This window comes from Rhineura floridana, chromosome 3 (genome assembly GCF_030035675.1).
Source record: "Rhineura floridana isolate rRhiFlo1 chromosome 3, rRhiFlo1.hap2, whole genome shotgun sequence".
Classification (NCBI taxonomy): Eukaryota; Metazoa; Chordata; class Lepidosauria; order Squamata; family Rhineuridae; genus Rhineura; species Rhineura floridana.
In genome coordinates, this window is record NC_084482.1 from 93,466,285 (window position 1) to 93,538,373 (window position 72,089).

Consider the following 72,089-nt stretch of genomic DNA (forward strand, 5'->3'; position numbering starts at 1 on the left):
GGAGGCTGTTCCAAGTGGTCCGGAGCCTGGTCGGTCCAGTTGCCCCGGAACTGATGGAACATGATAAGGCCTCCTGTGATGAGTTTGCAGAGCACTTTACGGAGAAAATTGATCGTATTAATAGTGCTATTCCGTGCGCTGTGGACACAGTGAGCGAGCCAGAGGCGGCCAGTGGTGCTCCAGTGATGTGGGATCGGTTCCAGCTTCTTCCTGCTGATGAAGTGGACAAGGTGCTTTCAACCTTAAGGCCAGCCACTTGCTTACTCGACCCTTGCCCGTCATGGCTCATTATGAGCTGCAAGGACAGACTGGGCGAGGGGATCAAGATGGTGGTAAATACGTCCCTGAAAGAGGGAGTAATGCCATCAGCTCTCAAGGAGGCAGTAATAAAACCAATTCTAAAGAAGCCCTCATTGGATCCCCAAGATCTGAACAACTTTCACCCAGTCTCAAATCTGCCATTCCTGGGCAAGGCGGTTGAGCAAGTGGTGGCGAAGCAGTTGCAGGTGCATTTGGAGGAAGTGGATTATCTGGATCCATTTCAATCAGGCTTCAGGCCTGGACATGGGACTGAAACAGCCTTGGTCGCCTTGGTGGATAATATGAGGAGGCCGTGGGATAGGGGCGAATGCACCTTCCTCGTCCTCCTGGATCTCTCAGCGGCTTTTGATACCATTGACCATGATATCCTTCTGGACCGCCTGAAGAGGTTAGGCATAGGGGGCACTGTATTGCAGTGGTTCCATTCCTTCCTCTCTGGTAGGTACCAGAGAGTGGCATTGGGGGATGAGGTTTCGGATCCTTGGCCTCTCACTTGTGGGGTGCCACAGGGTTCCATCCTCTCCCCGATGCTGTTCAACATCTATATAAAGCCGCTGGGGGCTATCATCAGAAGATTTGGGCTGCAGTGTCACCAGTATGTGGATGACATGCAGCTCTATCTCTCATTCAAATCTTCACCGAGATTGGCTGTAGAAACCCTATCCAAGTGCCTGGAGTCGGTGAGTGGCTGGATGGGAAGGAATAAGCTGAAGCTGAACCCTGACAAAACTGAGGTATTGTTTGTGGGAGACAAGGGAAGGTTGGGGGATGTTGACCTGGTGCTCAATGGGGTACAACTGCCCCTGAAAGACCAGGTCAGCAGCCTGGGGGTCATTCTTGACTCCCAGCTGTCCATGGAGGCTCGGGTCTCGGCTGTGAGCCGGGCAGCACTGTATCAACTCCATCTGATACGGAGGCTGCACCCCTACCTTCCCAATCATCTGCTCCCATCGGTGGTATACGCCCTGGTCTCCTCTCGCCTAGACTACTGTAATGCGCTCTACATGGGGTTACTCTTGAAAATGGTCCGGAAGCTGCAACTGGTACAGAATGTGGAGGCTCGCCTGATTAAAGGCAGCTGCCGGCGAGATCACATCACTCCAGTGCTAAAGGCATTGCACTGGTTACCGGTTGTTTTCAGGGCCCAATTCAAGGTGTTGGTTCTGACCTTTAAAACCCTATACAGTTTTGGCCCAGTCTATCTGAAGGAGTGCCTCCAGCATCAGCAGCGATGCCGCCCAACAAGATCAGCCTCAAAAGGCCTTCTCTCTATCCCACCAGTTAAAACAGCTAGACTGGTGAGGACTAGGGAGAGGGCTTTTTCAATTGTGGCCCCCACTTTGTGGAATTCCCTCCCAAATGATCTCCGCCATGCCCCCTCTATGATGAGCTTCCGCCGGGCCTTGAAAACCTGGCTCTTCAGGCAGGCTTTTGGGGTGGGCTAGGTTTTATTATTGTTGTTGAGATTTTTAATGTTTTAATGTATTTGTATGTTTTTATTTTGTACGTCACCCAGAGTGGCTGGACAACCAGCCAGATGGGCAACTAATAAATTTAATAAATAAATAAATAAAACATATAGAAAATTACAAGCTGGGTAATGAATGTAAGTGAATGTGCATATACCCCTTTGTGCCTTAACACTTAAAAATGAATTCCATTATAATCTTGGGCGAAAGTCCTGTTGAGGGTGCTTAAGACAGCAGCACTGGTTTTGTGGCTTACTATAATTCAGCAGATTCAAGTGGTATTTAAACTGAAATCTGCTAGCACAGAACATGTTTAGTTTAACAGGGTCATCAGTTTTCAACCAGTTACAAAATAGAAGTGGTGCTTATACTCATTTTGTCCTGACTTTCCCTTTGTCCTTTTCATATAGGTATCCCCAGGCTACTTAATGCCTTATTTAGGATTATAAAAATCAGCTTGGTACTTTCTTACATATCTGATGCGAATAAAAGGTACTCCTTAAACACATCTCTTAAAAATTACAAAGATTGCAAAAAGTTACAAAAGATTGCAATTTTCTCTAAGTGTGTAAAAAGAAAATATCTAGGATTCATCAGTCCTTTTAAACAGAATTGCACTAGCCCTTTCATAAGTACCTGGATTCATGGGGAGTTGGATTTATTGGACTGGTGGATACCTGCATTAAAATGATCCCTGTAAACGTAGGGCTTGGATCCAGAGTTGCCCTTCCACAAATAGAGCAGCTCCTTCTGTTCACAGAAGAGTAATCTTGAGGCTCCTGGTGGTGGAAGGAGGGAAAGGTGATTTTTGCCAATTCCCTTCTCCCCCAGGCAGCCTACCCCACCACCTCCCACACTATTCAGGAGGGTTTCCAAACCCTCCAGAGCAGACTTTCTGAAGGAATCGGATAAAATTACTTCCCCGCTCTTCTTCCAGCATGAGTATTCCATAATCGGGGACCTGCTCACAGGAACTCTTTAGCAAAGCCTACATATAACGTTGTATAGCAATACATTGTGCCCTTGAAGATGGTTCTGAAACTATAGTTAGTACAAAATATAGCACCTAGGCTACAGACTGGGACCAGGCATATGGATCCCTTCTCACCAGTCTTAAAAACAGCTGGACTGACTCCCAGTCTTTACGTTATACCCAATGGGTTTCTTCTTCTATAGAACATAAGGAGTCTCCCTTATCAGACCATTGGTCCACTTAGGTCAGTATAGGCCACACTGACTGGCAGTGGCCTTCCAGGCTTTCAGCTTGGCAATGCTAGGGATTGAACCTGGGACATTCTGTACGCAAAGCAGACATGCTGCCAGAGCTACAGCCCTTCGCCATTTCCTTCCACACACACCTGCCAGGGTATTCAGAAGATCCTTTTCAGAGGCCCTTCTCCTTTCTGACTGAGCATGCTCTGTTGGCACTGATACTGCTTTCCTTTTGGTGCCAGGTGAAGACCTTTTTATTTGTCCAGGCATTTGTTTTTCTCCTCTTCTGCTTCCATGGTTTCATTGTGCTGTCATTTATGAATGTTATTTTAACGATTTTCTCAAAATTGCTTTGTGAGGTTTGCCTAAAAAAGTGGCACACAAATGCTCTCATGAATACAGTGTGTATTTAGCATATATGATGGACAGATAGAGACTAATAACCTTTGGTTGGTCAATAAATGGTATGATTATGGGTCTTCCAGTTATGGAGCAGTTTTTATTAGACTGAACCAATGTATAGCAAAGTTTAAAAAAAAAAAAAAAGCAGCGCGACACAAGATAATATTTACAGAATTCATGTTGGAAAGTACAGAATAAATGGCCCGGGAAGAATGGGTTCTAAAATGTGTGATTTGGCAGTATCCTCAAGTTTGGTGATCACATCGTTGTACCAAAATTCCAGGCAGGCTTCAGCCCATAGAAGGCTCCTCCTCGAATTACGCAACCAGTTTGAACGAACGCGAACTTGGGTCGCCCCTTGTCTCACCCGGGCTCCTTTGCCTGAAACCGCTTCAGGACTGAAACAGGGGATTAAATTTGCAAACGGGCCATTGAGATGTCGTCAGTTCGTTGGCAACAGACTTATTATTTTACTTACCGGAGTTTCCCCAGAATAGGTAAATCCGGGTTAAAAAAGAAAAATAATATGACGTCATGTAGTCAGCTGCATGCGTGACGATCACCGATCCCTCCCCCAATAAACATCGGGAGCCTGGAAGCGTCCTATAATGGGTGAAGCATTCCCACACATGAATGGGGGTAATGGGGCTCTCCCCCTTCAGCGCTGCCCTACCCTAAGTACTTTGGATCGGTTTGTTTTTTTAAGAAGATGGAGGGGGACTCGGTCATGATTCAGCTAAAATTAGTAGGTCAGGGGGTGCGGCTTATGGGTTTCATTAAATCCCTCCTCCCCAGAATTGGAGTACTGCAATCGTGGGGAAAGGTTCACCTGTTGAATGTCATTTGTGCCGCGGTTCCAGGCGCCAGAATCGGTCTATGACAGCGACCTAAGGCCACCCGCAGCCTCTTTTCTTCTCGCCTTCTGGGCCCTCCTGTTCCTTTCCCTTCCCTCCGGGGGGGCGGTCCGGACGCTTCTTGCCCCTCCCACCCTCGGCTTTGCCTGCGTTGCCATCGCTCGCCGGCGCCTGAATTTCTTCCGGCGGGCTTTTGCGCGCGTGTGATTCGACTGGAGGCTCTGCCAGGGAGCCGCCGTTGACGTGCGGGAGGCGGCCGCGGAGCGGGGCGCTGTGAGTAACTCTGCGGCCAAAAGCACCTCTCCCCTCCCTCCCTGTCTCTTCCCATGCCCTCTCGGTGTGTAGATAGACGCTACTTATCAGGGTTTTAACCAGTCAGCAGCCAGGCTTTTAAAAGGGGGGTCACCCTCCAGCTCCCCCCCTTTCCGTCACCCTAAATGATGAGGGGGTCGGCTCTATGTCCAGCAGCTTTGTCTCTGCGAATGACTGAGCGCAACGGCTTCCTTTTCTTTCTACCCGATGCAGTCTCTGGCATTGGATGCATCCTCTACCCGGAGACTGTATCTGCATGCAGCAATATTCTCTCCCCCCCAAAATAAAATTCGGGGGGAGGGCGGTCGGGAGGATGCACAAGGCCAGCTGGAAGCTAAAACGGTATCCTAAGAGCTGTTGCATTAGGATGCCCATTTGTCCCAGCCACTTCACCACTTGTGTGACCTCTTGTATACCGTGTGCATATATCTGTGCTCGGCGGGTAGACCTTTTAGTTGTGTATCCATTCCCAATGGATTGATCTAAAACTATTGGGGGTGTTTAATCGGGGAGCTTAAAATGTCATATAAGGATTGGGGCAGAGAGAGAGATGTTCGCTTGGGTGCTAATCACACCTCTCCATCCCTCTGATTTTGTGTGAACTGTATACAAATAAGATACTTGGATGAGGACATTAAAGAAGTATACAGAGATATGTTTGTTTTTTTAAAAAAATCCGGCAATGAACACATTGTTGGGAAGAGGACTCAGGCATTCTCCCCAGCCTAGCTTGCTACAGTTGCATTTGAGAATGAAATACAGAGTCATTCAGCAGGTTCTGTCTACTCCGCAGCTGGTAGTAGTAAGAGAATGTGTCATGGCAGAGGACAGATTTTGGTATCAAAAGGGCTTAAAGCTGCTGCGCTGGCAGTAGCTGTTGTAAACCTCTAACATCTGGAAGTGACTTCCGCATGGAATGATGAAATCTCTCTCTCTGTGTTACACACCAAAGATGGCTGCTCTGATGAGGCTGCCTCAGCAGTGGGCATTATGCACAAGATATAGTTTGTGTTGCTAGGTTACATCAGGACTTATCCCCACCACCACCACCAAATGTATCTTGTAATGTTTCAGACTCCCTGATTTGTGCCTTCCATTGGTGCATGCCCTTCTCTTCTTGGCACACTGTGGGAAAGTATATATTGCAGACAAAGCTGATGATGGCAGATAAATGCCACAGAAAGTTGATTTTAAGTGCACATAATATTGGTGACTATTTTCCTTCCTTGTTTGATTGGTGTATTGCACCAATCCTAGTTCCCAGCTGGCAGCTGAGCTTCTGGTTCTCTCATATTGGGGCTGCAAGCAAGGAGCACACAGGGCACAGTATTGCCAAGTGAAGCAAATGAAGTCTGAGACCCATAACTTCAAAGTTCTGAATGGTACCTTTTTGAAAAATGGCATGGGTTGATTTTCATTAAAAGAAGGGGAAGGGGAACTCTAAAACCACTTAAAGAAGGCAGGAGCCATGGTGGTTTTTGCTACCTCTCCAGTTGCATGACCCTCATTATCCTTGGGCTGTTCCATGTAATATTTCCAGTGTTATTGAATCCTTCTTCTGTGACATAAAGTGGCTAGAAGAGTGCACAGCAGAAAAATGTATCAGTGCATTTGTTCATTTCTTCACTTTAATTTTCTCCTTGCTAATTCACACCAGTAATCAGTGTAGCTGTAGTGACTGCACCAGTACCTTCGTGGTGGTTATTAGTAATAAAAACATAAGAAAAGCCTGCTGGATCAGGCCAATGGCCCATCTATGCCAGCAGCCGGTTCCCACAGTGGCCAACGAAATGCCCAAGGGAAGCCATGAACAGAATGTGAGGGCAAGAGCACTCTCTCCTCCTGTGGTTTCAAGCAACTGGTACTCAGAAGCATGCTGCCTCGGAGCATGGTCTGTATTGATTGATTTGATTGATTGATTGATTGTATTTATATACCGCCCCATAGCCAAGTTCTCTGGGCAGTTTACAATAACTGAAAACATTAAAAATAAATATACAAATTTAAAAACACATATTTTAAAAACAATTTAAAACACAATTTAAAACAATTTAAAACACATGCTAAAATGCCTGGGAAAAGAGGAAAGTCTTGACCTGGCGCCAAAAAGATAACAATGTTGGTGCCAGGCGCACCTCGTCAAAGAGCTCATTCCATAATTTGGGGGCCACCACTGAGAAGGCCTCTCCCTTGTTGCCAGTCTCCCAGCTTCCCTCTGAGTAGGCACCCGTAGGAGGGCGTTGGATGTTGAGCGTAGTGTATGGGTGGGTTCGTATCAGGAGAGGCGTTCCATCAGGTATTGTGGTCCCAAGCCATGTAAGGCTTTATAGCAGCCTTTCCCAATCAGTGTGCCTCCAGATGTTGTTGGACCACAACTCTCATCAGCCTCAGCCAGCATTGCCACACCAGTTGGGAAAGGCTGCTTTATAGGTTAAAACCAGCACCTTGAATCAAGCTCAGAAACCTCGATACCTGTATACCTCTGGATACCTCACTTGATTCACCTGCTATAACACTGTAGTTGGCATACTTGGAATAGCTTTTCTTTTGTAGCCAATTGAGCTTGTTCAGGGTTGGGAACTTGAGGCCCAGGTCCAAGTGCAGCCGTCCAGGCTGTTATGTAAATTTGTATAGATATTAGCAGAGATTGTCAACGGTCTGAGAAGCGTGTGTGCCAGTGTGTGCGTTTACCTAAATAGCAGGCTTTTACCCTGCATTTAGATCACTGAGACTGAAGACTTAGTAAAATAAGAAAAGCTACTTTATTTATAGAAATACATAGTAGATAGGAAGGCTTACATAGTTCTAACTAAGTTGGAGGCGCAATGCCCAGGTTTTGGCGTTGCCCTCATGGCTCAGGAGAGAGAGAGCAGAGACAAAGGTGTCTCTCTCGGACAGTTGAAGAAGAAGAGAAGAGGGGAAAGGGTGGAAGGAGAATGGGCAGATAAGCTTCCCTAAGCATATCACTCTGCGACGGAAGGAAGTGAGTCAGAGCATCACAGGTGAAGGTAGTCAAACCTAGCCATCTGGAGGACCCTAACTTTATCTCCCTTCTGGAACATAAACAAAAGAACAAAACAGGAGTTGCTCTTGCCCCACTTCCAACACAGGCCTCTCTCTCTGGTCCTCAGGACTCTCTCCAGCCCATGTGCCTTCCAAGGCCACACCCCTCGCTGGCTATTTTTCACTCCTTCTTTGAGTGATTTTGCCTATCTGGAGAGCACCCTTAAATTCCTCTTATTTGACTGGATGGAGAGAGGTGTGTATAGAAAACTCTGAATTTTGCCTGGCTTGAAAGGATTGCTATTATTACCACCTGCCCTTCACCAGCAGGTCCCAAATAGCCATACTGTACCAAGGAAGAAGTCGCATCAATTGTTCTGCCCACTTTTTGTCTCTGGCCACACATCCCACTGGTATGGGGCCCTCAGGCTGAAAAAGGTTCCCCATTTTGGACTTTGAAGAGTTAAAAAGCCGTTCTTCCAGTAGAGGACGTTGTTGGCTTCACAATGCACCTGGTTAATCTAAAATGTGTTCAACAGGCTCCATATGGGAAGCCTGCTAGCTCTAGTGACAGGTTCTATGATACAACATTTTAATTGTTAATGTAATGGAGAGCATTCTTTTTATGCTGTCTACAGAAGATGGCTACTTCATAAGTGCAATGTTGAAGATGGATTGATTGGCGGGTGGATTAAACATATTCGTATGTAAGCCCATCATGATGGATATGAAATTAGTGCACAACTTCGATGCACCTTTCATTTGCAAGAAAAACAGCTGTGTGGACAGGACTACCTGGATCCCCAGACCAGTTAAGCAGGTGTGCCTCTGTCTTAAAACTGAAGCTCACAGCCCAGGTCATTTCAGTCTGTGGTTTCTGTCCACTCAAACCGCCGAAAAGGAAGTCAGTGCTGAAGTATGCATTTTGGGAACAAGGGTAAAAGTGAATTACTGTCTGTCACTGTAGCTAGAACTAAATATATAAAAAAGTGATAGTTTTAAATATTAAGTAACAGAGCTTGACTATGTTATACACATATCTATCCCTTTTAGTTTTCAGTTGGAGTTGTGAACTATGGGAAATGTATTTCAAAATCTGAAAAGTACTCCTGGATTTCCACAGGCAGACTTGCTTGAGGTCATTTTCTTTGTTTTAATGCAATTGATAGTTAATACACATGAGGTGGCCTCCAAGCATAGCACTTCAAAGTATATGAACAAGCTTAGTTATTAATTTCTTTATAGCAGCTGAATCCTACACAGGTCAATGTACGTCTGATAACTTAGAAAGTGAAACTGCAGAGCACAGATTGAGTGTGGTCAAGAAATGCAACTCCATTCTCACACAAACACACCCAAGGCTGCTTTCACACATGGGGCTGATTGCATTAGTTTAACCGATTAAAAAGGTAGCGCTTCTGTCCCGATTTCTAAAATCCCTTTCACACTGCAGTACCTGCTGCGTTAAGGAACAGCAACTTTTTCAGCTGATATACCTGCATTTCACGCAACTGTCTTTCACATGGCTTGTTTTTGTCCCTCACCCATGCACACTGTTCCCCACTGTGTAGGAGGTCTAAGATCTCGTCCCGTCGCCATGAAAGCCCTCTCCCTTTAGGATCTGACTTTTTAAATTGTTTTAGTTGTATCAACACAGGGGTGTGTGTGGGAAATGCTGCTGCTATTTGTGCCGATGCTGGAATACCGGTACAATGTTCGTCAGGCAAAAAAACCCCGCGCGACTAAACGGCGGGAACACACTGCATGCTGGGATGCCTGTCACATGAGCGGCTGCAGCTAGAGAAAAACTACTGCAATCTTCCAGGTTCCCAGCCTTGCTAACAGATTATTTCTGGTATCATTTATCACGGAAATTAGAGCTAAACTCCTACTACATTCCACTACAGTTCTGGAGCTAGCTTGTGCATTGTGTGAAATATCAAATATAATACACAAATTACCAGGTAAGGAATCATCAGAATAATAGGATAAAGTGCAGTGTGAAAGCAGCCCAAGTCAGGCACAACATTTGTAATGTGAGGAACAAACATCAATGATTTGAAGGCTTATTTCCTAATGCTTTGAAGACTCTAGAGGATGTGCAGTTCTTGAGCTATTGATATAGGACACAGCCCAGGAACTTTGGGAACAAGGAATCTGTGCAGTTCTTGGGTTCTCCAACCCAAATGAGCTAAACCTTAGGCTGATTCCCTTGATATCCTCTTTGTCAGCATTTTAGAGTTGGAAGGGTCATTGGTGGTCATCTAGTCCAACTCCCTGTTCCATGCATATCTTCTTTCTAGCCAAGAGTGGGCAACCTGTGGCCCTCAACCTAATTATATGTGGGTGGCAGGGAAGAGAGAAAGGGGGTGATAGAGAGAGAAAAGGGAGTGGTAGAAAGAATGAAGAGGATGCCCATACACTTTTGCCTTTGACTCCATGTACCAGCAGCATATGACCCTAGGCGTTTTAACCCTGAGGCAGCATGGCCCTTGAAGAAGAAAGATTCCCATGCCCCTGCTTTAGCTCCTGTGACTGCAGATAGAATTGAGTGTGGGGCTTGGGAAGGGCTCTTATCTGTTACATGGGGTGGAGGAACTCCCAGCTCACTCTTGGCTGTGATTCATATATAGGGCTTGTACAAAAAATGCATGAACTTTTGTGGAGCGTTAAAAGTTACGAGAACTGTCTTGGAAAACGGATGAGTTTTTTCCAAGAAAGCTCTTGAATACTGAGCTGATTTTCAATGGAGCAGAGTTTGCCCATTGTTAATTAGAATCTTGCCTCTGCAATGAATTTGTTGGATGATTTAGGCAAACCACTAAATCCCTGCCTCTGAATCTGTAATATGGAGTAATATTGTCAGTAATCCTTATAATCCTAGAAAGCAGGGGATGGAGAACTCTGGTCTTCCAGATATTGATCAGCTACCACTCCCATCATCTCTGATCATTGGGCGTGCTGGCTGGGACTGATGGAAGTTGGAGTCCAATAACTTTTGGACAGCCGCAGGTTCTACATCCCTGCTATAAAGTATGTGAAGAACTTTGAAAAATCTAATTAACTGCATCAGTCAGTGCTAATGCTTATTTATCACTAGGTATCAGGTTTTGTGGATTATTTGGTCTGCTCAAATAAATGGCAGCTCTTGTGTCCCTAGGAAGCTTGAAGGACATTCATAAGCAAAAACTCATTTCAGGCAAGCAATAACATATGTATCCAAAACAAACTAATCTGATTTTCTTTTATAACTGCACTAAAGTATGAAATTGGCAGTTTAAACTAGAAGAATTTAAATGTTTTCAGCTCTAATCTTGCAGTGTATTGCTGTGGAAAATAATGCATTTCAACTAGCAGCTGTGTCTTGCAGCTGTATGAATATGGAAGTTTGCAAATAACCCAGGAGACATGCTCTTTTACTATAAAGATACAACTACAAAAATTTACCTTTGACTTCAATGAGCATTACCTGCACCATCTGCGCTATGTAAGAAAGCCTTTCCCAGGTGGTTTGCAAACTTGCAGGTGCATTCATCCTGCACTTGCAATATGTAGCCGCAGTGGAGAGAGTGGATCTCATAATAACAGAATCAGGGGCCACCCAGTGAAGCTGAATGTTGGAAGATTAGGACAGACAAAACAAAGTGCTTCTTCACACAGTGCATAGTTAAACCATGGAATTCACTCCCACAAGAGGTAGTGATGGCCACCAACTTGGATTGTTTTAAGAGAGGATTAGACAAATTCTTGGAGACAGCCTTGATGGCTATCTGTGACCTCCATTATCAGAGGCAATCTGCCTCTGAATACCAGTTGCCAGGAACCACAAGTAGGAAGAATGCTGTTATGCTCAAGTCCTACTTGCGAGCCTTCCATGGTCATCTGATTGGCCACTGTGAGAACATAATGCTCGACTCGATATAAAACTCAGTCTTGTAAATAGTTACCCAAAAGTTACCAACCTGAAGAAATACTTGCTAGTCTGCTGGGAGTGGACAAAGGAGAGGCAAAGAGTTGCATTTCTATGTTGGGTGCAAAAGAGGGGTATTTCTCTCCTCTAGCAACCCTTTAGGTTCTATGTTGGGCACAAAGGTAGCATGGAGCACCTAACACTCCTCCGGTGGCATGGAATTTCTGGTTGTCTATATCTACCAGGCTAGTGCTTAAATACAAGGTTGCTATAAGTTAATGCGGGGGGGTGTATGCAAATCCCACTGGAGTCAGTTGGTTACATTGCATACCCTATTCATCCTTGTGATCTGAGGCACAAACCCATATGGGCATAAGCATCCCATTTGGACGTTGAGTTCCACTGTTCAATGCACTCAGTGGATGGGACAGTTCTTTTCCTAGGGGAACGGCTGTAGCTCAGTGGTAGAGAATGTGCTTTGCGTGCAAAAGGTCACCGTTTCAATTCCTGGTGTCACTAGGTAGGGCTAAGAAAGACTCCTGCCTGAAACCCTGGAGAGCCACTGCCAGTCAGTGTTAATACTGAGCTAGATGGACCAATGGACTGAGTTTGTATGAGGCAGCTTTCTGTGTTCCGCAGGCTAAGAGGCACACATGGAACAGACACTCCTCTAAAATGAACAGCATTGTTTTTCAGTTCTATTTTAGTTAGCAGTTCAACATATTTATATCTTTTACAAAGTGATTATGTAGCGACTACAATATTCAACACAAAAATGACAATTCTGCAACCACATTGCATAGTATAAACATTTTACTTTTAAAAGAAAACTAATTCTTGATTGCTACTAGAGTTTCGTTGCAGGTACGTTGTTGACCTTTAATCAGGGTTTAAAGTCTTCTTCCTTGCTGTTAAGAACTAATGCACTCTTTGTACTAAAAATGTTTCACTGAACTTTGTTTGTGACTTGCGTTTCATTTTCAAAAACGGAGTAGATTTTTACCATGTATTTAAACTTGTGTTACTGTTCTTTTGTACTTTGGGTTGATAAGACGTTTAACCTTTCAAAGAAATATTCAGACTTTACACCAGCTAAAAGGGTAAAGGAAAATATGCAAAGGCCTTGCATCAAAACCCTTTTAGAATATTAGCAGAGAAACAGATACCTAATTCATTCTTTTTCATCTGATGTCTGCCTCATTATCCCAAAGGCAGAAGAGGAATTAACTAAAATCTCGGAGGCTTCCTTACCCCTATCTCAATAGTTTGACTCCAGCTACAGTAAAATGCTCACAATACCCTGTTTCCCAAAGACTTGGTGGTCTTGGAACAGACACTGAATACCTGTAACTACCAGTTGCTGAGAACTGCAGGAGAGGCAAGTGCTCTTATGCTCAGGTCCTGCTTCGGCGCTTCCCAGTGGAGCATCTGGTTGGCCACTGTGAGAATAGGATGGTGGACTAGATGGACCATTGGCCTGATCCAGCAGGCTCTTCTTCTGTTCTTATGTGACCATCGTTTTCCCAATATTTTATTTAACAAAATTTATATACTGCTTAATTGTGAGAAACCTCTAAGGTGTTTATTAAAAAAATTAAAATTATCATTAAAAACATATGACACAAAGGTTTTGTTTCCCAGCTTACTTCACAAGTGAAACCACCAATGCTTTTGGATTGAGACTAACAGATTTGTACCCTTCAAGATATACAACTTGGTTTTTATTATTGGATTGGCTGGTAGGCATTGTACCATCTCTAGTGTCCATTGACATTTTTGATGCACCCCTCCAATGATGGAATGAGAGCTCAGCATATTGTTGCAAGGAATAGGGCAAGAATAAAGGCATCAGCTTCCTTTTATATATGCATGTATACTCTCATACACAGAAATTGTATGCTGCTTCAGAGGTTACCTATATACTATAGGTGTGATGTGTGAGAAATAATGAGAAATTTGTGAGATCTGTGTGTCAGATTTGTTTCTGACCCTATGGACAACATGCCCATAGGACCATTTTTTTGTCCCTTCTATAACTGCATCTTTAAGTTGAATAAGGAAAAGTAACATCCTAGACAGTTCTTACAGTGTATATCTCAAAGAGTTTTCCAAGGGGATACCTGTACCATTTCATCCTCAAATGAGCCGCAAGAAACTTCTCGACTATTGTGAACAGAAAGTGAGATATGATGAGGAAATTACAAAGCAGAGCAGGGCATTCAACAAAAACCTTGTGACATCTTGGCCTACTTTTAGCATGAACTCATCCACGCTGCCACATGTTGTGAGCAAGATTTTCTATTGATGGTAGGCAGGTACTTTTCATGAGTCATTGCACTAGTGCTTTTTTTGTATTAAAAAATGAATTGATAGTATTTGTTTAAATTTTTTCTTAACTGCCCTTTATCAAAAGATTCAAAAGTGTGAATAAAATTAATTCACCCACACTTCTTTTCAAACCAAGAAATAAGCATAATAAAATGAAGCAAGACAAAAACCAAAACCTGAAAACAGAGTAGAACACAATTCCAAAAATCATCTACAATCTGAAATGATGTTGATCTTTATTTGTGAGCCACCCAGAGGAAGGACATGGTTAATTGGTTAAGTTGCCAAAAAATGAATCAAAGTGCTGCTCAAAATTTGGCATCCCCCACTCAGGGTTTGTTTTGTTTGAGCAAAACAAACATATGCCACATTTAAAAGGGAAATTTCAGTTCATCACTTATTTGTACCTGCTTTTCCTTCCTAAAGGAAGCCCAAAGCCCTAATAATATCCTACAAAAGTAAACAAAATAATATTAAAAGACAGCCAAACCAAATCTCACTCAATATATGAGGTCATAGTGTAAATGATTCTGAATCTAGTGTACCATTTCTTTGTTCCTTTAAAAAGGAGTGTTCTATTAACCGCATATGTAAGCATTCTGGTTGTGAAAGTGCAGAAACTTGCACAGTTTGAGTTTTTGTTTTTTGTTTCCAGTTAATGAGCTGTTAAAGACAGTAAGCAAGAGCTATGTGTCTAGTTGTATTAACATTAGCTTTCAATACATTGTAGAGCAGTACTAATTTACATGATATGGCAACATTTGTTCAAGCACTTTTCAAATATGTTCAATATATGAGAAGTGCCTCTTAGCCTCGGAGGAAGGCAATGGTAAACCCCCTCTGATTACCGCTTACCATGAAAACCCTATTCATAGGGTCGCCATAAGTCAGAATCAACTTGAAGGCAGTCCATTTCCATTTCATTAAATGAATACTATTAAGACAAATTCTAAGCTACTACTTTGCTAGTAGATCATATTTTTTCTGATGTTTTGCATTTTTACAAGAACATTTCTACATTGTCATTCCAAATTCTTTTATGAATTTGAAAAACATGATTGTAACATAATCAATGAGTGTTGCAGAGAAGTGAGAAATTCTTTTTTTTTAATTCACAAGTTCTTAAGTTGCCAAGTACACTGTATTAATTAGAAATCATTCCATTAAACTTGGTCCTGCCTGCTGGCAGAGAGAGACACCTTGGGACTGTGCATACCAGAATTTTTATTTATTTAATTGTTGCTGTGTCTAAGTTTAGTTGCCAAGCGCTGTCCCATAAAGTGGAGTAATTATGCATATACACCAAGGGTCAAGTGGGCAGAGTACAGGTATGCAGCAACAGGGTCATGTAATCTGTGATTAGGATAGCAGTTCCTCCGCACTCAATCTGCAGTGGATTTTCACTCACCCCCATTGAAGCTAGAATGGGAAAATATGACACGGGCATGTTGACATGTTCCCCCCACCCCAATCAAGGGGAAGTAGTACTGGTCTGTTTAAGGTGTTGACACCCATTTCGTGGCCTTTTAAGATCTTTGTGTAGCTATCTGCCCACCTGCCCCTCAGTTACAGCTTGGGATTAGCTGGTGATTCTTTCCAAGGCCTATGAATTTTTGGAGTGTACCCGACTGCTTTCTTTTCCACTTACTCCATACTATTGAATCAGGACAGAGGGCAGTGGCTAGTTTTCTATATGGCTAATTTGGCTCTCTTAGGTTAGTGGCAGAAAGTGCAGGCAGGAAAGGTGGAATTCTGAAGACTGGTGAGCACCATGAGGCACCTGCTTGGTGAATGGCCAGTTTTCCAACCTATTCCTCATAGCTAGCCAGCACAAGGAAATTACAGAGAGGAGGCTGTTGAAGTCTTACTCCATCAATCACTGACCAGTTGTGGTGGGATGAAGCCAACAAGTGCATGCATTTATCTATGACAGGCATAGATCAAAGATTACATTGATCCAGTGCAAAGAGCCAGTGTGGATTTGCTCAATAAGGTGGCAGAGGGTTTTAATTTCCCACTGTCACCTTGTTATGTCTGCAGGCACATAGCGCCATATATTGAAGCAAATCATTGCTTGTTGCAGAACCTTGTAACTTAATACAGTTACCGTTGAGCCCAGATGTGTGTCTCATGTCTTCTTTCTTTGGGGGGGGGGGTGAAAGTTGATCTCCGTTGTATAGCTTCTTGCCTTCCATTTTTCATGATCCATCAGATAAATGTATCATTGTTTTCCACTGTTTCAATCTATCACAGCATGTTTCAGAATTATTTCATTTTAATATTATTATCAGATAGTCTCATTATTGCTGCAAGAAAAAAAAAGAAAGTCATTGTTTCCAGAGTTCCTGTATTGACTAAAAGTGAGCTGAAAGGAGGCCACTTCTGACAGTGATGAAGAGCATCCCTTTGTGGCAGTTTTAGTGAATAGTGCAAAAAGACATGAAAGTGGTTGTTGCCTATATAGCGTGAGGGCAATTAACTCTCCAAGTGGCTGGAATCACCTATGTTACTAGCACAGGAAACATTCTGTTTTTCCAGTTCAGTTGGCTTGTCCTCTATAATATTGTCAAATAGCCAGATGTATAGCACCATGACATCAGCATGTTCACTATATAATTTTCTGATTGGCTGGCTGGGATTCTAGGAAGAAGTTTTTAAAGCCAAAGCTAGGAAAGTTGGAAAACAGACTCAGGAAAATGTTACAATGAAAAAAGATTATCGGAAAGTTCTTTGCATCCCTTCCCCTCAGAAAGTATATTTTTTGCCTGAAACAAGCAAACCTTTGGCCTAGCTCTAGTAATGACCATATATAGGAGATTTGTTGGACTTCTGTTCAGACATAGTGGTGTTGCAAGAATGCTGGATCTCAGGTCACATATGATTAAGTAATAAGATGAGTGAACTGGATCAACAAAAAAGCTTTAGTACTTCCCTGACCCTGACAATGACTAAAATGATATTGTAAAACTTCAGACAGCAATGGGCGATGTGGAATATATTCTTTCTATTCCATTTTTGTTGCTGTTGTGTCAAAGGGATATATCCTAAAGTATAAGAGCAGAGATGTCAGGGGAAAATCCATATAAAATGTTTCATTGCTATATTTTTCTGTGGAAAAAAACATTTTTAAAAAGTGCAGTTTGATAAAAATAATTAGTAACGTGGATACAGTAGCAATCAAATTGGAGGCAGCTTCAGTGTTTTAATTTAAATTTTCAGGTGGCTGTAGCCCTCTTTTCAATGCCATCCATGTATTCAATCAACTCCAGTAAAGGTGGTGGGATGTGTGGCTCATGACCACACTCACAGCCTCTGAGTGTCCTCCAGCTCTGCCTGCTCCCTGGTTCCACATGTACAGTGGAAGATCAGAACAGTGTATTATGTATGTTGATGGCAGAGCCAGAAGGGACACAGGGATGGGGGGGGGGCAGCAGCCACAATCTCACCCCCTATCCTGCATTGGACTGCTATAAATTTTGTACTTGGATTTATTCCTCAGCAGTTTGTGCCTTGTTGACAGAAAATCCTATGGAAGTCATTGGAGATTGAAGCATGAGTGTTTTTTCAGCACTGGACTGCATCGCTCCTACATTGGGCTACATTTTCTCTACTTCTGAGTTCTATCAGGAGTTCAGAGATCTGTGAAAGAGAACTAGGACTGTATAGGGATACAAGGAGATTTGGGAAGCCAAGAACTGTAAAACTGAAAACTGCTTCTGTCTCTGTGTTGTATTTAGTGTTCTTGGGAAAATGTCAGCAGATATTCCACTCAACATCAATATCAAAGAGCCTCGCTGGGATCAAAGCACATTTGTTGGACGAGCAAGTCATTTCTTCACTGTAACAGATCCTAGGAATATTTTGTTATCCAATGAACAATTAGAAAAAGCAAGAAAAATCGTGCATGATTACAGGTATGATTTTGTTCTTTTTAAATGCCACTTTATCCCAAGGGCTCAAGGTGGTTGACAACACTCAAGGCATAATTAGTCAAACAAAATAGCCACAAGGAGTAGAAAATGGTACCTAGATCCCTTCCCTAAAAAAAAAAAGTAGTGCTTTGTCAAGAAAGGTCTCCAGCTTGAATTTGAGGAAGTCTTGACAGGGAAGAGAATCCCACAATTGTGGAGCCAGCCAGTAAAAGTCCCCTCTTAACGTACCCTCTTGCAAACATGGTATAATCAAAAGGGTGATCTCAGAGAGTGAGATATAAACATAGTGGAAGAAGGAGCCTCTGTATAAGTTTATGGAGTGTCATGAATTGTATTGACGAATTAAACCTGGTGTGACCCTGTTCCAGTTATTACTTGATTTTTACAGTGCAATCAAATCCAGAGCTACAATACACTGTGTGCTCAATGTAGGATTGGGATTTAGAAGTTAAACTATGTTGTCAGCAGTGAGAAAGAAATGAAGTTGGAAGGAGAGAGAGGGACTGGTAGGGATCCATGATTGCTCACCTTCCACATACAAGTATTTTGGTATAGAAAATGAGAGGCCAATTACAAAACAAGCAGTGAACATTTTCTCCATATGACCCTGTACTTATATGCACAACTGCACAACAAAAATTCGGTGTGAACCATCTGCTTACACTGACTCAGCTACAACACTGACTTGAAAAAGAGCAGATGCAGTTGTGGAAATGGCAGTGGAAGTTGTTTCTCAAGGAGCTAGTGCACACTAAATTAGTGCACAATTGTGTGTGCAGGTAAAATATGTTCCAAGATTTATCCCATAAGTTCTGGATCTAAAATACCCCAATGACTCATTTATAATTAAATATTTGTATGTCTTTCCATTTACCCCAAGACAAGGTATTGTGGCCTCTGGATTGACAGAAGATGAACTATGGAGAGCGAAATATATCTACGATTCAGCCTTCCATCCAGATACTGGTGAAAAGATGGTCTTGATTGGCCGCATGTCTGCTCAGGTCCCCATGAACATGACTATTACTGGCTGCATGATGACCTTTTATAGGTAGGTAATGCATTATGTTATGTGAATAGAATAAATCTGCAATTCTGAAAGTCGATTATATTGACATGGGTGGAAATACCTTGGTCTACTGTAAAGAGTTTGGGCACTACAGCCCAAGTGAATGCTGTAGTATACTTTGAATGTTTAAAAAACAGTTAAAATGAACACTTGGTATTCCTTCCCCACCCCTATTTTTCCTGTATTGTTTTGATTACCCTAGTATGATGTGAGCATTTAGTCCAAGTGTGGGGAACCCTTTTCCCTTCAGATGCTGTTGAACTACAACTCCCAAACAGCCCCAGCAAACATAGCCAAGGATGATGGAAGTTGTAGTTCAGCAACATCTGGAGGGACAAAGGCTTCCCACACCTGCTTTAGTACCCTTTAAACAAGTCTCAAATAAATTCCACTTTTCATCATGACATTGAAAAATGAGTTTCCCAAAATCCCATCCCTGTAGGAAAACTGTTCAGAGAACAAGGAGAAGAAAATTCAGCCTGAGAACTCTTTCGCTTCAGAGGACTAGTGTGTGAGCCACTTTTTCACTCACCCAGTACTCATAGCTGCAACAGTTTTCTTAAGACAACCTGTGTATTCCTACATTTCATGTGGAAAAACCCATTGTTTTGTGAACGAACCCTTAGTTGTTTTGATATTTTAAAATGACATTGCTTGACTGATATGCTTTAAGTGCTCTAAAGAACTTTGTTCACTCTACATGTAATCATGATTTTATTGTGTGACTAATTGAAAATGGTATGTGCATCTTTGTATATTTCAAAAGATTTTTCCAATTGGCTGATTGATTGCAGAATTTATTTTGGAGGGAGCAGTGAAGAATGATCAGCCAACAACATTTGATTCTGTTAATCTCATCATTTTTAAGAACATGAATTGTACTTTCTTGTTTTTAAGAACTACTCCAGCGGTGGTCTTCTGGCAGTGGATTAACCAGTCATTCAATGCCATTGTAAACTATACCAACAGGAGTGGAGATGCTCCAATTACTGTCAGGTAAAGCGATCAAGCTACATCAGGCAGACAATTCAAAAACCTTGAATATAATATATGCTGTAGGTTAGATCTCATTCAGTGCCTTGATGTGAGCTGCCTTAGAAAGTGGCTTAAATGTTTTGCATTATAACCTCTCTGACTTAAAAATAAGGTCTAATTACTGTGATGTGATATGGAGGTTATCTGACTGAACTGCTTAGAAAAGGATGGCTAATCTTGTTTGGCCCAAGGGTCGCATGCACCCTTGGCCAATCTCCCAGAGACTGCAGGCCAGCAATGGGCTTGGCCACCTCACATCCTTGTATGCACACATACAGCGGACACACTCAGGCAGATGTGTGCACAGGCACACACTCCCTCCTCTTTAGCTTATCCATGCAGATCATCAGAGGAGGGGGATTATTCCCTCTGCATTCATCAAATGATCAAGGAGCAGATGATTTGCATCCCCATCACAGTGGTGAGCTCTGCCCATCCCAGCACTGTGTCTATACTAGTAGGTGTTTCCCGCTTTTTGTAGCTGCTACTAACATCGGTAGGGTCTTTGCAGACCAGAATTTGCTTGGGCAGCCAGATTAGGCACAAAAACTGGGGGTTAACCACCCCAGCGCTAAATAATCTTCTCTCAAAACAGAGGATTGTGAAGAAAGTGGGAACTGGCTGTGGAGCTAGCAGGAAGGTTTCCTCTTTGAGCAGGGGCTGACACTGCATACTTGCAAGTCATGTATTCAGCTCCCTTCTGAGGAATGCATGCTCCAGGCAACAGAGATCCCTGCTTCTTCTGAATTGCTTTCATCAGGTATAATAATAATGGATCCCCAGATTGCCTAGTTAGGATTATTATTAAATTTGTGATGTGGTTTTTCATAGAATGGCTTGACGTGATGACATGTAAGCACAAGGTAAAATATAACGGGGAAATAGAAGTTATGCTAACTTAATAACATTAAAATGTAACATGCATATAGTGCAATTTGAACACTCAAAGTGCTTCATGTACACTCTCAGTAATATATGTAAGATACTTCTGTCTAGTACTAAAAATGAATTATTTGCACATTGATAATCACGTAAGGTCATATTTGCATAGTTTAAAAGTTTAAATGACTAATTAGGTCAGTAATGTATTCTAGACATCTACTGTGGATTGCAGCTGATGTAGAATCAAAGCGCTTCAAACTGGCACATGTGATTGACCTCTCTAGTCCTTAGTGTTTTTGGGGTCTCTGAACTTTAGGGGTGGTCTTTTAAATGTCATGTGGATTATTCATCTACACAAGCACATCTGGAAAACACAGAGGTAGAAGACAGAATGCTAGATATGCTAGAGTAGAGGGTAGGTGAGGTTCCTGAAAGTAGGGGCAGAACTGCCAATACGATATAGCTGGTCACAGTGTAACTGGTACAGAAGGTTTGGCATGTTAAGGCTATGCATTTGGGGGGTGGGGACATCATGACTACATGCTAGGAACTCTTTGCATCAGGGCTGGGGAATCTGCAGCCCTCTATATGTTAGACTCAAACTTCCTCCATCCCTGACCATTGGCCACACTGGCTGAGGCTGATGGGAGTTTAAGTCCAACAGTATCTGGAGGGCCTTAGGTTCCCCATCTCTGCTCTTGACCCTTCTAGCTGCTATTGGTAGAACCAGTTTCAGGCCATTATCAGAGTCTAAAAGGCACACAATGAAGCAGCCCTGCTAAAGCTAAGGCCCTCTAAGTCTGGTCAGTGCCTGGATGGAGGAGCACCTGGGCACTTTATATATGTTGCCTTGAGTGTTCTGGTGGAAAAGGCAGGATATAAACGTAACAAATAAAGTAAATTGTTTCCCATGATATTCTGAGGTATTCTATCTGCCTCTGGCAAAGATGGCTCAAGGTTACTCAGTCTCCTTGGCAGCCAAGACATTTAAGTTTCATTATGTTGCTCCAGACATTCTAAAAGGCATCTGGACTTGTTTTTATTGGGAGTTGGTAGATAAACATTGTTAGAATTTTGTTAAGGATCCAGCCCAAAAACTGTAACTTGTGATCCAAATGTGAATGCCCTCCATATCTTGTCACCTTCATGAAAAGGGCAAAAGTCTTTTTGTTGTTGTTGTTGCTGCTGCTCAGTCCCACTGCCATAAGGACAGTCTGTCCATGCCCCTGCCGGTAGATGGACTTGCATAACCAAATATGCTGGTTGACCATTTAATAGTGTTAAATGGTAGCCCGAAAGCAAGCAAGCAAGCCAAGCCTCATTCTACAGAGGAAGCTGGGAATATATTTTTCTTCCCAACCAGCTAGTTATTCTATCATGCTTTCTAAACATGATGAACTGTCAAATATATGAAGCAGCTTTATCTTGCCAGGCTATTAGCCCATCTAGGCTACTGTCATATGCTGTGACTGACCATGGCTCCCCGAGTGAGATCATTTAGACTGGAGATGTCATGGATTGAATTTAGGATCTGGTGCATGCAAAGCATGCTCTACTACTGAGTTATTAGATCTCAGCCCTCAGTGTAAGCACAATGCTTCCACTGAGTCCTTTACGAGGGCACAAACATACACCACCCAACTGTCATTGCAGTTTCTGGTGTGATAGGCAAGGGAACTCATAAGAACACAAGAAGAGCCTACCTTGTCCAGCATCATGTGCTCACAGTGGTCAACCAGATGCCTGTGGGAAGCCCACAAGCAGGACCTGAGTGGACCAGTGATCATCCCTCTTATGGTTCCCAGCAACTGGTATTCAGAGGCCTCCGACAGTGGAGATAGAACATAGCCATCATGGCTAGTAGCCACTCAGGATCATAAGTGGGAAAAGGGAAATTTTGTAACCCCATTAGATGTCCTAGCTTTATATCCTGGTGAAGTTTTGACTTTCAGTCAGGGAAATGTTTCAGTACCATGCCGGCTGTGCTTATAGGATTGAAACGTCGCAAGATGTAATACATACGGTTACTGTCCACATGCAAACATTCTTATTTTTGTTTTAGCCAGCTGGGAACAGCCTATGTTTCTGCTACCACAGGTGCTGTTGCAACTGCTCTAGGACTTAATGCACTAACAAAGGTATTTAATTCTTTCCCCCCTTTTTGTTTTGAGATACAGTTTCGATTGTTGTGGAAACTTTTAGTTAATGATTTTTTAAAAACTGGGATACTAACAAAACGTTTTGTGGCACCTTAAATACTAAAACATTTATTGTGATATGACCTTGCATATTCAAGAATCTATTTCATCTACCCATCTGTGGACTTATTGATCTCTTGTGGCTGGATCTTGTTTATGATTCATTTATATATCTTCACTGTATATATCTCCACACAGAAACTAGATGTCAGGGAGGAGAATTCTAGTCTAGCATTTTCCCTAGCCTTTTCTAGAGATTCTACATTTCTATGTATAGCAATATTTTTATGTGGAGTACTATTTGGTCAGGTGAGCTCAGTCTTGGGTTTACCATCTCTGTGAAAATATAGTTCAGTTTCTAGGGGAAAGTGTCTCGCAGCAGCTGATATCCAGAGAAGGTACTAATTCCTGCATGAATTCCACTTCAGATTTATTTTTTAAAAGTTTATACTGCTTAATATAATTAAAATATCTCTAAGCATTTTACATAAACACAACAACATTCAATAAAATTTCCCAAAAAGTAGATTAAAAACAAAACATAATTGTATAGCGCACATAAAACTGAGCCATGTGGCGGGAAAAACAATTTAAGAGTCAGAGTCCTAGAAAGCTTGGGTAAATATATCTATTTTTAAAGGTGTTTAAAGGCCATTACTATCTCCACTCCAAAAACATTTAACATGTACATATCTTTCCTGCTGATGTTATGCATCTGATGGAGTAGGTTCTTGCTGCAATAAATCTTCAACAAGCCACGAGACACCATGTTGTGTTTGCTGGAATAGATTAATATGGCTACACTTCTAAAAGCTTTCACAGAATGACCAACTATTTTTCAGAGAGAGAGAATGTGTTCAAAATTGATCATGTAGCTTCCCTAAATGGTGTCTCATTAAGCCTGATTACTGGGCTGAATTATAATTTGGGATTTCTGTTCTAAAATATTTTTATGTGATTGTAAGTTACAGTTAAGAAACGTCTCTCATATTTTTAAGGTACAATCTATACCTGTGTTATCAAAAGACTTTGGCAGCAGCTACACACATTCTCTGATGTTTTAGTATAGATTCTTCAGATCGCCTTGTTGCAAAATAGTAGTTAAGAGGAGAACTTTTAGTAGCATCCCTCAAGGCTTAAGACAAGAATCTAGAAGGGTGGGGTGAGGGTGAGGAGAAAAAGGGCTTTTCCATTTTCAATGAACTCTCCTTTCCTTTTTCACAGCATGTCTCACCTCTTATAGGACGTTTTGTTCCTTTTGCTGCTGTAGCTGCTGCTAACTGCATTAATATCCCTTTAATGAGGCAAAGGTAAGATGAAAGTATAGCATGTGACTCGCGACACATGTTGGCTTAGTAGAGATGCTGGCAAATTTGTTCCAAGCCCGGCTCTGAAAAGAAATCCAGGGGTTCATAAAAGCCCATTTCAAAACCGAGGCAAGCTTTAAAAAGCCCTCAATTCTTCTCCAGCTTTGACTTAAATTTGAGCTGGAAAAGAATTGAAGAGTTTTTTTCTCTCCATTATGCAAGCTAATAGAATGGCTTTGCTCCATTGGTTTTTAGAGAGAAACTCTGCAGGGACAAAATTTGGAAGTGGGAGCGGTCATTCCCCCATTGAGAACTGTGGGGCCTCCTCTCTCCAACTTTACCCATGAGTTTTTTCCTGTATGCAAGCTAATGAAGCATAGCAGCTCCATTAACTTGCATAAGGGGGAAAACCCTGCAGGCCCAAAACTGGAGGCCTGGTAAGGGAGACCACTTCTCAGAAGGGCAGTAAGCAGTAATGAAGGGGGGGGTTGTTTTACAGCTCTGGTTTGTCCACCCTGTGACCTGCTGGTGATGGATGGGCAATACATATTACAACAACAATATACAAATAATGAACTTGGATTCAGATGCCACCCTTAGTCAACCTATGGCTTTGCTTACAAAAGCACCATAGCAGCAGGACCAGAGGAGGAGCAATACAGCCACAATCTCCTCTTCACGTACTCTCCTGCTCCCATATTGATGCTAAGCCATACTTTGGCTTAGCACCTTGTGTGAACCACCTCTATGGATGTGATATAAAACAGAGTAGAGCTATAATTAAAGTTTACAAATGATTTAACAAATGCTTCTTGAACATAACTTTTAGAAAAAAGGGGCATAAACAATTTGAGCATTTAGTGCTCTTAAAGAATAAAATTTAGCAATTATTCAGCTTTTTTTTTCTTTTAAAACCCAACAGGGAACTAAAGTATGGTATTCCCATTACAGACGAAAATGGAAAGCGATTGGGTGAATCGTCCAAAGCTGCACAACAGGCCATTGTGCAGGTGGTTATATCACGGATCCTTATGGCTGCTCCAGGCATGGGTTAGTTCACCTTCAGTTAAGTAAGGATTACAGTGGTAGTGATTGAAATCACACTCTTCTAAGAACGCTGGCTTCAGAGCAGCACTCTGCTTGTATAGGTTGAACACCTAATAACTCATACCACCTGAGAAGTTGTAGAGGAACACATGTGTGTATGTGTGTGTGGATACACTGTTAATTTCCTTGCAGACACTTTCTGGCTGGTCGTCTAATATTCTTTAAAATCTTTTTTAATTTTGAAGTTTTTAATTATATAAGATTCTCCTGTGAAGCCATACCATCTGCACCATGTGGACATATCCCATCATCCGTTTATAATCCTCATTCATCTCTGTACATTATTTATTTATATAGTTATAGCCTGCCTTTCAAACAAATGACCCTCAAGACAGCTATATTAGAATATAGGGTTGTATCCGACCTAGCGCTAAGTCATGGGCCTATCAGCCCAAGGATTCTTGCTAGCATAACCTGCGCCTCCTAAATCTGTTCTAGGAGATTTCCCAACCTTCTGCAGCAGATTTGGGGAGGGCACAGAGTATGTACAGGGGGAGGAAAGGGTGGGTAAGTCCTGTTGCACTGGTGATCGTACTTGTACTTTCAGGACAAAGTTAGTTGATTACCGCCCACAGATTCCAGTGCTACCACTAAGCTTGTTGAGCTGCTGCATAGGATACATAATTTGCTAAGGTTTAAGCATGTAGCTTTCATTCTTTGTCTTTCTAGCCATTCCCCCCTTCATAATGAATTCTTTGGAAAAGAAGGCATTTTTAAAGGTAAGCCTAAGCCTCTAAAGATATATTCATTTCCTTATTATAGTCAGTGCAATTACCGTATATTCTGGCGTATAAGATGACTTTTTAACCCAGGAAAATCTTTTCAAAAGTCGGGGGTCGTCTTATACGCCGGGTGCTGAAAAAGAGCAGGAAAATTAAGTTAAAAAAAGCTGCAGCGGGAGTGGAAGCAGTCGCAGCCGCCGTCCAGAGAGACCGTCACGGCGAGGAAGGCAATGCAGCGAGGCTCAAGAAGTTACTGCCATGAGGAGGGAAGCCTCGGCAGAGCCTGAGATGAAATTGACTAGAAACGGTGTTACTGCTTTGAGGAGGGAAGCCTGGGCAGAGCCTGAGATGAAATTGACTCGAAGCGTTACTGCCTTGAGGAGGGAAGCCTCGGCAGAGCCTGAGACGAATTGACTCGAAACGGCCAGATACAGGAGGGAGAAGCCACAAAAGGCTCCTGGGGAGAACTTGGGCAAACTCTATATTTTAACTGGAAAAGTTGGGGGTCGTCTTATACGCCCAGTCGTCTTATACGCCGGAATATACGGTAAGAAATCAGTTTTAGTGAAATAGCATCAAATGTTCACAGAGCAATAAAAAGTATAAATCTACAATTCTTGTCCTGTTCCAGGGAATGTTTTTGTTTGTGAACAAAACAAATGGGTGGGATCGAGAGGGAGGGATGGGAAAGTTTTAGTCATTCAGTTGTGCAAATTAGATCCACTTCATTGTTTTCATAAACAGTAAAAAGGGGCTATCTATTGATTAAAGCATTTTTGCTAAAAGTCTAAAAATTTTGCTAAAAAAGGGATTTTTTTTTCAGATGCAAGACTTCTTTTGCAGGGACTTAATTCAAGGTTGATGTACGTGAAACAGCTGCCATGTGGAAGGTGCTTTACATTGATCTGCATAGCAGCTGCTTCTATGCAGAAATGGAGTAGTCCATGACAACTTGCCTTCCAAGAAAGTCAGATGGCTTTCTCCACCCTGCTGTAAACTTTTTTGTTTGGTTTGGAGTGAGAGGTTTGTGGTGGCATGGAGGCAACTGCCCAAAATGCATGCTGAGCTGCTGCATACAAAAGGCCACAGGGAGTAATTGTTAAAGTGGCCTCCATGTTTCTTATGCACCAGCTCTTTTACTGCTCTTACTATCAGAGTAAACAGCAAGAGTGTCACCAGCACCACACATTGTTGCCAACCTATTCAATTTCATGCATAGTTGTGTTCATGTATTCTTCGGCATCAATCCTGGACTTCAATATGATTGTAAGATCTTCATCAAAGAATCCTTCCCCTTAAATGAGAGAACTTACAAAGTTCTTAAAATTTGTGGAATGTATTCTAAGAACTTTTCTTTTTAATCTACCTATAAAAATGCAGAGGATGGTATGTAGTCAGTTTCATATAGTTGAAAGAAAAAATCTATATGAACTATAAAACTTATGCCCAAACCAATTTGGAATTACAAGATGTGTGACAACCTCATGTCAGTTTCATCCCCAGAAAAGAATAAATTTCTGATTGATTTTAAATCAATGGCTTGTAAAATCACTTTGGTCAAAAGCCTAAGTGTGAGAAGCAGTCCTAAGAGTTAACATAGTGTATTGTAAACATTAAGTGTTTAGAAATTTCTAATAAATAACAGTAACAGTTGGAAGGGGTGATGCAGTATTGTTGATATGGGACCAAACATTCACCTGAATTGCCCAATAGCTATGGTTGAAACACTTTTACATTGGAGCAACTATTCACCCTTCATAATTTACATTGCATATTATATAAAAGTTTTGGAAATGAAATAAGAACCTATTTTTCTTAAAACATCATGTTTGGAAAAGTTCCAGATAATTGTCTAGGGGCATAGTTCATTAAATATCAGTTATGTGATATAGGGTGTCATTATTCCCCATTGAGAGATAGCAACTTGTCTGAGGACATCTAGTGAATTTCATGACTAAGTAAGAGTTATAACCAGGTCCCCTAGACTGATTTTGAAGTGTACTTGAAAGAAGGTATGTGGAATTCAACATTTCATGTTCAAAGGAATCAATCAGTCAAATTTATTTGCTAAAAACCATTGATCATCACAAAAATACAACCAGTACTGAGGTAGATTTTAGCATAAGTGGTCCACACTGGACCCCATGTAGTACAGTGAAATGCTGTCTAATATGCTGGGTTTTATATGTAGTGTATTTATCCCCAACCATCAGCACATAAGGCATTTGCTCCCTGCTAGTCAAGAAAGAAACTTGAACATGTTCAAAGGAACAAGGATATTTGCTTATGGCACATTTCGAAATAAACATTGTTTGCATTTGGCTGTGACAGTTATGTGATAAACATTTCTGTCAATTAAGTAATATTTCTTGCAACAAATAATCAAAGGAGAATTCCATATGTAAAGCAAAGTCTCCATTGATGCGTGTGTAGTTTCATCAATAAGAAAATGTTGTAAATTTTGCAGACCAGCACATCTGAAAGAGCCTTCAGTGACCGCTCAGTGTTATTTGACACCATCACGACTCTCTTTGTGTTTTCCTGCTCCTCCCTGCCCCCTCTCTACCTCTTGGACTGTGAGTTCAGGTGAATCATTGCTCTACAGTTAGTTAATTATAAGATTTGGTATTGATCAGCTCAAAATCCATTGAGCAATGAACTGCACTTTTTTTAACAAGCAGCTTGTGCATGTCATCTTGAAGCTCATCACTTGCAGTATGTGACACCATCTACAATCTGCTTTATTAATGCACACAGGCTTTTCCACCATTCTAGATAACAATTCTAATTCACTTAACCTTAGCAAAATATTTGTAAAAGGCTAAGAAAGGGATGATCCATGCGGGCAAGGCTTCATTTTTTTGAATTCTGCCACAGAAATATCATTTTCCTTTTCAGTCCTCCTTTACTATATGACTTCTTAAATATAATCATAGTGAACCTTGCTGAGTCATGAAAATGGTTGAAGGTTCCCAAATGTGACTCCCAACATAAATGCAAACTCTTCACCTGTGAGCAGTGGTGAAAATGGGGCACAAAAAGTCAGCTATGGCATATTATAAAAGATATTATGGCAACCCAAAACATTTTGGCCATTTTAATCACTGAGCACAACATTATGGGAGTTCAAGAAAATTATGTAATTAAGTGTAAGCCCTGCCTTTTGTCCTCAGCTGGGGAGTCGGGAAGGAACCAAGCACAAAAGCCACTTTATGTTGACTGTATCACATTAAAGGTAGTAAAAGGGGGCAGGGCCATAGCTCAGTCATCGAGCATCTGCTTTGCATGCAGAAGGTCCCAGGTTCAATCCCCGGCATCTTCAGGTAGGGGTGGAAGAGACTTCTATCTGAAACCCTGCATAACCACTGCCGGTCAGTGTACATAATACTGAGTTTACAGTGGTCCAACTCAGTAAAAGGCAGCTGCTTATGTTCCTAATGAGAACTGAGTCTTGGGGTGGATTTATTCTGGTCCCATGTATAGTGCCCACGTATGTGTGAGAAAATGGCAGCTAACTTGAATGGTGCAATGAGCCCCAGTGCAAATACTTAGAAGAGGTGATTGCCAACTGTCATTTCTTGTAACTCTGTGTAAAAGCAAACATAAAATTCCAATTGAGTCCAAGATGTATTTCATCTTGAAATATTCTTGAACAATAGCTTTGAGAAATATGGTGTAATCTTGCAGTATAGTGTTGGGAAATCTCCAGTGTGTAGGGTAAGACTTTCAGGGATAGAGTCACTACAGTTATTTTGAGGCAAAAGACACAGAAGAATGATATGATGCAATATGCCTTGAACGAAAAGGGGGATCAAAATAGTCGTCATAGCTCTGGATTGGCCAGAATATTGTGTTGTATGAATATATGACAGAGACAGAGACATACACACCCTTGGGGACATTCACAATCAGAGCATGATGACAGTGTCTAATGTCAGACTAAACATGAAGAAAAAATCATAATGGTAAAAGCTGCTCAACAGTGAAACAGACTGCCTCTTCACTGGAAGTTTCTAAGGAGCCTGAATGACCACCTGTCAGTAGGATGGCCACCTATCACCTGTAGTAGTGGATTTCCTGCATTATCAGGAGCTCTGCTTAGACCATTGAGGTCAGTTTTAACTTATGATTCTATGAACCCATATTGTGTGCCCAGAGCATTTCATTCTATAGTTTCGTTTTTAGGAAGTATTATATAGTTGTTATCCAAAGGCAACATATACATTTAACTCTAATTTAGTCTTTTGCCTCCTTCTTAAGATGCCTGCAATCTTACTGTATAATCAGGGATTCTAACAAGAATTCCATTATTTTAAAATGTCCAAATTTGTTTCATCTGTGCTTTACCAGCCTTTGGGTCCCCAGATGTTGCTGAAGTACAACTTCCGTCAGCCCCAGCCAACATGGCCAGTGGTCAGGAATGATGGGAACTGTAGTCCAGCAACATCTGGGGACCCAAAGGATGGGAAAGGCTGCTTTAAACAATTCCTTTGCTGCCCTGGGCTCCTACTGGGAGGAAGGGCAGGATATTGATATAATAAATAAGAAGAAGAAATTTTATTTTATGTATGTATTCTTTAAAATGAATCTGACCACATGCTTCAAAAATAGGCATGTAAAATAGGCATTACAAAATGTTCAGTTAATGTATCTCAAACAAATACTATACAGTGCTTACTGGATTCATTGTTGAAAGATGGAATACAAATTTAGAAATAAATAAAACTTCAAAATAATTAATTTTTATTTTTATTTTAAATATCAAGGAATGTGCATCCAACTCTCACAATCTGTATCCTAGAGAAGTTTGGGTGACCATAAGCTGCAGTGGTTCAATAAGAACTAAATAGGAGACCCTTGGCTAGCTTGAGTTCTGCCATCTGCGTATCTTCAGGAGAGATGTACATGCTGCATCATTACATACCACGTCATTCATGATTTTTAAAGTTAGAATTTGTTCCTTGACTACCTGATTCACCAACAGGGCCCTCAAGACTTTGGCTTATTATAGTGCAAATAAAGCCCCAGCAGTCATACTTGTTTAAATAATTTATTTATTTATTGAATTTACATTCTGCCTTTCCTCCCAGTAGGAGCCCAGGGCGGCAAAGAAAAACACTAAAAGCACTCTAAAGCATCTTAAACAAAAGACTTTAAAACATAATGAAATTAAACATCTTAAACATCTTTTTTTTTAAAAAAAAAGTGTTAAAAATCTTAAAGAGCAGTTCTAACACAGATGCAGACAGGGATAAGGTCTCTACTTAAAAGGCTTGTTGAAATAGGAAAGTCTTCAATAGGCACTGGAAAGGTAACAGAGATGGAGCCTGTCTATTATTTAAGGGGAGAGAATTCCAAAGGGTCAGTGCCACAACACTAAAAGTCCACTTTCTATGCTGTTTAGAACAGACATGATAAGATGCATCTGCAGGAGGCCTTCACCTGCAAAGTGCACTGATTAACTATGGATATGATACACTTAAAGATTCTTGTATGTGTGCATTCCATGAATTGATGAACAGTTCAGCATAGGCACTTCAATTCTAAGGCTTCATTGTCTACATTCTAACCTAAGAAGTAAGATTCCAGTGGGTCTTATTTCTGAGTATAAACATGCCTAGAATTGCACTGCAACATTGTAGTACAGCTGGCCTTCACTGACATTTTTCACTGAATCCTGTACCACACAATCCCTCATTTGAACAGGTACAGTTTGTTCCCATGATACAGATAATAGTTAAGGCTAAGTGGGTTACATTCAGCAACAATTCAGTGGGACCTTTACATCAGTCTTAGAATTACAATAGGTGCTTGTGTTTTCTAATGTTCAAAAGGTCTATTAAGTACTTCAGCATTTGGAATCTAAGCCTTCTCTGCTGTACACTTATATTAGTCCAAGGTTTTCACTGTGCTGTTCCCCACAAGTATAGCATTGCTGTTTCATACTTTCTGTGGGTACATAAACCATATGTGATAAAACGTGTACCTATTCGATTTTTCAGTGTTCTTATTTTCTTCTTAAAATAATAACTTTTCTCTTTCCTATATTAAGCAATTGAGTTGTATCCAACATTGCACAAGTGGAAGGCAGATCATACAGCCAGTCCTTCCTTTCTGCAGCCCTACGTACCCACCCTCCCATAAAAGCCCTTCTTGGGAGTCAGAGGGACTGATGAAACATTGTGGACTAAGTCTTATGTGGCAGCAGTGGGAGAGTAGAATCGCCTAACTTTGGGAGCCTTGTGCAAGTGGTACAAGATCTCTGTCTGATTTCAAATGATTTCATGCACTCATATATACACGCAAACACACTGTAGCCTCATCAGCTGCCTTCCACTTGTGCAACATTGGGTACAACCCATCTGGTGATACTATGGTTTTTGTTACTCGTTTAGTTTTCTACTTGGACAGGTAACTGAGTTTTTTTTTCTTATGCAGCCACTTCTAGATCTACTGATCACTCTAGAACAAAGAGAGGAAAGATCTGCTGTCTTTCCTCTCCAGAGATTTCTCAGAAAGTAAAATTTTCCCGACTCCTTTTCTCATCTCTTAAGTGCAAAATCGTATAGTTTCATGCTAGTTGCTTATTTCAGTTACATCTATTTAACACTTCATTTTGATTCCAACAATAACAGCAGTTTATGGAATGCTTTTTATTTGAAAATCATAATTGCACACATCCACTGTAATTCTAACTATTTTGCTTTTAACCTTCATCCTATTTATGATACCATATGTATTTTGGAGGGAATGCTTGTTTTTGGTAACAAAAGTAAATCCAGTGCAGAAGATGCTTCACTATGGTTTGGCTTTATTAGCATTTACTGCTAGCAGAAATCATAGCATAGCATCTTTATAAATATTGCTTTAATATTAATTTTTGCAGGATTAGTTTTGCTTGATGATGTGACAGTAGACTGTGAGTAGGATTTGTATGAAGTGAAACAATGCATCTTTTTTAGATTTTAAAATTCTCAGAGATGAATAACTGTTCTTTACTGACACAGGAACAACTGATAATGAGGAAAAGTCAGGGACATTTGGGTAGCAGAGTTTTTCTGAAGTTTTACAAAGTAATTTTGGGAGGGGGGGTTATGATCTTTGCTTAAAGAGAAATTACACTGGAATACAATCATGCTCCCCACCCTTAATTTTTTTAAAAATGGCATTTGCACCTAATTGTTTTTTTGAAAGGCATGCAAGCTTAAAATACACCTTGCTTTATTTAACAAATGCAACAATGGGTCACATGTTGTAGAAAGTCCAAGCATTGCTTGTATTGTCTCAGTGATTTCCCAGTACTTCTTGGCATGTACATTTTTACAAGTGAATAATGATACTTCTGGTGCTTATGTTTCTTTGTACCCATCCCAGGACTCTTAACAGATAACAATAATAAACATTTTCAAATTGGTAGTGGCCAAGCTTTTTTTTGTTTTGTTTTTTTGATAGCCGTGGCCGACCTTTCAATGGAATTTTATAGAAATAATTCTAGCTGCAGGAAAGAGTTCTTTTCATCCCTTAACCACTCTATCATGGAGATTTATTTGCCTGATAATATAAGTCTGTCCTAGGTATTAGAAATCTGTCCTAACAACATATAGGGAAATTGACAAACAATGCGGGGGGGGTGCTATTGACCTCATAGGCTGTTAAGCCTGAGTCTAGCGCTAGGAATGTTTGTACAAAACATAGTAGTAAGGCATGTATTCAAGCGTGCCTGCTTTGTTTGTAAATTTCCAGTGTTTATGTGCTTTTCAGAAGTTTTGTATCCAAGAACATGAGTATGCAGTGAGAGGAAATAGATCATTTCATCATGTATCATTTCTTTCAAAACAGAGGTTCCCATGGATGAGTGCCCCCATTCAGGTGGGCTTAGTTGGCTTCTGGTGAGTGAAAAAAACAAAAAAACAAAGATGAATTTGGGGGGGAGGGGTTGTACTTATCACAACAGTTATACTTCTGTGACAGGCATCTATTTTTAACTCTAAATGAGGGATTCTAAGGGTCAAATTACACATTACACTTTATGTGTGGTGTGTGGCTACGTCTCTTGTTTTTTCTTTAATTACAGCAATAGAGGGAGGGAAGGTGATTGTTATTGGGATCACAGCATGTGGGAAAAGGAGAATTATCCTTTCCTTCCCCTGCCACAACCCCACTCAAAAATTACCTTCCCAATGCAGCTGTAAGATTTATTTTTTAAAAAATCCCCATTGGTGCACTGTGATCCCAATAACAATTGGGGCATCCCCGCAGTGTAATTAATCAAAGAAAATCCAAAGGTTTCCCAGAGACATCTGGGTGGTCACTGTGAGAACAGAAAGTTGGACTAGGTGGGCCCTTGGCCTGATTCAGCAGGACTCTTCTGTTCTTAAGAGACAATAGCTGTATCCTACGCATTATGCTTAATGTGTAGTTTGACCGTGCAACTTTGACACAGTGAGGCCATCAAAGCCTCTCTTAAGACTGAGGCAAATAACTCAGAGAAAGTTATATGATAACCTTTTACTAAAGCAGCTACTGGGAGCAAAGCAAACAAAAGCAGACTTTGAGCCTCTGGAATAAGGCAACTCAAATATATGGTTGACTTCATTTGGTTTAGGAGATACAGAGCAAATATAAAGGGGAGGATTGGGGCCCTATGAGCCCACAGCTTAGTATGGTAGATTTACTCATCCACAAAGTTCAGCAGATGATCTTGGGTTACTCACTATCCTTCAGCTTAACCTACCTCCCAGGGGTTTTGTGATGATAAAAATGGAGGAGAGAGCATTGACATTATCACCAGCTCATTGGAAAAGTAAATTAATTCAATGTAGCACATAAATTAAGTGATGCAGGGGTCTAGGAGAGAAACTGTAGTGAAACAATCAAGAGTTCCATGAATTTGATGAAGTGGATTCTAGTCCATGAAAACTTTTTCTGCAATATACCCATTAGTCTTTTAAGGTGCTACAAGCTAAAGAGGCCACTTTGAGGATAATTGCCCCTAATAACCTTTCATGTTTGTCTTTTCCAGTTTGGTGTTTGCAACACCTCTATGCTGTGCATTATTTCCACAGAAAAGGTACTGCATGGTTTTTATATTACTGGGTCTATGGTGAGCGGGGAGATTATGCCAGATGCATTGCAAAAGTTTAAGACCTTTCTAAAACCAGTGCAGTGCAAGTGCACTTGTCTTGTGCATCAGGAGGAGAGAGATCTTCTCAGTAGCATTCAGCAGGGTGGAGCAGAGTGGGTCAGTGTTGATCACCTAGCTTCCTAATGCAGGGGTTGCTGGCGGTAACCAAAAAGGGAGGGGCAAGGTGGCGGGGAGGTTGTGTAGGCGCAATGGCAGGAGCATCGGATGGCTCCACTGCTACACTCCCAATGCGCCAACTTCCCCCTCTCTCTGTTTGGCAGTGACCTCCATGTTGGGAAGCCAGGTGGTCAACATTGCTCCACTCTGCTGCTCCCCACTGACTGCTACTGAACCTTATGCATAAGCAGTAGTCCCCACCTTGCAGGCGCCTACACAGAGAGGACTGTTCCCAGACCCATCGCTAGCTGAGCACAAATTCCTGTAACTTTCTCTTTGCAGCTACTGCTTCCCCTTGATGCTCCCTTACCTTACTGGTATAAGTATCTTTCTGCCTCACTTTGTCTGGCCAGTAGCAATTGCCCTATTCTACTTCTGTTACCGTTGCTCTGGATATGGGCAGAGAGTCATCCCAGAAGCTGGGAAGTTGCCTTTTTTTTGAGGCCCTGGAATTAAAAAGTTGGCAAATAGCCTTATTCATGGAAGAGGTCCCCTGCTCCCTGTCCGCTCCTGCCTAGCACTGGGAAGCAGGTTACGAAGTACTTCTGTTCTAGCCCAGCCTAGCATTGACATTGCCTCCTTGTTTTGTCCTTCTAATGTTTAGATTCCTCCTCCTCCTCCCCCCCATTCACTTGTAGTTAATAAGCATTTATGGTTCTGTCATGGAACACTTTCTCATCCACAACTTGTTGAGGAAGAAGTTACTGCTGTCTCCCAGCCAACGAGAAGCCACTCTGGTGCATCTTTGGCTCCTTTCTTCTAGGAAAGGAACGTTCACTAGAGGGTCACCTTGCTTTTCTGTGGATTGGTGGCTTTGCACTCTACTCTGGTTACTGCAATACTGGCTCAGAATAAAATACTGCCAGTTAAACCGACAACATAGGCCTCTAAAGATCTGCTCTTTAGAGGAATGGTTCTAAGTCAATGTAACAACAGACAAGACAGAACAAGACACAGAACCTTAGCTAGCTGCTAAGGACATGAAACTGCACCACCTAGTGGTTGTTGTTTATATAATCATTCCACTACCTCTTCACCACCAAGAGTCAGCCTGGGGATCAGAAGGGAAGGCACAGTGGTCTTCCTGCATTCTTTTTTATCACCATCGTCTGTTTCTTTGGAATCTACAGCCATGACTCGGGACACAGCTCCATTGTCACCCAGCCAGATTGCTGTAATAGGGCTCGGGGATGGGGAGGAAAATTTCATAGCTCCCTAAGAGCTGCCTCCCACTGAAGTGCTTTATCCTGTGGTCCAGTCTTGGATCATGGGAGCAATCCTTGCAGAAGCCCCTAAAATGCCTCTTTCTTCAGGATGAACAGCTGTGATGCTCCCACTTACAATACTGTTGTACTTCATACTACCTTCCTTGTTCCTGGGGTTCCATTCTTGCCCCAAATCTGGCAACTCCCAGTGGATTCACAACTCCTCTCTGACCTCAGAAGGAAATGCAATTCTTCCAGCCCAGAGTTGTCATCCTGCCATGAAGGAAAGTACCACTTATGATGCAAATTCCACCAGAAATGTAAGAAGAGGAAGCTCACCTGGTGCTCCTTCTAGTGAGCAATCTAACTTCTAGGATCATACATGAAGGTCATTCATGTGTAGTAAGAAAGCAGGATTTGGTGATCTCCCACTCCTACTCCAAGCTAACTGCCCCACTCAGTTAGGGCAGGCATCTGAGACTTCATCTTTTGTGACTTGAGTGTCAAATACTCTATGGAAAATTCATAGGGATGAGTTCTTCTATACTCCACCTTCCTGGTTGCTTGCTTCTTCTACGCTAAGCCTTTCTTTTTTTTAAAAAAAAGTCTTGCCCCTAGATGAAGTTGCTTTTTCTCAGAACACAAAAAGATTTGGGTTAATGAGAGAAGACATCTCCAAAGAATTGGCAGAAATGCCAGAAAAATAACTGATGCTCTTAGAAGCCTGTGGCTTCATACACCAACTTTACACCTTGTTTGAGGATGGGTAAGATCATTCTTCAAAGTCCTGACTCACGTGTCCCAGGGAAAGGGGCTTCATCCTTCTGGAATGTCCCTCTGGTCATAGCCAGAAAGAAAGTTCACCAAGTACAGGCAAATCTCCTTATCTCTGTTGCCCCTTCCTCCATTAATTGCTAACCAACTTGGCCAATGTGCCTCTTCACAAACACCCCTCCAGATCCTGTAAATTGTTTTAGTTTTGGGAGCAACTAAGCCTATGAAAAGATCTGAGATTAGTGAAAGGAGATTAATGGAAGGAAATACAAAAAGACACAAAGTTGGCCGTGCAGCTTGAGGAATGTTATTTTGAGCATTAGGACCAGGAAGCGCAGCTCAGTTATTCCATCTACTTTAATGTGTAGATTCTACCCAAGGGGCCTGTTTGGAAAGGGGATGGGCCTTCTTCCAAATGACGTCTGGGATTCCAGATCTATGGCATACAGCCTGCCAAAATAGAAGGGGCATAGGAAAGGGCATGAAATAAGGCATATGCTTGCTTCATAGAGTTACAAAAGGGAGCAACATAAACAAAGTGTGATTCCTATTTGCTGGCATGAATAAGGGTAACTTCATTTCATGGAATGATCAAGTTCTTTAATGGAACCAGTAGCCCCCCTGCTCCTTCTCTGCCAACACTTTAACACTGACTTGACTCAAAACAGTATGATTGTTGACATTATTTGCCTACTTGGCTTAGAAAAGGCCTGTGAGCTATAATAGCAAAAACAGTGCCAGGCCTAGCTGAGGTGGATCAGAATTCATCATTCCTAGCATTCTAGAGTGCTGTCATGTTAAAGTGTTCTTCAACAATATTTCTGACTTTAACTGCATGTCTTTGTTTTCAAGCAAACTAAACTGATTTTGGTTATTAAATATGAATGCAATTAAAATGTTAGCAATAAGTTTTAAAGACCTGTTGGTGATAGATGATCTGTTAGACTAATTTTAATTTACAAGTGAAAGCTTAATGGGTCATATAAAGTGTATTTTCCTGGCTGACACATTAACATACCACACCAGTTAGCCAAGCAAAACAGTACTTGAAAATCATCTGTGGCTCATAATGTTGAACAACTATTTGAAGTACAAGAAAATACTAAGCCATTTTATAAAGTATTGTAGAATTGATAATAAAGTCCCTTAGTACAGATCATAACTGATATAAATTTCAACTTTTAAAAAAATCATAAAGCTTCACCACTTACATATATGAAACTTGACCATGGGTTATATGTGACATCTCTTCTGTTTATTTATTTGCTCAGTTCCATGTCTGTAACACGTCTGGAGCCAGAATTACAAGCCAAGATCCAGAAGATCAACCCTGAATTGGAGCGTGTATATTTTAACAAAGGCTTATAATTTATAGAAGACAAAATATCCCTCAGTGACAATTAGGTGAACTTATTTTTGATTGTAAAACAACCTTGGTGAAGGCAACTTGGTCACAATGTATTATTTCAATTTTACACATTTTTGAACACTGAGGTTGTTTAAGCGTTGCAAGAGAATGTTCATAATTGTGGTTTCAAATGGCTGTGAATGCCATTACTACACTGTCCACTTTGTAGGCTTTGGTTATGCAGCTGCCAATATTCAAAACAGTTTACATTAGCCCAAAATGTGACTTTGTTCCATATCCTTGATATTGGGTTCATAGGTTGCCTTATATCCTTACATAACAGGTATTTGGGGATGGGGGGTGCTGTGTGTGAGAACTTGAGTGCTGTGGAGCAAGGAAAAGGAATCTTGCCCCAACTTTCTGGGATTGCTTCTTATCACTCAACTAATACAAAGAACGCTGCATGAAACTGGTAATCATAAAATAGTTAGTCTCTGATATTGTGCAAAGCCCCCACAAAACTTGCCAAATGGTAAAGTAATCATTGGGAACTATCAGTGTAACTGACCTTGTAAATTGGGCCCTGGAACCTATCCAAATATTGAGCAAAATACATGGTACAATCCTCTCATTATGCAGCAGGGGTTGCAGTTTGAATGTGTCCTGTGTTAAAATTTGCTTGCATGTGTAAAGTTATCATTTTGTGCTAACTATGTAAGTGCAGAAAAAATTGCCATGTTCACCATTTGAATTAGCTCTTAGTTATGGTGCCTGTCATCCTACAGAAATGGGCAAAATCCTGTAGGGATTTTCTAATGGCTGCCCATCTTTATTTGTGCTGTCTAATTGGTGACAGTCACCAAATTCTGGAAAAAAAGCAAGGGATTGGATTTACGCATTACGTCAATGAGTTTCAGTTGACTTAAGTGTCATGTTTTCCCAGAAATGGAAATATATTAATTTTATATTTCTTAGCCTTATTTTCTCATATCTGATCATCAGTAAACAACATAACATCCTTGAGACAATATTTTAAGCCCAGTCACACAAAAACACCATGCTGCTAAAATCTATAGTGAGAGTGCCCTGTTTTAGCTTTCCCCCCCTCAAATGAGTTGCTATATAGCAGGGTTTTTTTATCATATTGATTGTTGTTGCTCAGCTGTTTAATTCTCAGAAGCACGGGCATTTTTATGACACTTTTAATCAACTGCTTATTGATTTAAGGCTTCTTATTATGTTTTGCAATCCTTATTTATACAATGATCCTGTGAAGTAGGCTGCTGCTATTTCTCATTCTACAGAACTGGAAACCAGGCCAAGATATAGCAGCCTTCTCCCCCAATTCCATCCTTAAAAATGCCATCTAGCAAGGCTATGTCTCAGTTAAGATTTTAACCCAGGCACTAATTCTCTGTTCAGTGGATCATGCTGGTTCACTCTGCACAAATCACTGGAAAATCATCAACATTTCACTCTAATTTCAGTGTGCCTGACATACATACTCCATTAATACTACTTACTATTTCACTTACAGTACCCATTTGTAATGTCACATGGAGCCCCCTTTGTATTGGTATGAATAGATCTAGCTGTGTACTCAGTGGAGTTGTTACCCAACATAGCCTTTGTCCGTGTTCAAAATAAGACACAGTGAGTGTTGACCCACCCATTTTACATGATATCTAATGTCTAGATGTGTTAGATACAACATAGAATTGAAATGTGCCATATAGTAGAGATTTGTTTAGTTGCAGGTGATGCTTATCTTTGAACTGGAAGGAGAAGCAGATTTATGCTTGATCTGAAAATTTGCTCTGAAAGACACACACACACACACCAACCAACCAACCAGAAAGTGGGATTTGCAGTGTAAAGTCAGTGGTTTTCAAACTGTTTTCCAGGAAGACCTGCGGTTGCTTGGAAGCATATCATCAGTTTCTTGGTGATAAAATCAATAATAGGAGACAAACTTTCCTGAAAGACAACTTACTAAGCACTACCTATCTTCCCTGCAGCATACAGGAGATGATCTCGCATACTGTAAGTTTCACTCTCTGCTCACTTGAGGCAATTTATTTTATTTATTATTATTTTATTCAATTTATATACCGCCCACAGCCCGGGGCTCTCAGGGCGGTGCACAACATAGATAAAATACAATAAAATTACAAAAACAGTAAAATATACATTATTAAACAAGTAAACAGCCAGATATACATTAAAAGCACAAATAGATTAAAATGCCTGGGAGAATAAAAAGGTTTTAACCTGGCGCCGAAAAGATAAAAGTGTAGGCGCCAGGCGCACCTCATCGGACAAACTGTTCCATAATTCGGGGGCAACCACTGAAAAGGCCCTAGATCTTGTTACTACCCTCCGAGCTTCTCTGTGAGTCGGAGCTCGGAGGAGGGCCTTAGATATTGAACGCAGTGAACGGGTAGGTTCATATCAGGAGAGGCGTTCCGCTAGGTATTGTGGTCCCGCACCATGTAAGGCTTTATAAGTCAAAACTAGCACTTTGAATTTGGCCCGGAGATGATCTCGCATACTGTAAATTTCACTCTCTGCTCACTTGAGGCAACAAGCACATAGGCCTGGCCAGAGCCCCAGATGAACTGCTTGTATGCTCTAGAACAGCGGTGGCTAATGTGTGCCCCTCCACATGTTGCTGGACTGCATTTCCATATTCCCTGACCATTAGTACTGCTGACTAGGGATGGGGTTTGCTAACTGATTCCGTTCCATTTTTCAGTTTGTCAAATATGCTGCCAGTTTCTATTAGCTATAATTTGTGTTCCACTAGTTATGATTCCCAGTTCTCCTTTTTTATTTTTTCTGAAAAGTTATGTAATTTTCTCCATTGTTCCTTATGCTGCTCTATATTTATATAATGTATACAGCAGCAGATTACAAAAATAATTATGTAAATAATTACATAATTCTCACCATGGATTTATTTTTTAAAAAATGGTGTTAATAACAGCTGCGAACACACACAAAGAGTGGGAACCTGTTCAACAATGACACAAATTTGCAGATCATCCCAGAATTCGATACCAAATCTGATCTTGCGAATATTCTACAACATCTCTAGTGCTAGCTGATGCTGATAGAATCCAACATAATCTGTGGGGCCACAGCACACCTGAGCTCTGGAACATGCTCCCAAAGTTTCTCTGTTACTTTGGGAAATTCATCAGCAGGGCTGTTTGATATGGAAACAAGTCCCTGAATATAAAGAGTTTGGAAACACTGGGGACATTGTGATTTTATGAATTGTTTTTAAAATTGCTGTCAGTATTGCTAACCTCATGCAGCTTTCTTAGCCTACATCAGCAGTGTTCTTCAACTTTGGGTCCCCAGGAAATGTTGGACTAGGGCTGCTTTCACACTGCACTTCATTCCATTATTCTGATGATTTCTTACCTGGTAATTTGTGTATTATATTTGATCTTTCACACGATGTACAAGCTAGCTCTGGAATTCTAGTGGAATGTAGTGCACTTTTAGCACAAATTTCCATAATAAATGATACCAGAAATAATCTGTTAGCAAGGATGGAAACCTGGAAGATTGCGGGAGTTTTTCGCTAGCTGCAGCCGCTCATGTGACAGGCATCCCAGCATGCAGTGCGTTCCCACCCTTTAGTCATGCATGGGGTTTTTTTTCCTGACAAAAATTGTACCGGTATTCTGGCATCAGCGCAGCTAGCAGCAGCATTTCCCGCACCCACCCCTGTCGATACAACTAAAATAATTTTAGAAGTCAGATCCTAAAGGGAGAGGGCTTGCATGGCAACAGGATGAGATCCTAGACCCACCTACACAATGGAGAACAGTGTGCATGTGTATAATGGGTGAGGGACAAAAACTAGCCATGTGAAAGACAATTGTGCAAAATGCCGGTATATTGGCTGAAAAAACTGCTCTTCCTTAACACAACAGGTACTGCAATGTGAAAGGGATTTTGGCAATCTGGACAGAAGTGTTACCTTTTTAATCCATTAAACTAACGCAATCAGCCACATGTGTGAAAAGCAGCCTACAATTCCCATGATCCTTTGACCAGTGGCTAGGCTAGCTGGGGATGATGGGAGTTGTAGTCCAAGAACATCTGGGGACCCAAGATTGAATAACAGTGATCTAGACCCGGGTTCAAATCCCCACACAGCCATGAAGCTGACTGGGTGACCTTGGGCCAGTCTCTCAGCTTCAGAAGAAGACAATGGTAAACCACCTCTGAATACCGCTTAGCATGAAAACCTATTCATAGGGTTGCCATAAGTCAGGATTGACTTGAAGGCAGCCCATTTCCATTTCAGAGTATCCTGCACTTCTCCCCTCACTGTCACACTTCAGCACTAGTTGGGAAAATGATAGTGTGACATCTTTTGCCTCTAAACAGGAGTGACAGGGCAGGAGAGAGACACTCCTGTGACACCGTGGAATGGTGAACTACATTTGTGCCCATTTCAAAATAGTTAGGGCCAAGGGGCAATTCTGCTGTATGGTCAAAGAATTGTAAAGGCTACACGTGGCTTCGACTTGTGGAATTGTTCTAGTTCAGACACAGTCTTTTTAACATTTTCTAGTAGCCTTGTCATATCATATCTACTCAGAAGTAAGTCCCTCTGAGTTCACTGGGGGGCTTGCCATCTGGTAAAGAGGCTTAGGACTTTGACATAGGTTGCCCTGACTTGGTTTTCCTAGTGAATTCGGGGGGGGGGTAAATATTTATGTAAGAGAAGTAATGAAATGAAATCTGCACTTCAGTTGAGCTTTTTTCTTGAATGAATTGCAAGTTAACATATTTCACGGCTACAGAAAGAATTTAATAATTTCAATCTCCTATTTAAAGGGCTTGATTTTGAAAACAAAAATCTGAAATTTTCCAATAGAAGTTCTTCTTAGTTTATTGATCCGTTCTATGTAACCTCAGTATTTTTGGAAAAATTTGGTATTCGCAAGTGTGCTTGTAGCACAAAGCGCTGTATCCAACTAAATAATTGCACATGAGGAACAACTTCTGTGAGCACAACAGAACGTCACCTTCCTACCCTCCAAATCTGCTCTAAGGGTTCCTGAGGCCTCTAGAACAGATTTACAGGTGGTGTGGCAGAGATGCAGCAGAGGAAAGGGAAGGGGGGTGTCATTGTGCTCACTGAAGCCTTTCCGTGCATGCTTTTTAGTTGTATATGACCCAAAGATTTTTGCTGATAGATTTTGCCAAGATAAAAGAAGATTCTTTTGACCGATGGAAGTACATGAATGGTGTGTGTTTGCACACACACATATTTATTATTCAGTCTATCAGTGCTTTTTTACAGGATGAATAATTGTGGATTTTTCTTGGTGGTATTAAGCAGAACAAAATACTATTAAGATCAGCAAATTTATACTGATCTGATAAACATAGACTTTTTTTAAAAAAAAAATCCAATAAAGTGCAATAAACATATAACTAGAAAAACTGGTGCATTATTAATATTTCCACATTTGGAAAATGATTCTGTATTATATTGTGACTCAACATTTTTAATGTAAGTATTAACACAATGTCTCACCAGTGTTGGTGGCATTTATTGTACTGTTTTAAAAGTGAATTGGATGAAATATTAAAATCAGTGACTGAAATGAATGTGGTGGCATTCTCTGTTTGAAACAAACTTTAGGGGAGAACGAAAAATAGAAGGGAGTAGAAAAAGAGGAAGGCCAAACATGAGATGGATTGATTCCATAAAGGAAGCCACAGACCTGAACTTACAAGATCTGAAAAGGGGGCTTATAACAGATGCTATTGGAGGTCGCTGATTCATAGGGTCCCATAAGTTGAAATCGACTTGAAGGCATATAACAACAACATTTACACTCTCAGGGATTTTCTTCGTGACTATGTATGGACATTAACATGAGCCACTTTACATTAGCCAGTTTTTTTTTTTTTAGAAATATCCAAGAATAACAATAAATAAATGAGAACAAATTGCAGTTTCTCCTTTAATGATTTCAGCAGAAAAGGGCCAACCTCTGTTTGTATAAAACTTTACATGGAAACAAGGCCATTTATGCATACTGCACTCTTTGTTTCTAATCTAATACATAGTACAGATATATCTATTGTGCATCTGTATTTCCATCCTTAATCCGAAGTGGAAATTGATTTTGACTCCAGCCTCCTGGCCTAGTTCAAGATTCCAGTCTCTCCTAAGGGAGCTTCAAAAGTGGAGAGCTGTCTCTGGGTAATTTTAGACAGTTGCTATTTTTGAGTGAGATTCAATCACATACTGGCAAATTCAAGTTGCACAATGATAGCTGATTGGGAGGTCTTGCATAATAAACCTGTTTCCTCAAAAGATCAGTCTGCAGTAAAAAAAATTAATGAGAAATGTAGGAGAACTCTTGCTTAATGCAACACCATCTTAATCTCCCACAGACAAATCAGGATGAATGCTCAATAAACAGGTTGTCTGGAATCACCCTCTTTCTCCCACCACCAGCCCTCAGTTGCACATTCCACTGAATACCACAAATACATTTTTTACGTAAAACAAAGCAAATGAAGGTAATGGGTCTTTGTGCAACTCGTCTATTTGACAGCATCAGCAGTGGAATCCCTAGCCTTACCAATCACTTTCTCCCTGTCTACAGGCGTGGAATTGGGAGACGGAGGACTAAAGTATAGAGGAGATCATAGTATTTAAGAATATGTGCATTCAAAACTTAAAGCCACTCTGTGCCAGGCACATTAGAGCAAGAGTTCTTAACTTGTGGTAGACCTCAGAAGGGCTGTGAACTTGGCACACACATACACACACAAAATCCAGTCAGTAAAATAAGTTGTAGTAGGGTTACCATCATTTTGTCATTTCAAAAAGTACATTTGGCTTCAATAAGTGAAAAGTAAGAGTATGCTGTTGCACCATCTGTAAAAGAGAACATGTACTCTTAAAAGAGTACGGTTGGTAACCCTAGTTGTATGCAAAATTTTGTGTGTATGTGTTTATGTGCATTTTTCTGGAGAGGAGGTCCATAGCTTTTATCAAATCCTCAAAGGGATCCATATCCCTAAAAAGGCGAATAACTGCTGCATTAGGGGTTGCCTTTTCATGTTAAACTGATTTTAAAATCCATTTTTTCTCCCTGCTCGTGAGAGTGAAGATAACGCAGCCTCTGGGAAGAGAAAGAATAAGGGTGAGAAGAAAAGTACCATGGTGTGATATTTCATGAATAACTGTAACACTTCTGTGTTCATAGATGCAAGCCGGGGGGGAGGGGGACAGGCAAGAGTGACCCATCCTGTCCCTTTCCTCTAGTGAGCAGCTGGTGTTACTTTACAATGCATGATGTATGCAAATGCAAATTTATCTCACGTTTTTGATGAAACATTGCTATTTCCACCTTTCCTTGTAATGTCACAATGTAGAATAAACTTCAGACATGATATTTGTCTTCAGGATGGGCCCTAGATGGCAGCCTCTCCCATTTCTGATTTTCTGCTTTAGGGAAATCATTCTCTGTGTTTATTTCTGCTATGTCTGCAGGATTAATTCTCATGCTCACCCGGCATGTGAATCCAAGATGCTTAGTGGAAGAATGGACACTCGCCCGCACACAAGATAACATGGAAGTTACACATGGATATATGCCTTATTCATTTCATTTTATCCCTGGCTATTTGAGAGGGTGTGATTGTGGAAATCTCCACATGTAGGGATGTATATGCATGATGATGGCGTCACATTGTACATGCTTTTGTATGTGCTTACTTCTACATGCATATTAGACTGCAGGCCAGGATGTGTGGTGAGGTGCTGGTACTCATTACTGCTGTGATTAAACTACAACAGCAACTATTGCTGCTACCACTGTTCTTTCTTATTTTAATATTACAATTGCACTTTGATTTCAACCAGTCCTTTCAGATGATCATCGGGACACAGGAAGCTGCCTTATACTGACTCAGACCATTAGCCCATCTAGCTCAGTAATGTCTACACTGTCTGGCAGCGGCTCTCTAAGGTTTCATACAGGTGTCTCTCCCAGCCTTACCTGGAGATGTCAGGGACTGAACTGGAGACCTTCTACACCCAGGCAGATGCTCTACCACTTAGCTACACCCCTTCTTTCATACTACAGGGTACATTCTGTCACTTGAATCAATCTGTGAATGGTAAAGAGAGTTTTATCCCATCCACCCTCTATATTGGATTACTAATGCAGCTCCCATAGGTGTGATGGCACCTTTAAAGTCTTCCCCTGGCCCGCATGAAGCCTCTGCATCCCCCTTTCTGTGCCCCCTTGGTTGCAAGATACATTTTCTTCCTTGAGAAGTATATAGAGCTGAAGAAGGAAGTTGGGAGAGTGATGCTCTTTCCGACTTTCTCTTTCCACATTATGTGCTTTTCGACAATTTCATTCTGCTGGATCTCACTTTTACCCAGATCCCTTGGAAAAGCAAACTGTATGTGCACTCACTTTCTCTTTCTGTTTTTTTTCTCTTTCTGACCCGAGGGAGGGGGGAGGGAAACAGAAGTGACCAGAGAATGTGGCACCCACTGAACTCACTCAAAAATCAAAATGTGCCCACTGGCTTAAAAAGGTAAGCCCTGCTCTGTATCATAGATGACGTGCCAAGGAAGAGGGGCCTTGGGAAATCATTTTCCTCTGAAGAACAAAGATGTGATAAAGGGTACAGGGGAAGATCTAGAGTCTGCTTTGCTATTCTAGTCAAAGCCACTGCACCAGAAGGAATCTTCAGTTGGGTGTAACCAGATATGTACTGCACTCTCATGTGCTGTTCAGACCCCACTTGAGCATTGGTAAAGAGTGAAGACTTTTGCAGCACCATCTGGTCTTTTCTGAGCATAGCACAGAATGCAGATTATATTTGGCGAGGGGGCTGTAATTTAGATCTCATGCAGAGTATATCATCATGCTGAGAGGTCCAAGCACCAGCTCCCACCCTTCATTGTACTGATGCAGGCAGCCTTGTAGCCATGGGGGGGTGTGTGTGATGTTCCTGCTTATAGTGTAAATATGGTAAGTGCTGTTTATATAGAAGACATATGGTAAGTGGAGTGAAAGAGGGGAAGGGCTCAGGGAAGGGCAGTGAAAACAGAACCAAGGGAGTTAGAAACGAAGAAGGTTCAGTTCTGCCAGATAAACTGGACAAATGTAAAAGACTTTGATTCGAGTCTGAGGGAAGAAGTGAGTGTGCAAGGGGCAAATTACTGGGCATTGCTTGATACTGGTGCCGCTCAGACGTTACTGAGGCCAGATTTGATAAAATCTGAGGAAATATTACCTCAGGAAACTGTGACAATCCAAGGAGTGAGGGGTGAACCAGAAAGCATACCCATGGCCCTGATAAAATTAAAGTGGAGAGGAAAGGAGGAAATATGTAAAGTAGGTATTAATGCCCAACAACAAGAACCAGTGGTACTGGGAAGAGATGTTATGGGGGCACAAGGAAAAATATATGTGGTGACCAGACAACAACTTGGCAAAGCAACAGAAACCATGTTAACAGAGGCCGAAGAAAACAGGGTGGAACCTGTTATGGAGCCTAAGGTCGCCATAGCAACCCCTGGCAGGCCTGCTAAAAGAGACAAACTGTATCGAATGGCCTCTAGTGAAGAGGCAGAGCAGTTCAGGGAAGAGCTGGATAAGGGTGCAAGTTTGAAGCAAAGTTACTGGTATGATAGAACAGCCAGAGAACGTGTGTATGATGTGGGAGATATGGTTATGGCATTCATACCCAGGAAACACGATAAATTACAGGCCAACTAGGAGGGACCATATACCACAAGGGAAAAGCTTGACACAGTGACGTATGTGATAACCACAGACCAATTAAAAAAGCATAAAGTGGTTCATGTAAATATGTTGAAACCTTATCACACCAGGGATGCAAAGGTGTTGCAAGTTACCTTATTCCCTGAGGGAAGTGGGCCTGAACTTCCAGATTTGGTACAGGAAAGCAAAGCAAAAGGAGGGGTAGATCAAGTGGAATGGTCGGAGGAGGTGAAGGAAGAAGTCAAGAAAGAGATTCTAAGAGTTTTAAAAAATTATGGGGATCTCTTCAGCAATAAACCTGGCCGAACCAGTATAGCCAGACATTCAATTGATACTGGAAATCATGCCCCAATCAGATCTGTTCCGTACCGTGTGAATGGGAAAGTTTTGAATGAAATTAGAAAGGAGGTTGAAGACATGTTGGAACTAGGAGTGATCAGGGAATCCATCAGTCCCTGGGCCTCAAGTATTGTACTGGTTCCAAAAAAAGATGGAACGACAAGGTTTTGTATTGATTATCGTTTAATCAATAAAATTACTGTCCCAGATGCGTATCCTATGCCTAGGGTAGACGCAATGTTAGAGCTATTGGGAGCAGCAACCATTATCTCTACCATAGATCTGTGTAAAGGATTTTGGCAGATGGAATTAGACGAGCAATCCAGAGCCAAAACTGCCTTCAGTACACCAGATGGGTTATATGAGTTTGTGACTTTACCCATGGGACTAAGGAACTCACCAAGTTCTTTTCAGAGACTAATTAATACTGTGTTGCGAGGCATGTCAGATTTCGCAGTGGCCTATATAGATGATGTGGCCATTTTCAGCAAGTCGGTGTCTGAGCATGTCCAACACCTGACAGCAGTATTAGAGGCATTTAAGAAAGCAGGGCTAACAATAAAAGCCAAGAAATGCCAGTTTGGGTTGAATGAAGTGATCTATTTGGGACATAAGGTGGGGAGTGGGAAAATAACCCCCTTATGGAGCAAAGTTGAGGCAATACAATCGTGGCCCATCCCCTTAACTAAGAAACAAGTTAGGGCATTTTTAGGTGTGGCTGGTTTTTACCGTAAATTTGTAAAAGATTTTGGGGAAATCGCAACCCCCTTGCATGAGCTAACAAGGAAAAAGGATGAATGTCAAAAGGCTTTTGACCTTCTGAAGCAAGCCTTGTGCCAAGGGCCTGTATTAATAGCACCAGATTACGAGCAACCATTCATCGTGGCTACGGATGCGTCGGACCTAGCGCTGGGAGTCGTCTTGCTACAAGAGAGAGGAGGCACCAGACATCCAGTGGCGTAACTTAGTCACAAGCTGACATCGAGGGAGAAGAATTATTTGACGGTCCAAAAGGAGTGCCTAGCGGTCGTGTGGGGACTGAGCAAGTTGCGCCCATACGTGTGGGGACCAAGATTTACGGTGACGACGGATCATCGAGCATTGTTATGGTTACAGACTATGAAAAATCATAACACTATGCTGCAGAGGTGGTCCTGGGCTCTACAAGATTACCAGGTGGACTTCACGTTCATAAAAGGCAAGGACAATGTATTGGCCGATGGACTTTCAAGGCAAGTGGCCGGGACTGCAGTGACGTGACCCAGACGTGGGTGCAAAAAAGACATTTTCCCCAAAGAGACTTTATTGTTAACGCGTCATATGAATCCTAGAGCAGGAATAATACTTTGCTGTTATTTTAAGGGGGGGGGGAAATGTGATGTTCCTGCTTATAGTGTAAATATGGTAAGTGCTGTTTATATAGAAGACATATGGTAAGTGGAGTGAAAGAGGAGGGGGGAGTACTTGAGCAGTAGAATGCTAGATGATTGGCTGAGTGTTTGAATGGCTGGGAGTATAAATGGAAGAATGACAGTTGAATCTGGGTGGATGTTGGGAGTGTGGAGAAAGAGGTGTTTGAGGGTGGAGGTCAGGAGTGGAGAAAGAGGGAGTTGGAGTTCTGATTAATAATAAGTCAAGTACAAAACAGGAATAGATGAAACCATACGCTTGTGAAACATTCTAAAACTAATCTTGTTATTTCTGATATTTAATAAATACTTATTTGGTTTACCAAAGGCCTGATCCTAGGCTGGGGGATATACATACCAGAAGGGAGGGCAAGGTAATTACCAAGGCTGAACAGAAACAGTATCTAATGGTGGCAGCAGTGAAGGGAGGAATAATAACAGTTCAAGTATCCAGAGCAATCCAGAGTTGTATGCGTTATCTATAAAGATACAAGGGGGTTGGGAACAGCATAACCACGCAGTCACAAAAGTAACCAGCTAGAGAGAGACTCAGGCAAAGTCTCTGGGAGTATTGGTTACAGGACGTGACTGGTGGTGCTGCCTAGCAGGGGGATCCAGTGAGATCTGTGCTAGAGCGAAGTGAGAAACCATATAAAGGACGGTCCGGACTGGTGGTATCCCTGGTGGTGCCTAGTGAAAGGCAGTAGCCACAAGCAGGTGGGAACCTGACAGGGAGAACCAGGGAAGGATGTCACAGGGGGGAATTAGGGTGCCTCCCTAAAGCTGTGCTTCCCCCCCCAGATTGTTTTGGGAAATTGCCTTCTTTTTAATTTGTGGTATGAGATACAATGACAAACTCCATTTAAAGAACGATAGCTTGTTTTAAGAACAGAAACAGTTTAAGAATAGGAGCCTCTGAAACATTTAGTGAATTCAGTGATCCTTGAAGAGTTAAATATTAGAACTGTATTGTGAGTTAGACTCCACTTCTTGGGCTGGGCTTGGCTTTTCAGTTTCGGTTTCTACCCAGCCATCAATAAAGAAGTGTGTTTCTTTGTCTGCAATAAGAATTAAGAGTTTGTTTATTCTGCAGTTATTATAATGAGTAGAGCAGGATTGGGTGCTTATTGCTAAAGGATGAAATAAAGAGATAAATTAAAGTGATCTCAAAAAATGGCTACCCTAAGGTACTCTTTACTCTGTTAAAGCACTCACTACGCACACAATCATAGTGGCTATTTTTTCTTCTTTTTCTTGAGCAGTTGATGGCAAAGGATAAAAACAGCTCTAGAGAAATAGAACTACTGTTGTGTACACTACAGTTAGCTGGCTGGCTGGCTGGCTACCTAGGCTGTAACTCAGGCCTAATTTCTGGTTTTCCTGATATGTGCAGCTCACCATGAGGCTTTTTTGGGGTTTCTGGGTGGAAAAATCAACCCAGCAACCAGTTTTTAAAAAATCCAATTGCTCTCCACAATTAGTTTCCTAATGCTTAGTTAGTCCTTTGCATACCAGCCAGTTAAAAAGTGGTTCCCTGTTTGTCCAATAGGAAGGAAAATCTAAAGGCTGAAGAAAACTAGAAGGGACTCTTCAGGAGGAGTTAACCAACACACCCTAAAGTATTTATTTTCTCTCTGCCCTTCTCTAAACTTGTAGTATGGACAAGTTTGTTTTTCAGGTGGAATCTAAAACTGAGATACCTAGTCCCATATCAAAGCCAAGCTCAGGAGTTCACTGTCATTCCCAAAGTAGTTCAGTTCATGAAGAATCAGAACATGGGGACAGACCACAGGTGAAAGAGGACTAAAGCTATAAGCAAAGTTAAGTTTTTTAGTCTAGTATTCTTTGGAATCTCTCAAAAAAAAGAGTGGGATAATTCACCAGATTAAACTTCATTCGTGTAAGTTTTATTTATTTATTTATTTATTTATTTATTAAATTTATATACCGCCCGACTAGCAATAGCTCTGGATGGAGAAGGAGTGAGGAGGAAGGTCACTGCCTTTCTCTTCCCCTGGCTTGGCCCTCACATTCACCAGTGGGAGGGGGAAGACTGGCTGGCACTATGCACCTCCCCACCCCAAAAAATGCTCCATCTAGAAATGTGGCTGCCCCAATTAACAAGGATGGCTGGCTACAGGGCTGCTTATAGGGAGCTGCCCTGCTTGTGTGCCAGCCAGCAATGGTCATTAGACAAAATTTCCTGCATGGCATAGAAACTGTAGCAGAGACGGGTTGGGCTATGACCATTAGGACAATATCCTACCTAAGGATAAGAGGGGTGCCCCCATCCACATATTGCATTTGGAAGATTGCACCAGCAAAAAGCTGTAAGGGAAGTGGGGTTGAAAGAACTGCATGCCTTACTCCAGCCTTTCCCAACCAGTTTGCCTCCAGATGTTGTTGGACCACAACTCCCATCAGCCTCAGCCAGCACTGCCAATGGCTGAGGCTGATGGGAGTTGTGGTCCAACAACATCTGGAGGCACACTGGTTGGGAAAGGCTGCCTTACCCTAACCCTAAACCTTACCTAGAAACTTGCAATAGCCACAGCATCAACCAACATCAGCCTTCCAGCTGGCCCTAGTTCTTTCTTTTACCATAGGTGTAAAGTGCATACGACCAAAAAATTATAAGCTTTTTCCTTGGAAGCTATTTTTAGTGTGACGCACACAGACACACACACTAGCCATTTCCTCAAAGGGCAAATGTTTCAATTTAACACTATTACAGAGACATTTGCAAACCAGCAATTACAAATGAAGTAATTCACAAACCTATGTTTGATGCTCACCAGATGCAGAAATGACTTATTTGACAGTGTATGCAATCCAGCCATTCTGCAATTGCGTTATCAAGATGCTATTCCGAATCAATACATGTAAAAAATAATGGTGAGTGCCAGCCACGATAAATAGGTTCTATATCCACGAAGTCTATTCTCTAACCTGATGAAAGGCAAGTTAACAACTAGATGTTAGCGCTGGAGGTATGAGAATAACATCACTGCCTGATATTTCTGTATATTTAAAATGAAGGAAAATAAGGTGTCTACATCTATAAAGTCTGGTTAGGATGAAGTAGTAGTTGAGTGGAAATATTAAATGTATTGATAAGTCTGTCATAATGAAAGAAGCAGAACAGCATGGAGGATCAATAACAATTTTTAAAACCCATAACTGATATTTATTGCAGTAAAAGCTCTAATGAAAGGGAATGCATAATCCTAAATTATTGGTTGCAGCATCATTTTTACTAGCCTATCTTTAATAAAATGCCTTTTAAATGTATTGTCTCTTGGTGGGGGGAAGGGGACAGGCTTTGGTGATCCGTGGGGGAAGGGGGAGGGCTTTTGCAACCCAGGGGGAAGGGAAGGGCTTTGGTGTTCCGGAGGGAAGGGGCAACCTTTAGCAACCCATGGGAGGGGGGCTTTGACGACCCATGGGGGAAGGGGTGCAGCTTTGGTGGCCCATGGAGGGTGGGTTTTGAGGATGGCAGGTGTGGTTGGAGTGTAAAGCAAGCAGGGGCAGCAGCTAGTTTGTTTATAAGAGTATTTCTATACCACCATATGATAAAATATCATGGAAGTTTACAATGTTAAAACAAAAAACACCATTTAAAAAATAAAAATTAAAGAGTTTCAAAGGCCTGTCAGTGTAAAAACAACTTCAAAAGATGCCTGAAAGTCAACAGCAAGGATGCCTGCTGAATTTCTGCCGGAAGAGTGTTCTACAGCATGAGAGCAGCAACCCTAAATGCCTGACTTCTAGTTGAGGCCAGTTGGGCCTCTATAATATGGGGCAACTAGCAGCACTCCTCTGGATGATCTCAGAGATTGGGCTGGGCTATAAGGGCTCAGTATTTTTTATTTATTTAATTAATTAATTTGTATCCCGCCCTTCCTCCTAGCAGGAGCCCAGGGCGGCAAACAAAGCACTAAAAACACTTTAAAACATCATAAAAACAGACTTTAAAATACATTAAAACAAAACAGCATTAAAAACATTTTTTTAAAAAAAACTTTAAAAAGGGGTTAAAACATTGTTAAAAACATATTAAGCAATTCTGACACAGACGCAGACTGGGATAGGTCTCAACTTAAAAGGCTTGTTGAAAGAGGAAAGTCTTCCAAAGGCACCGAAAAGATAGCAGACATGGCACCTGCCTAATATTCAAGGGGAGGGAATTCCACAGGGTAGGTTCTGCCACACTAAAGGTCCATTTCCTATATTGTGCAGAAAGAAGCTCCTGATAAGATGGTATCTGCAGGAGGCCCTCACCTGCAGAGCGCAGTGATCGACTAAGTATATAAGGGATAAGGCGGTCTTTCAGGTATCCTGGTCCCGAGCCGTATAAGGCTTTGTACACCAAAACTAGAACCTTGAACTTGGCCCGGTAGCAAATGGGCAGCCAGTGCAGTTCTGTCAGCAGCGGGGTGACATGTTGGCGATACCCTGCTCCAGTGAGCAGCCTCGCTGCCGCATTTTGCACCAACCTCAAGGGCAGCCCCACATAGAGGGTATTACAGTAATCCAGCCTGGAGGTTACCACTGCGTGGACAACAGTGGTCAGACTATCCCAGTCCAGAAACAGCCACAGCTGTCTCACCAGCCAAAGCTGATAAAAGGCACTCCTAGCCACTGAAGTCACCTGGGCCTCTAGTGACAAAGATGGATCCAGGAGCACCCCCAGACTATGGACCTGCTCTTTCAGAGGGAGTACGACCCTGTCCAAAGCACAAAACTGACCAATTACCCGAACTCGGGAACCATCAACCCACAGCCCCTCCGTCTTGCTAGGATTCAGACTCAGTTTATTGGCCTTCATCCAGCCCACCACCGAGTCCAGGCAGCGGTCCAGGGCTTGCACGGCCTCTCCCAATAGAGATGTTATGGAGAAATAGAGCTGGGTATCATCAGCATACTGCTGACACCTCATCCCAAAGCTCCTGATGACTGCTCCCAAGGGCTTCATATAGATGTTAAACAGCATGGAGGACAAGATGGTACCCTGCAGCACCCCACAGCACAGCTGCCAGGGGGCCAAAAGACAGTCACCCAATGCTATTCTCTGAGAACGACCCTGGAGATAGGATCGGAACCACTGTAAAACAGTGCCTCCAATACCCATCTCATCAAGACAGCCCAGAAGGATACCATGGTCAATGGTATCAAAAGCCACTGACAGATCAAGTAAGAACAACAAGGTTGCACTCCCCCTGTCCTCCCGATAAAGGTCATCCATCAGGGCGACCAAGGCTGATTCAGTCCCATAACCAGGCCTGTGTTGACCCATAGGCATGACTGCCTTGTGTTTCCATCAAGACTAAAGCAAAGAAGAGCAGAGCAGGGGTTAAGCTGCTTGCAGAGCCCTGCAGAGCCTTGGCCAGGCTGTCAAGGCCAGCACCTGGTGCTGCCAAGGCAACCAAGGGAGATAAAGGCTGGACTGCTCTGCCAGCCTAGTGTGGGGGAAGGAGTTCTTGGAAGGGTGTTACTGAGGCCGTGAGGGAAAGAGAAAGTCTTGGAAGCTCTGTGTGTTTTGTGCTGTCTTTAAAGTCCACAGTAAAGGACTCTTAAACCAAGGTCTCCGTCTGTGCTTGGATTTCTTGAACGCCTCGCTGTTCAACTGTACAGTGCTGGACACGCAATTCCACACGCACCAACAGGGTTATGGGCCCAGATCCGGCGCACGTTACAGCGCAGTGAAGGCAGTTCAGAATCTTGACAAGTGATCCGGAAAGCAGCTTGATTGTGCCTAGGAAAGGTGAGCGGCAATGGCAGTGAATATGTCTGCAGGCATGCCGATGAAACGTCTTACGGAGACTAACTTTGCCAGCTGGAAGCTACAGATGAGAGCGTTTCTGGTTAAAGAAGACTTGTTTGAAGTTATTGACACCGCCCCACCAGCAGTCCCTCAGGCGGCCTGGACGTGTAAGGATGAGAAGGCTCAGGCTTTTATTACTTTGGCACTCTCCGACTCTCAATTGCTGTATGTGAGAGACGAACCCACAGTGAAACGGATGTGGGACGTGTTGCAAACTGTCCATGTGCAACAGACAGCGGGGAGCAAACTTTGTTTGGCAAGAAAGCTGTACCAGATGCGTCTCACAGAGGAAAGCACCATGACTGAGCATCTAACAGAGTTCAGATGTTTGTTTGCGGAATTGGACGACAGAGGGATGGAGCATAGCATTCTTCAGAAGGTGTACATAGTTTTGGCTTCACTTGACGAAACCTGGAATAATCTCGTGATGTCCATGGAGGCTATGCCAGATGGAGGCCTGAATTTGGACTTTGTAGAGGAAAAACTGAACCAAGAGTGGCAAAGGAGACAGGAGAAGAAAAGAGCTGAGCTGAAGGAAGCTGTCAAAAGCAGGCAGTCTAACTTCAAGGAGCAGCAGGGGCTGAAAACCTGTTATTTTTGTGGAGCACGGGGTCATATACAAAGGAACTGTGCAGCCAGGCGGAAAAACAGAGACTGTGGCTGGAAGCAGTCAAGTGTGAACTTTGTCAGCGCACAAAAGCCTCAAACCATCAGTACGCAATGGGTGTGTGACAGCGGAGCGTCCCATTGTTTTTTGAAGGACCTAAGTTTATTTCACACGTCGAGAGCAGTACAAGAATCTGTGGTGTTGGCGGATGGATCCAGGAGAGATATTTTGGCGCGCGGCACTGTGAAATTGAGTAAGCTGGGTATTCTGACAAACGTTTTGTATGTACTCCAGTTAGCTAGTAATATTCTATCTGTAAAGAAGTTAGTAGATATTGGCTATACTGTGATCTTTGACAAAGAGAAATGTATTGTGCAAAGAGGGGGCGAGGTCACCTGCAGGGGATTTATGAAGCAAGGACTGTTTCACATGACCATGGGTGTGTTGTGCATAAATGGCACTAATGACATGAGGTTAATGGGGCATGACGGGAACGACGGACAGAATACTGCTGTCAACAGCTCAATGTCGGTATTTACAGCCCAGATGGAGGTGCCTCACATGGCACATGAGGAGCCATCCTCAATCAGTGAAATCAGGCTAATGCCAGAGGCAGAGCAGCACAAATGGCAACAGGCTATGCAGGAGGAATTGCAAGCCATGGAAAAGAATGGCATGTGGACGTTAGTAAATCTCCCCATGGGTAAAAAGGCCATAGGTTGCAGATGGGTGTTTAAGAAGAAGAGAACAAGTTCGGGGGAGGTGCAGAGGTACAGGGCACAATTGGTGGCTAAGGGATTCACCCAGCAGCATGGGACTGATTATGATGCTGTATTCGCCCCGGTAGTGAAACACGAGTCCATTCGTGTTCTGTTGAAGCTGGCTGGATGCAAAACATGAGCATTAATCACTATGACATAGGAACGGCATTTCTACATGGTGATTTAAAAGAGGAAATATATATGGAACTGCCTCCGGGTTCTGTGTCACAGAAAGGGTTCGTGTGTAAACTGCATAAATCCATATATGGATTAAGACAAAGTGCACGCTGCTGGAATGAGAAACTGGACAGAGTGTTGCAGGGGATGGGATTCCAAAGGTGCAAGGCAGACTCATGTGTATATGTCCAGAGAAAGGGAACGAAAACCACTTACTGTGCAGTTTATGTGGATGACATCATGTACATATATCATGAGGAGCAGGAGGAACGGGAATTTTGTGAGAAACTGAGCAGGCAGGTAGACATGAAGAGTCTGGGGCCTGCTACACATTATTTGGGCACAGATATTGTGCGTGCGGTAGATGGCAGCATAATATTAAGACAGGAAGGAAAGATAAATCAGCTCCTGGAGGAGTGCAAAATGACAGAATGCAATGCTGTTAAGACTCCCATGGTTGTGACATTCCAACAGAACATGCAAGAGACGCCTTGTACAGAACCTGATATGTACAGACGTATAATAGGAAAACTACAATATCTGGTGAAGGTGTCTCGCCCAGACATCTGTAATGCCGTCAGCATATTAAGCCGGAAGGTAGAGCATCCATCAGAGGCTGATTGGCAGGGAGTAAAAAGGGTATTACGTTATCTACAAGGTACAAAAACAAAGGGTCTGGTTCTATCAAGAGCGAATGTAGGGGGTCTGGAATGCTTCGTGGACGCGGATCATGCAGGTGAGCTGAGCAGTCGTAAGTCAACCACCGGCATAGTTGTGCTGTGGCACGGGTCTGTCATTGACTGGAGTAGCAAGAAACAGACAGTGGTTGCCACATCGAGCTCAGAAGCTGAGTATGTTGCTCTATCCCATGCCTGCAATGAGCTGCAATGGTTTACAATGCTCATGCAGGATATAGGCATGGAAATACAGCTGCCTATCACAGTGTATGAAGATAATCAGACTTGTATTAAAATAGCCACATCAGAAGCACATACTAAACGAACAAAGCATATCAGTGTCAGGTACTTTCATGTAAGGGACTGCGTGCAGAAGGGGTTTATTAACCTGACATATTGTGACACCAACAACATGGTTGCTGACATCATGACCAAGCCTTTATGTGAGGATAAGTTCGGCAAACTGGTGCCAAGGCTTGGAGTGGTCTGATGTACAATGTAAATAAAACAAAAGAAAACATGTGTAATGTATGATACAATATAATCTGTGAAATGTTACTGGAAACTGAAATGTAACTGTTATAGTTGTAATGTATCGCTGATCATGTGTAGTCTTAATGGAAAGGTGAGGACTGTTGACCCATAGGCATGACTGCCTTGTGTTTCCATCAAGACTAAAGCAAAGAAGAGCAGAGCAGGGGTTAAGCTGCTTGCAGAGCCCTGCAGAGCCTTGGCCAGGCTGTCAAGGCCAGCACCTGGTGCTGCCAAGGCAACCAAGGGAGATAAAGGCTGGACTGCTCTGCCAGCCTAGTGTGGGGGAAGGAGTTCTTGGAAGTGTGTTACTGAGGCCGTGAGGGAAAGAGAAAGTCTTGGAAGCTCTGTGTGTTTTGTGCTGTCTTTAAAGTCCACAGTAAAGGACTCTTAAACCAAGGTCTCTGTCTGTGCTTGGATTTCTTGAACGCCTCGCTGTTCAACTGTACAGTGCCGGACACGCAATTCCACATGCACCAACAGCCTGAACCCAGACTGGGATGGGTCAACATAATCTGTTTCATCCAAGAGTACTTGCAACTGCTGAGCCACAACCCTCTCAATCACCTTCCCTAAGAAGGGGATATTTGCAACCGGTCAGTAGTTGTCACAAACCATTGGGTCCAGGGTGCGCTTTTTCAGGAGTGGTCGAATCACCGCCTCTTTCAAGGTAGATGGAACAACTCCCTCTAACAATGATGTGTTGATCACATCTTGGATCCACTCAGCCAGACCCCCTCGGCAAGCTTTAATAAGCCAAGAAGGGCAAGGGTCAAGAGTACACGTTGCTGGCTGCATCATCGCAAGCACCTTGTCTATGTCATCAGGCCACATCAACTGAAACTGTTCCCAAGAAGTTGCAGCAAACGCTGCACTGGACACCTCATTGGGGACTACAGTAAATGTGGAGGGGGCATCAAGACTGCTATGGAGGCGAGCAACTTTACCCTTAAAGTGCCTTGCAAACAATTCACAGTGGGCCTCCGAAGGGTCTAAGACTCCATTTCCCGGAGTTGATGTCAACAGACCCCTGACAATACGGAAAAGCTCCACTGGATGGCTACTTGAGGATGCGAAGGAGGCAGAGAAGTGGGCCTTCTTCACTGCCCTCACCGCCACACAGTAGGCACGGTTATGTTTTACTCATGCCCGATCAGTCTCACAGCACATCTTTCGCCACTTGTGCTCTAGCCGTCGTCCAGCCTGTTTCATTGTTCTTAGCTCACTGGTGTACCAAGGTGCAAGCTGGGCTCCACAGTGCCAGAGAGGGCACTTGGGGGCAACCGTGTTGAGAGCCCAATGCGCCTTGCTGTTCCACAGTGTGGCAAGGGCTTCAACAGGGTCACCTGCTCTATCTGCTGGGAACTCCCCCAGGGCATTCAGGAATCCAGTGGATTCCATTAGGCTCTGGGGGTGGACCATTTTAATCTGTCCACCACCCCTGCAGGGGAGGATCGGAGCCATAAGTCTGAACTTCACCAGGAAGTGATCTGACCATGACAATGGGGTGACATCCACCCCCCTATCTCCAGACCACCCCTTCCTCCATTTGGAGCAAAAACCAAGTCAATGGTGTACCCTGCCCTATGTTTTGGGCCAGTAACAAGTTGAGACAGCCCCATGGTCGTCATGGAGGCCATGAAGTCCCGAGCCGGAACACTAGAGGCAGCCTCAGCATGGACATTGAAATCATCCAGGACTACGGTTCTGGACTCCTCCAACGCCACAGCCGAGATGACCTCCACCAGCTCAATCAGAGAAGCTGCCGGGCAGCAGGGTGGACGGTACACCAGCAGCAACCCTAGTTTACTGTCTCCTCAGCCCAACACCAGATGCAGGCCCTCACAGCCAGCTCCAAGACAGAGTGGTTTCCTGGTGACAGAGATGGAAGTTCTGTAGACCACAGCAACTCCTCCCCCCCATCCCTGCAGCCTGTGCTGGTGCTGCAGCAAGTATCCAGGTGGGCAAAGCTGGGTCAGATCAACTCCTCCAAGCTCACCCACCCAGTTCTCGGTAATACACACCAAATCGGCACCTTCATCCACAATCAAGTCATGGATGAGTGTGGTCTTATTATGTACCGATCTGGCATTAAGAGCAACAGACACAGGCCAGTGGGCACAGCAGATGAGCAACGAGGAACCAATCCACGAGAGGAGTGGCAGTATCCTGGACCCAAGTTGTTCAGGGCTTTGTATATCAACACAAGAGCTTTGAACCTGGCCTGATAGGATATGGGCAGACAGCACAGATGTTTTAGCAGAGGTGTCACATGCTTTCAGCTGTTTGCCTCCATCAGCAGTCTAGCTGCTGCAATCTGCACCAGCTGGTCCAAGGGCAGCCCCACACAGAGTGCAATGCAGTCATCCAGCCTCAAGGTTACCAATGGGCTAAGTAGCCAAGTTACTGAATGTCAGTGATAACATAATCCCTGCCCTCAGGATTACAATCTAGAAGACACAAAACAAAACCAAAAAGGCATTGGATAGAAAGAAGAAAAAAACAAATCCAGGGAGTATTTCTTAGTTACTTGTGGAGGTCTTGTAATGACCATCTAGAATGGAAATATTTCAAGGAGAGGAGGCATTAGTAAAGGCTTCAGTGCTTTTCAATAATGTTTTACGTGTCCTGAGTGCTTAAAATATGCTTCCTTGATAAATATTCATTCATGGTTCAGGGCTGGGAAAGGCTCTGACATCAAATTGGGGGTATAAGGCTGAAGTTCATTCAATTAGCTGAGGGTATTTAATTATGTACTCTTTTATTTGCAAGCTATTTGAAAATGTAGGCCTGCATTTTAGACCTTCACATTCCAAATACATAAAGACAGGCAATTTAGAATATAGGAAGCTGTCTTCTTTGAAGTCAGATGGTACTTTAAAGTATTAATACAGCAGCAGTTTAAAATAATACAGAGCACCACACCTATTAACTAAAAGTAGCTTGAAACAAGGTCTTCAAAATCTGTTTAAAAGGCAACAAAAGTAGGGCCATAGGTACCTCCCTAGGGAAGGAATTCTGCAAATATGGGGCCCCAGTTGAAAAGCCCCTGTCTCTAGTGCTCACCAATCTCATAGATCTTGAGGGAAGATTTCACTCCTTTAGTGACAACCCACTGCCTGTACCAACCCTGAAGAAAAATCCAAACCCAAGAAATTGCACTTGCCAGATGGGCCCTATGAGGAAGGGCCATAGGTCGGTGGGTAGCACCTTGCATGCAGAAGGCCCCAGATTCAATCCCTGGTGTCTCTAGGTAGAGCTGGGAGATCCACCTGACTGAAACCTTAGAGAGCCACTAGTCATTGTTGACAATACTGAGCTAGATGGACCAATGGTTTGGCTCAGTATAAAGTGGGTTCTGGTGTTACTCTCTTCTGGAGATGCTCTGGGCAGTACTTCACTGCTATTGCTTACAATGGCAATTGGATGTTGGCTCTATGAAAATCCTTCCTGTTGTCTCTTGCTGCCCCCATGGGCTGTCTGCTGCTGCTACTGTTTTTGGTTTTGCCTTGAAATTAGGAGCAGGGACTTCAGGAGGGCAGCTTTGGGGGCAAGCTTTAGTTTAGTAATTTTGGTCTTCAGATTCCCTATCCACACCCAGAAGCACTGAGGGCATTCTGATGCAGCCAACTCTTTAGGCTACGACAGTAGCACAGGAAAGTACAAAGGAGAGAGAAAAAATAATTAGGTACCTCTAACTAGCCACTTTTTCAGCTTTTCTAAGCATCTGAGCTCTTGAATTATTCATCGCAGTTGTATGCTTCAGATAAAAATGATTTGGCTGTGCACTTCATTTACAGTGCCATCTTGCATGTCGTATAATTTTGTGTGAGGAAGTATTTTGAGGCAAAGTTGGCCAAGAAAAATGGACATAAATCTGAGGAATAAACATACAACTTGCCCATAACAAAAATAAATATTTCAAGGCCAGTCCCATTAAAGGGCAGTGTACTATTAGGAATATGTGCTGGAGTTTTTCAAACTGCTGAGAAAAACCAGTAGGCCTTTCAGATGTCATACTGTATGCATGGTATATAACATTAGTGTTTAGTTTTAGTGACAGAGTCCAGTTCTTAAAAGGTACAGAAATCTTGCACCCTTGTAATGAGTTTCCCTGAACTTAGCAACAGGCAAAGAAGAAAAATATATGTATATTTCATTTTTTCCCCACAGCTTGGCTTTACTAAAATTACAAATAATGTAACAGGAGAATTATAGATGACTGAAATGCAAGTCACTAGAAAACTAGATCAAAGGCTTCAAAGTCATTTAACTAAATATTTCAAATGCACTCACACACAAACTCTAATGTAAGCCAACTTTGGTTTCTATTGCAATGGAGGGTAGAAAATTAATCCATTAAAACTGACCTCTTGTTTCTGGATTATTTGACATCCTGCTGACCAATAAAACATGTGTTTTATTTTCATTAAAATAAATCGGTTCCAAGTTTCACAGCAGTTTTAATAGTAACAGTTTTCTTTTCCACTACATTTGTCAACCCAGATGGATGCCCCCTATGAACATAAGATACCAAATTCCAGGTACAGTTATTGAGCCTGGAAAAAGAACAGGTAAGACATAGAGCAAAGGAAGAAACATATTCCTTTATTAGGCTATCCAGAATGTCACAAAATTGTGTGTAAGCTTCCCCCAGAATTTTTCATTTGTTTATGTGGTGAACAAATGGGGGGGATAGAAAGGGGAAAGTTGACTAGAGTCTGCATTTTGTAGGAGTCTTGTGGGAAGAAGTAGCAGAGAAACAGGTATCAAGTTGCACCAAGGCCTCCTGGGAATGACAGCATGCATAATGGCTGTGCATCTGTACAAATGCAACAACCAGCTGTTGTCCAGGTCTGATTCCATCCTCAGGTGAAACACATAGGTTTCTTGGTACATAGCAAACAGGAATAAAGAGAAACAAGGCAATTTTTATTATACAGCCACGAGAGTGGCTACCCAGGAAGTGGATTGGCCTGTGAAAGACCAACCCAATTTTTTTTTTTTTGCATTTTTACAAATTTGTAGGGCAGTCCAATATCTCAGAGAGGAGATCAGGTCTCCTGCTCCCCTGGGGCATTCACTATAGCTGCCCAATTGCCCTGCTTTTTAAAGTTTGATAACATTGACTCCAACAGTACCCCCAAGCTATGAACCTGTTCCTTCCAGGGGAATGCAACTTGATCCAGAAAAGGCCACCTTCCCAATTCCTGGACCTGGGAACCACCTACCATCAGTGCCTCCATCCTGTCATTATTCAGTCTCAGTTTGTTGGTCCCCATCCAGCCATAACTGCTTCCAGACACTCATCCAGCACTCATCCCGTGGTGTACCGACTGAAGCTGCCTGACACGTTTAAAATACATCCTGTGTTCCATCGATCCCTCTTAACGAAAGCCGCCCCTCCCAGTGAGTTACGGCCGGAGGAACCTCCCGGAGCTCCACTCCTGGTAAATGAGCAGCTTGAGTTTGAAGTTGAGGCGATCTTAGATTCCAGGATCAGACGCCACAAGCTGCAGTACTTGATTCACTGGAAAGGCTATGGGGTGGCTGACAGATCATGGGAAGATGCAGCTGATGTGCATGCTCCAGAATTGGTAAAACTTTTCCATCAACGTTTTCCCCACCGTCCCAAGCCAGACAAGGGGAGGGGGGCACAGCCTGGGAGGGGGGATGGTGTCGGAAGGCAGAGCTGGGGTCCCAATCCCGGGGAGCTGGATCCTGGAGAGTTGGGAGAAGAGTATTCGGATGGATGGCAGAGGGAAGGGGGAGGAACTTCCCCCCTTTGGAGCGAAGATGAAACAGAGGAACTGCCAGTGATAAGGTCGCTTAGCAACGGGGAGCCTGAGCCCTCCCTGGACATTCTCACGCCTCCCCCTCTTTCAGGCTCAGAGCAAGAGGGGAAAGAGGGAGGGCTGCTCACAGCCAAAAAGCGGGGAGGCAGTTTACCATCAGCCCCTCCCCTAACCCCCATCCTGGAATCGGAAACTTCAGAAGAGGAGGGGGTGATGCTTCCCCCCTCACCGCACACACACAGACAGCTGAAAAGACAGGAGAGAAGGGGGGGAAGGCGGGCAGTACCTGAGGGGCAGTTAAGGAGGAGCGAAAGATTGCGCGCCCGTTTGGCCCCTTCTTAAAGAACAGGCGGGAAGAAGTCCCTTGCTCTGTCAACTTTCTCCCAATGCCGCAGGACCTGTATCCCTGTATTGCTTCATGAGAAAACGCAGTCTTTGTTTGGACATTACCCTAATAAAACACGAATTAACTACAGCCGTTGGTCTGGTTCCTGAGTCACATCCTGGGCCTGACAGCTTGACAGAGCCACCTAAATCACCCTCAACGCTCTCTTCACTTGACTGGGACAAGATGTCAAAGGGAGCAGCGGGGGGGACGAACCCCACTTCTGAGACGGAAGAAGTGGAACTCTTGAGGACTAAGGTAGCTGATTTGCAGACGGATGTTCAAGCCCTGCTAGCAGCAGTCAAGGCGCTGAAGACGGATAATCAAACCTTGAAGGCCACGATAGACCAGATGCGAACAGCCCCTCCAGCTGCCGTAGTAAAGGTTCCCATTGGATTGCCCCCAAAATACACAGGATAAAGTGATCAGTTGGCAACCTTCGTGGCTCAATGTGACTTATATCTGGATGTCAGGCACACGGAATTTCCAGACGATGGGGCTAAAGTAGCTTTCGTGATTAGCCTCCTGGAGGGAGAAGCTGCAAAATGGGTGACTCCGTATCTCGTGAGAAAGGATACTGTCTTAGGAAGGTACAGAGGATTTATACAGGAGATGACCGAGATGTTTCAAGACCCGCAAAGGGCTGAAACAGTAGCACGGCAACTAGGCGCTCTGAAGCAAGCTAAAGGGACTGTTTCCTAGTACACTAACGCTTTTAAAATTCTGTCCCAGGCAACTGGTTACAATGATGCCGCCCTGATGTTTATGTACCGGAGTGGATTAAATGCTGAAATCCTGGATGAGTTGGCCAGGACCTCCCCCCCCCGCTGACCTACCAGGGCTCATCCGGCTATGCCTACAGATAGATCACCGGATGGAAGGAAGGCGCCTGGAAAGGAAGCAGGAGGTCCTGAGATACTCAGCCTCGGCATCCCGCAACAATACCCTTCCCACTGCAGGGATGGCAGGTAATGCAACTGAGGGACAGGGAGGGGCTAGGCTAAGACTGTCGGAAGAAGAAAAGGAAAGACGACGCCGGGAACGTTTATGCTTTTATTGTTCAAAGCCGGGCCATGTGGCCAGAGACTGTGGACTGAAAGGGGGGAAAGTCGAGCCGTCGGGAAACTAGAACACCCAGTCCACGTGCAGGCCGGTGGACTGGGGGCAGCGTTGTATAAAGGCCCCCCAACGATCCAACCTCCCTCAAAGGGGGTGTTGGTCTTGCCTATTCGGATTACAACTTCCAGAGGAGTGGTGTTTAATTCCACTGCCTTAATTGACAGTGGAGCCTCCACAAATTTTATTGATGCAAAGTTAGTCAAGCGTCATGGAATTTCCCGGTGGAAACTGGACGCTCCCCTAGCTGTGGAGACTATCGATGGGAGACCCCTGAAGTCAGGAGGGGTGACACAAGCCACGGAGGAAGTGAAACTTCAAATCCCTGGGCACGAAGAGTTCATTTCACTATACGTGTCAGATCTCTCGAACTTTGAGGTGATTCTGGGAATGCCCTGGCTAGCAAAGCATGAACCCAAAATAAGTTGGAAGGAGGCGGTGGTGTGGTTCACCTCACAGTATTGCCGGGAGAACTGTCAACCTGAAGGAATCAAGAACACCCTGGCGGGGGCAGTGCAAGGGATCGAGCAAGTGACCCTGCCGCCAAAGTATGAAGAATTCAAAGATGTGTTTGATGAAAAAGAGGCAGAGACTTTACCCCCCCACCGCCCTTATGACTGTGCGATTGATCTAGTGCCAGGAGCCAGCATCCCATCAGGGAGAATCTACTCTCTCACAGAGAATGAGAGGGAGGCCCTGAAGGAATTCCTGGATAAAAACCTGAGGCGAGGATTCATACACCCCTCACAATCCCCTGCTGGAGTGCCACTATTGTTTGTGAAAAAGAAGGGGGGGGACTCAGACCCTGTAACGACTATCGCGCATTGAACCAGATCACCATCCCCAACAGCTACCCGCTGCCCCTGATCTCAGAGTTGCTGGACCGACTGCACTCTGCAAAAATCTTCACGAAGTTGGATTTGAGAGGAGCGTACAATCTGATCAGAATGAAGGAGGGAGATGAATGGAAAACAGGATTCTTGACCGCTTACGGACAGTATGAATACCTGGTCATGCCGTTCGGGCTTTGTGGAAGTCCAGGAATTTTTCAAAAATTCATGAACGACGTGTTTAGAGACTTGTTGGACACGTATGTAATCTGTTACTTAGATGATATCCTGGTGTTCTCAAAGAACCAGGAAGACCACGACCAGCATGTGAAGACGGTGTTGAAGAGACTGAGAGAAAATCACCTGTATGCTAAATTAGAGAAACGTGGATTTGACCTCAAGTCTCTAGACTTCCTTGGATATCGAATCTCAGCGGAAGGCGTGGAGATGGACCCAGGGAAAGTAAGCTGCATATTGGACTGGGGCCAACCTGTCACCAAAAAGGATGTACAACGGTTTTTGGGGTTTGCCAATTATTACAGAAAGTTCATTCCAGGGTTTTCCAAATTAACAGCTCCTCTGACTGACTGTTTAAGGGGGAAGAAGAAGTTTCAATGGACAGAGAACGCCACCGAGGCCTTTGAGGAGCTGAAGAGAAGGTTTGCTACTGAGCCCATTCTGCGCTTTGCTGATCCGAACCGCCCTTTCGTAGTGGAAGCAGATGCTTCAGATTTTGCCATCGGGGGGGTCCTGCTACAATTAGACCAAGAAGGGAAGGAGCTGCACCCCTGTGCGTACTTCTCTCGGAAGTTAAAGCCTGCAGAGAAGAACTACACAGTTTGCGAGAAGGAGCTGCTGGCCATCAAGGACTCTTTTGAAAACTGGAGACAATACCTAGAGGGGACCTCTCATCGAATTGAAGTACGCTCCGACCACAAGAATCTTGAAAGCCTCCAAACCGCCAGAAAGCTGAACCAGAGACAGATAAGATGGTCCCAGTTCTTCACTAGGTTTAACTTCCAGATTACTTACCATGCCCAAGCCAAAAACCAGAGAGCGGATGCCTTATCCAGACAGCCACAATACAAAGAAAGTGAATCCGAGGACCAGCCTCAGTACGTAATCCCGCCAGAGAAATTAACGTTGGGAGTATGCCAGCCTTCATGGGAAGAGGAACTCAAAAAGGCACAACAAGAAGATGCAGACATGCTAAAATATCAGCAGGAGACGGGACAAGGTCAAGACTCAGAAGTAACCTTTCACTGGAGAAATGGACTGTTATGGTTCAAAACCGCCAGATATGTGCCAGAAGGGGAATTAAGGCTCAGAATCCTACGCCAGTGTCATGATTCCATCACAGCGGGACACTTTGGGATTTACAAGACCATTCAGAACGTGGCCAAGGACTTCTGGTGGCCTAAAATGCGTCGGGATATTGAGAGTTATGTAAAGTCCTGCTCTGTCTGTCTGCGGACAAAAACACAAACAGGGACACCAGCAGGACTGTTACAACCGTTGCCTGTCCCACACGAACCCTGGAAGTACCTCTCCATGGATTTTATAACTGATCTACCCAAGTCCCAAGGAATGACAGCCATCTTAGTAGTGGTGGATCTACTTACCAAAATGGCACACTTTCTTCCTTGTGCAGGGGCCTTAGAGGCTAAAGAAACGGCCAAGTTATTCATAAAAGAAGTCTACCGGCTGCATGGATTGCCAAACAGCGTAGTCTCAGACTGAGGAACTCAGTTCACAGCCAAATTTTGGAGAGCAATGTGGAAACAGTTGCAGACGGAATTAAAACTCTCCTCCGCCCATCACCCCCAGACAGATGGGCAGACGGAATGCTTGAACACCGTTTTGGAAAGATATTTACGAAGTTATGTGTCCTATCAACAGACTGACTGGGTATCATATTTGCACTTTGCAGAGTTCGCCTACAACAATTCTCTGCACTCCAGCACTCAACAAACCCCGTTCTTCGCTAATTATGGATTCCATCCTAAAGTCTTTCCAAGCAGCTCAGAAGGAATGCTGGTACCGGCAGCTGAGAACTTCCTTAAGGAATTGCAAGCGGCGCAACAGACACTGAAACAGCAGTTAAACGAAGCCAAAACGGAGTACAAGCGAGTTGCTGACCTGCACAGGAAGGAGGGCCCCCCCTTCAACCGGGAGACCAGGTATGGCTGTCCACCCGCTTCCTCCAGATGCCGGGCAAATGTAGAAAATTACAAGACAAGAGGGTGGGTCCGTTCGAAATAGAAACTCAAATCAATCCCGTGGCGTACCGACTGAAGCTGCCTGACACGTTTAAAATACATCCTGTGTTCCATCGATCCCTCTTAACGAAAGCCGCCCCTCCCAGTGAGTTACGGCCGGAGGAACCTCCCGGAGCTCCACTCCTGGTAAATGAGCAGCTTGAGTTTGAAGTTGAGGAGATCTTAGATTCCAGGATCAGACGCCACAAGCTGCAGTACTTGATTCACTGGAAAGGCTATGGGGTGGCTGACAGATCATGGGAAGATGCAGCTGATGTGCATGCTCCAGAATTGGTAAAACTTTTCCATCAACGTTTTCCCCACCGTCCCAAGCCAGACAAGGGGAGGGGGGCACAGCCTGGGAGGGGGGATGGTGTCGGAAGGCAGAGCTGGGGTCCCAATCCCGGGGAGCTGGATCCTGGAGAGTTGGGAGAAGAGTATTCGGATGGATGGCAGAGGGAAGGGGGAGGAACTTCCCCCCTTTGGAGCGAAGACGAAACAGAGGAACTGCCAGTGATAAGGTCGCTTAGCAACGGGGAGCCTGAGCTCTCCCTGGACATTCTCACGCCTCCCCCTCTTTCAGGCTCAGCGCAAGAGGGGAAAGAGGGAGGGCTGCTCACAGCCAAAAAGCGGGGAGGCAGTTTACCATCAGCCCCTCCCCTAACCCCCATCCTGGAATTGGAAACTTCAGAAGAGGAGGGGGTGATGCTTCCCCCATCACCGCGCACACGCAGACAGCTGAAAAGACAGGAGAGAAGGGGGGAAGGCGGGCAGTACCTGAGGGGCAGTTAAGGAGGAGCGAAAGATTGCGCGCCCGTTTGGCCCCTTCTTAAAGAACAGGCGGGAAGAAGTCCCTTGCTCTGTCAACTTTCTCCCAATGCCGCAGGACCTGTATCCCTGTATTGCTTCATGAGAAAACGGTCTTTGTTTGGACATTACCCTAATAAAACACGAATTAACTACAGCCGTTGGTCTGGTTCCTGAGTCACATCCTGGGCCTGACAGATGCTGGCTCCTGGCACTAGATCAATCGCACAGTCGTAAGGGCGGTGGGGGGGTAAAGTCTCTGCCTCTTTTTCATCAAACACATCTTTGAATTCTTCATACTTTGGCAGCAGGGTCACTTGCTCGATCTCTTGCACTGCCCCCACTAAGGTGTTCTTGATTCCTTCAGGTTGACAGTTCTCCTGGAAATACTGTGAGGTGAACCACACCACCGCCTCCTTCCAACTTATTTTGGGTTCATGCTTTGCTAGCCAGGGCATTCCCTGAATCACCTCAAAGTTCGAGAGATCTGACACGTATAGCGAAATGAACTCTTCGTGCCCAGGGATTTGAAGTTTCACTTCCTCCGTGGCTTGTGTCACCCCTCCTGACTTCAGGGGTCTCCCATCGATAGTCTCCACAGCTAGGGGAGCGTCCAGTTTCCACCGGGAAATTCCATGACGCTTGACTAACTTTGCATCAATAAAATTTGTGGAGGCTCCACTGTCAATTAAGGCAGTGGAATTAAACACCACTCCTCTGGAAGTTGTAATCCGAATAGGCAAGACCAACACCCCCTTTGAGGGAGGTTGGATCGTTGGGGGGCCTTTATACAATGCTGCCCCCAGTCCACCGGCCTGCACGTGGACTGGGTGTTCTAGTTTCCCGACGGCTCGGCTTTCCCCCCTTTCAGTCCACAGTCTCTGGCCACATGGCCCGGCTTTGAACAATAAAAGCATAAACGTTCCCGGCGTCGTCTTTCCTTTTCTTCTTCCGACAGTCTTGGCCTAGCCCCTCCCTGTCCCTCAGTTGCATTACCTGCCATCCCTGCAGTGGGAAGGGTCTTGTTGCGGGATGCCGAGGCTGAGTATCTCGGGACCTCCTGCTTCCTTTCCAGGCGCCTTCCTTCCATCCGGTGATCTATCTGTAGGCATAGCCGGATGAGCCCTGGTAGGTCAGCAGGGGGGGAGGTCCTGGCCAACTCATCCAGGATTTCAGCATTTAATCCACTCCGGTACATAAACATCAGGGCGGCGTCATTGTAACCAGTTGCCTGGGACAGAATTTTAAAAGCGTTAGTGTACTCGGAAACAGTCCCTTTAGCTTGCTTCAGAGAGCCTAGTTGCCGCGCTACTGTTTCAGCCCTTTGTGGGTCTTGAAACATCTCGGTCATCTCCTGTATAAATCCTCTGTACCTTCCTAAGACAGTATCCTTTCTCACGAGATACGGAGTCACCCGTTTTGCAGCTTCTCCCTCCAGGAGGCTAATCACGAAAGCTACTTTAGCCCCATCGTCTGGAAATTCCGTGTGCCTGACATCCAGATATAACTCACATTGAGCCACGAAGGTTGCCAACCTTTGTCCCGCATATTTTGGGAGCAATCCAATGGGAACCTTTACTACGGCAGCTGGAGGGGCTGTTCGCATCTGGTCTATCGTGGCCTTCAAGGTTTGATTATCCGTCTTCAGCGCCTTGACTGCTGCTAGCAGGGCTTGAACATCTGTCTGCAAATCAGCTACCTTAGTCCTCAAGAGTTCCGTCTCAGAAGTGGGGTTCGTCCCCCCCACTGCTCCCTTTGACATCTTGTCCCAGTCAAGTGAAGAGAGCATTGAGGGTGATTTAGGTGGCTCTGTCAAGCTGTCAGGCCCAGGATGTGACTCAGGAACCAGACCAACGGCTGTAGTTAATTCGTGTTTTATTAGGGTAATGTCCAAACAAAGACTGCGTTTTCTCATGAAGCAATACAGGGATACAGGTCCTGCGGCATTGGGAGAAAGTTGACAGAGCAAGGGACTTCTTCCCGCCTGTTCTTTAAGAAGGGGCCAAACGGGCGCGCAATCTTTCGCTCCTCCTTAACTGCCCCTCAGGTACTGCCCGCCTTCCCACCTTCTCTCCTGTCTTTTCA

The 72,089-nt window shown here is 43.3% G+C and overlaps 1 protein-coding gene across 7 annotated transcripts; it reads left to right on the forward strand.

The window, feature by feature from the left end:
* The first annotated feature begins 3,816 nt into the window (after positions 1 to 3,816).
* On the forward strand, positions 3,817 to 44,255 carry SFXN1 (sideroflexin 1). Of its 7 annotated transcripts, none has more exons than XM_061616926.1 (11): positions 3,817 to 3,901; positions 17,549 to 17,725; positions 18,624 to 18,794; positions 19,710 to 19,808; positions 22,792 to 22,867; positions 24,152 to 24,237; positions 25,157 to 25,284; positions 26,011 to 26,060; positions 33,903 to 33,952; positions 35,086 to 35,133; positions 38,615 to 44,255. In XM_061616926.1, exons 2-11 carry the CDS (start codon positions 17,562 to 17,564, stop codon positions 38,709 to 38,711), a joined length of 969 nt encoding a protein of 322 aa, XP_061472910.1. In that variant the 5' UTR covers positions 3,817 to 3,901; positions 17,549 to 17,561; the 3' UTR covers positions 38,712 to 44,255. The 7 variants fall into 7 exon arrangements, with proteins under 7 accessions (XP_061472910.1, XP_061472912.1, XP_061472913.1 ...); XM_061616928.1 differs by lacking the exon at positions 3,817 to 3,901 and adding an exon at positions 4,050 to 4,149; XM_061616929.1 differs by lacking the exons at positions 3,817 to 3,901; positions 38,615 to 44,255 and adding exons at positions 4,210 to 4,531; positions 28,531 to 28,649.
* The last annotated feature ends 27,834 nt before the right edge of the window (positions 44,256 to 72,089 follow it).

Excerpts from the sequence above, each read along its gene's own strand:
- SFXN1 (XM_061616926.1), top strand. The coding sequence starts at position 17,562 with ATGTCAGCAGATATTCCACTCAACATCAATATCAAAGAGCCTCGCTGG. Across the intron at positions 19,809-22,791 it reads GATGCTCCAATTACTGTCAG|CCAGCTGGGAACAGCCTATG; the intron begins GTAAAGCGATCA and ends TTTTTGTTTTAG. Across the intron at positions 35,134-38,614 it reads GCATTATTTCCACAGAAAAG|TTCCATGTCTGTAACACGTC; the intron begins GTACTGCATGGT and ends TTATTTGCTCAG.